This window comes from Uranotaenia lowii, chromosome 2, assembly GCF_029784155.1.
Source record: "Uranotaenia lowii strain MFRU-FL chromosome 2, ASM2978415v1, whole genome shotgun sequence".
In the NCBI taxonomy this organism is placed as follows: domain Eukaryota; kingdom Metazoa; phylum Arthropoda; class Insecta; order Diptera; family Culicidae; genus Uranotaenia; species Uranotaenia lowii.
Window position 1 is genome coordinate 272,540,369 of NC_073692.1, and position 68,945 is coordinate 272,609,313.

The 68,945-nt window shown below is 38.4% G+C and overlaps 5 protein-coding genes across 6 annotated transcripts; 2 read left to right on the forward strand and 3 right to left on the reverse strand.

The window, feature by feature from the left end:
* Nucleotides 1-6,233: 6,233 nt before the first annotated feature.
* Nucleotides 6,234-8,021, reverse strand: LOC129742656 (uncharacterized protein K02A2.6-like). Its single transcript, XM_055734583.1, has one exon. It carries the CDS (start codon nt 8,019-8,021, stop codon nt 6,234-6,236), a length of 1,788 nt encoding a protein of 595 aa, XP_055590558.1.
* Nucleotides 8,022-32,150: 24,129 nt separating this feature from the next.
* Nucleotides 32,151-33,300, forward strand: LOC129746001 (protein obstructor-E-like). The gene is made up of 2 exons (XM_055739419.1): nt 32,151-32,821; nt 32,880-33,300. The coding sequence occupies exons 1-2, from the start codon at nt 32,226-32,228 to the stop codon at nt 33,208-33,210; spliced, it is 927 nt and encodes a 308-aa protein (XP_055595394.1). The 5' UTR covers nt 32,151-32,225; the 3' UTR covers nt 33,211-33,300.
* Nucleotides 33,301-35,561: 2,261 nt separating this feature from the next.
* LOC129746000 (uncharacterized) lies at nt 35,562-36,880 on the reverse strand. 2 transcript variants are annotated; one of them, XM_055739417.1, is made up of 4 exons: nt 36,501-36,880; nt 36,316-36,443; nt 35,931-36,036; nt 35,562-35,871 (listed from the first exon to the last, which is right to left on the reverse strand). In XM_055739417.1, the coding sequence occupies exons 1-4, from the start codon at nt 36,616-36,618 to the stop codon at nt 35,804-35,806; spliced, it is 420 nt and encodes a 139-aa protein (XP_055595392.1). In that variant the 5' UTR covers nt 36,619-36,880; the 3' UTR covers nt 35,562-35,803. The 2 variants fall into 2 exon arrangements, with proteins under 2 accessions (XP_055595392.1, XP_055595391.1); XM_055739416.1 differs by having other exon boundaries at nt 36,316-36,880.
* An 11,159-nt stretch (nt 36,881-48,039) lies between these two features.
* LOC129742657 (uncharacterized) lies at nt 48,040-49,173 on the reverse strand. Its single transcript, XM_055734584.1, has one exon. The coding sequence runs from the start codon at nt 49,171-49,173 to the stop codon at nt 48,040-48,042; it is 1,134 nt and encodes a 377-aa protein (XP_055590559.1).
* Nucleotides 49,174-51,334: 2,161 nt separating this feature from the next.
* Nucleotides 51,335-52,079, forward strand: LOC129742658 (peritrophin-1-like). Its single transcript, XM_055734585.1, has 2 exons — nt 51,335-51,829; nt 51,894-52,079. The coding sequence occupies exons 1-2, from the start codon at nt 51,335-51,337 to the stop codon at nt 52,077-52,079; spliced, it is 681 nt and encodes a 226-aa protein (XP_055590560.1).
* The last annotated feature ends 16,866 nt before the right edge of the window (nt 52,080-68,945 follow it).

Sequence of the window (68,945 nt, forward strand, 5' to 3'; positions counted from 1 at the left end):
AATCGGATACAACAGAATTTCAAGAGCAGTCCGAAATCTTTTTGGAAGCACGTGAAAAATCAGCGGAGAGAAACAGGGCTTCCGTCTCACATGTTCCTGAACAGCGACAAGTGAACTCTGATCCCGAAATTTGTGATCTTTTTGCCAAGAAGTTTTACAACTGGATCCATTTCTCCTGAGCAACTGGCTAGAGCTGTGAGAAATATATTGCCTACACCTTCTTCGTTTAACGGTATCAGAATCGACGATGCATCCATATCGAAAGCGACAGTTAAGCTGAAAAACTCTACATCTTTGGGCCCGGATGGTATACCTGCTACTTTTTTTAAGCGTTTTATGCCACTTTTGCTGTTTCCTATTCGGCATATTTTCCAATCATCGCTGGATGTTGGAATCTTTCCCTCACTATGGAAGGAAGCTTACATGTTTCCCGTTCACAAGAAGGGTGACAAGAGAGACGTTAACAACTACCGCGGAATTACAGCTCTATGCGCGATGGCCAAATTGATTGAATTGGTTATCTTGGATCCCATTAACTCGTTCTTCAAGCACCAACTTTCCAATAATAAACACGGGTTCATGCCTAAACGATCCACGACTACCAACTTACTCACCTTCACATCTTTTGTGCAAGACAGCTTTGCTATGAAAACCCAAACTGATGCCATATATACTGACCTTTCTGCTGCATTCGACAAGGTGAACCACGATATCGCTATCGCAAAGCTGGAACGTCTGGGTTTCTGTGGATCCCTTTTGCACTGGTTCCATAGTTACTTAACAGGTCGAAAGTTATCCGTTCAGATTGGTGACTCCTTTTCAAATCATTCTCTTGCCTGCTCCGGCGTGCCTCAAGGAAGCCATTTAGGACCACTAATTTTCGTGATATATTTTAATGACGTACTCTCGCTCCTTGACTGCAAAAAACTTGCATATGCCGACGACCTGAAACTCTTTCACACCATAAACGGCCAAGAGGACATCAATTTCCTGCAGCAGCAGTTCAATGTGTTTGCTCAATGGTGTGACCTGAGTTGCCTGCCCCTGAATCGCAGTAAATGCTCGGTCGTATCTGTAGGGAATAGGAGTATTAGAATAGTTGAATAGTAAGAATAGTTAAGCTGATTGAATTCAGATAAACGTGAACGTGAAAATGAGAAGGCCATTGTAACGTAGGTGAATATCTGGTGTGTTTATTGAGAGTTCAAGGTACATGTAATAATAGGTACAGACAGGCATGGAAAAAATCGGATCGAAGTACATTCAATCTGCAATCCGTGGTGAACTCATTCAGTTCTAACTGCCAATCGAAGCAATCGGGAAAGGAAAAAGTTCACACACCAGAATGAACACTAACGATTGCAATCCCGAATGCATGAACTTTGAATACGTTCGGGTGAACGAAACGAAGTCCGAAACATTCGCCGCGTTCAATTGGATCGTTTTTTATTTTCACCACGACGTTCGTTGGATGAATTGATTCGCAAATGATTGTCGAAACACATTCGCCAAACGATTGTATTTAAGACTGCATTCGCGAATGTTTCCGTAACCGGTAAAGGATTGCGCCATCACGTGCTTGTTTTTCGGCTTATTTTGTGCATGTTTTAGCCCCCGGTTAGGTTTGTTTTCTCATGATGTTATTTCAATTTATATTCGAATAAGAACATTCAGCATTTATGTAGTTAGTAAAAATGTGAACTTTTGCACATTGCGTGGATAAATAAACGGACAAATGAAAGGGTTTAATTTCCACTCTTTTTCACGAAGCGCGGGGTTTTGGTCTTTGTCCACTAGAACAATTTTTTTGTTGTAATCTAAATTCTAATTCTAAACCTCAATTCGAAATTTTAATTCATGAATCCTGAATTCTCAATTCTTAGTTCTCCATTCTTAATTTTTAATTCTAGGTTTTTAAATATAAATTCTTTATTCTAAATTCTATATACTCAATTCTAAATTCTGATTTCTGAATTCTGAATTCATAATTCTAAATTCTATATTCGTATTTTTAAATTCTAAATTCAAAGTTTAAAATTATAAATTCTGGGTTCTAAATTCTAACTTCTCAATTCTTGATTCTAAATTCTTAATTCTAATATCTAGATTAATACTTCTTAAGTCTAAATCTTACTATTAAATTCTAAATTCTAAATTCTAATTCTTAATTCTTAATTCTTAATTCTTAATTCTAAATTCTAAATTCTAAATTCTAAATTCTAAATTCTAAATTCTAAATTCTTAATTCTAAATTCTAAATTCTAAGTTCTAAATTCTAAATTCTAAGTTCTAAATTCTAAATTCTAAATTCTAAATTCTTAATTCTAAATTCTCAATTCATTATTTTAGATTCTGAATTCCAAATTCGAAATTCTCAACACACAATTCCAAACATTTAGCACTACATTCTCAAGGCTATATTCTTAATTTTTAAATTTGAATTGTGAATTCGAAATTGTAGTTTTTCAATTCTAAATAGTTTATTCCTTTTAGAAATCCTACATTGAATTCAAAATTTCTTATCATAAATTTTCAATTCTTAATTTTTTATGTTAACATTAAATTTGAAAATTAATTACTTCAAAAATAATCAATTGAAATTTAGAATCAAGAAATTAGAATTGAGAATTTGAGATCAAGGATTTGGAATCGTGAATTTAGAATTTAGGATTACGAATTTAGGATTACGAATTTAGAATTTAGAATTGAGAATTTAGAGTTTAGAATTTAAAATTCAGAATTTAGAATTTAGAATTTAGAATTTAGAATTTAGAATTTAGAATTTAGAATTTAGAATTTAGAATTTAGAATTTAGAATTTAGAATTTAGAATTTAGAATTTAGAATTTAGAATTTAGAATTTAGAATTTAGAATTTAGAACGTAGAATTAAGAATTTAGAATTAAGAATTTAGAATTTAGAATTTAGAATTTAGAATTTAGAATTTAGAATTTAGAATTTAGAATTTAGAATTTAGAATTTAGAATTTAGAATTTAGAATTTAGAATTTAGAATTTAGAATTTAGAATTTAGAATTTAGAATTTAGAATTTAGAATTTAGAATTTAGAATTTAGAATTCAGAATTTAGAATTTAGAATTTAGAATTTAGAATTTAGAATTTAGAATTTAGAATTTAGAATTTAGAATTTAGAATTTAGAATTTAGAATTTAGAATTTAAAATTTAGAATTTAGAATTTAGAATGTAGAGTTTAGAATTTAGAATTTAGAATTAATAATTTAGAATTTTGAAATTAGAATTTATTATTTAGAATATAGAATTTAAAATTTAGAATTTAGAACTTAGAATTATTAATTCTAAATTTAAAATGAAGAATCTGTTGCTGAGTATGCAATAACATTTATGAAACTATGGGATAAGTACAACTTCATTACGAACTTTGAATTTTCGCAACATTTTTCGAGCTTAATTTCGGAATAAAGCAAAGATCGAAATATGTCCTTTTTGCTATTCAGGATGTTTAAACTAATCAAATTGTTAAATAGCTTTGCGATTTCAACATATTTTGATTATTATTTGGCAATATTGGTTACAAAAAATGTCCCAGACAAAGACTAAATCTCTTCGCTTCATGAGCAAGAGTGGGCATTTACAAACTTCCTCTTTGTCCATTTAGTTATTTAAGCAAAGTGGAAAAGTCCATTTTTTCTAACTTTATGCTGACTGTTTTCATTCGAACATGAATTGAAATAACATCATGAGAAAACAAACCATCAGCGAGCGCGGGGGCTAAAACACGCACAAAATTAGCCGAAAAACAAGCACGTGATGGCGCAATCCTTTACCGGTTACGGAAACATTCGCGAATGCAATCTTACAATCGTTTGGCGATTGTGTTTCGACATTCACTTGCGAATCAATTCATCCAACGAACGTCGTGGTGAAAATAAAAAACGATCCAGTTAACCGCGGCAAATGTTTCGGGAATCGTTTCGTTCACCCGAACGTATTTAAAGTTCATTCATTCGGATTGCCAATCCGACCAATCGGCGATCGTCTGTTCACGCTCGCATCGCCGATGCTACCATCGTAAACGGAGCGGAGATTGAGAATCATTGGCGTTCATGCTGGTGAATGAATTTTCCCATCCTTGGGTACAGAGGAAACTATGATACATAGAAACGTCATACATTACATCTTTCTTCTTCAGTAGTATTCAAAGTCTGATTGTTGATTAGATTTAACCACCCTTCCCGATCTGGTTGAACTTCCTTGAGGCCGGGGACTTCTACAATCTTGAGTCGGCTCGCTTGCGGGTAACCTTTCTTCCACTTGAGATTCTGCCAATATTTCGCTGCCCTCAATGTTTGACTCCGGAGACTTGTGATGAGTACTCGGTTCGTGTACGTTGGACCGGCGCAGGTGATGTGTGTTTCGACGCAATGTCTTTTCTCCGTCCGAATGTAAGACCGACCATCCTCCAATCGCGGCAAAACTTCACCATAGGACCACAATTTAGATTTAGGGTCTTGTAGTTGAACTTTTTCACCTGTACAAAATTGTGGCGGAATACGAGCACTTCTATCTGCGTATTGTTTCTGCTGATCTCTCTCACTGATAATAGCTTCTCTTATATTGTCAAAAACTTTTGGCCGAAGGGCTTCTTTCGTAATCGGCAGGTTTGAACGAACCAGTCTTCCCATCAAGCGTTCATTGGGCGAAGGAATTGACTCGCTGCGTGGAGTATTTCTTGCTTGGATGAGTGCCAAATAAATGTCGCTTTGATCTTCTGCGCATTTTCTCAAAATGTTCTTACTAACTTGTACGTACCGTTCAGCTAACCCATTTGCACGGGGAAAATGCGGACTGGATGTTAGATGCTCGAAACCCCAATCATTAGCAAACTTGCGAAACTTTTCGGAGCTATATTGTGGACCGTTGTCCGATTCAACGATTTTTGGTATACCGTGCACTGAAAACCATGTTTTCAATTCCAAGATGACAGCTTCAGACGTAGGATCCGAGAGTTTTTTGAAATCAAAGAAGTTTGAGTAACTATCTACGATGACCACGTAGTCTGCGCCTCGAAAATGGAACAAATCCGAAGCAACTCTTTCGAAAGGCAACTCAGGAACATCCTTTGAAGCAATTGTGCTTTTCGTATTGCAGCGCTGATGACGTTGGCAGATGCTGCATCCTTCAACCAGATTCTGGATATCGGTATTCATATTCACCCAAAACACGACCTGTTTTGCTCGCCGGATACAGGACTGAATACCAGAGTGACCGCTGTGAATTGCATTCAACATTTTCTTCCTCAATCCCAGTGGCACTACCACCTGATTAGATTTGAATACCAGCCCATCATACACAGCTAACTCGTCTCTAAAGCACCAATACTTTTTTAGCTCCAGAGAAACATCTTCTTTTAGATCCGGCCAGCCTCGTAAAATAACCTCCTTCAGCAGGCGAGTTTCCGAATCAGACTCAGTATGATGCCGTAGCTCTTTGCACGAATCTTTCGGCATTTGCAGAACTAGATGAACCTCTAGTTGTTCTTCTTCTGCTTCCGGTTCAATGCTGTGTGCAACGTCACGGCTGAGTATGTCCGGAATCGGTATGCTCTTTCCCTTAACATAAACGACTTGTGGGTTATACTGTGCAACTTCTAGTCTTATTCTGCGTAATCTTGGCGGAGCTCTATCCAAAGGTTTCCGAAAGATAGATTCGAGAGGCTTGTGGTCTGTTTCGACTTTGAGTGCTTTCCCGTAGATATATTGATGAAATCTTCGGCAAGCAAATCTAATAGCTGCTGCTTCTTTTTCTATTTGAGTGTAGTTCATTTCAGCCTTGGACAAAGCTTTAGAAGCGTAGGCAACTGGTCTTCCTTCCTGCATGAGCATAGCTCCCAATGCATTCGAACTGGCGTCTACTGAAAGGACAATGGGAAGATTGACGTCATAAAATGCCAGTACGGGTGGGGAGATCATGAGCTTTTTTATTTTCTGGAACGCAATCTCCTGTTCGCTTTCCCAGGACCAAGCCGTGTCTTTGGAGAGTAGCGCTCGTAGTGGGGCTGTTATAGCCGACAAATTCGGAACAAATTTGGCCAGATATGTAATCATCCCCAACGCCCGCTGCAGCTGCAATTTGTTGGATGGTGTTTTGAGGTTCAGAACAGCTGTCAGCTTATCAGGAACTGCCATTAGACCTCCTGATGTCACAAGATGTCCATGGAATTTTACCTTCGGTTTGTTAAATATGCATTTTTCTTTATTTAGCGGAGGCAATGATGCGGCTTATAACTTCCTTGGTGATTGATTCCAGGTGAGACTCGTTCTCGGCATGTATCAGTACATCGTCCATTGAACACTCAACTCCATCTATTCTTTCCAAAATATCTTGCATAACCTTTTGGAATACTTCTGGTGCTGATGCCAAACCAAAAGGGAGCCGTTTGCAACAGTACCTTCCCCAAGGGGTACCGAATGTGAGGTATTTGGATGTTCTTTCTGTGACACGAATCTGCCAAAACCCTTTTTTGCAGTCTAATATGGAGAAACACTTTGAATTTTTCAGTCTGGCAGAAATTTCTTCCATTGTCGTCAGCGGGTGATGACGTCTCAGCAAATTTTGATTGACCTGTGATGGATCAATACAGATTCTTAATTTGTTGTTACGGCGAACTAAAACCATGGCACTTACTACTGGTGTAGGCTCATGAATCCTTTCGATGACTCCCAGTTTTTCCATTGCATCAAGTTCTTTCTTCACTTGGTCCCGAATACTGTGGGGAACGTGCCTGGCTGGTCGACTTTCCCACTGTGCGTTTTCTACTAGGTCGATGTCATAAATGTAGCCCTTCAAACAACCAAGACCATCGTACACCTCGACGTCATCTATCTCGAGAGAGTCGATTCGAGTTATCAGATTCTGTGCAATGCATGTTTTCCTACCGAGTAATGGTATTACTCGTTCCTCGACCACTTTGAACGTAATCCGGGACTGCTTTTGCTTTACGGTGCAAACTGGGTCAACTTCCCCTAGAACTCGCATCTTGTGATTGGAGAACGTCAGCAACCACTTTGTTGGCGAGGGTTTTAGCAGCAACAGGTCTAATTTCTCTACCATCCAAAGTGGGAGAACATTGCAGTGGGCACCAGTATCTAATTTCACCGAAACTTTGCTGATATTAACTTTCACTGTTTCGAACCAATCCTCTCCTTCATCCAAGGCTTCCAGTGCACCGATAAACAGCTCTTCTTCTGAACTTTCACCACTCCCATTTTCAATGAGACAATGAGTGGCAAAATGTCCTCTGCGGCCACAAGTATAGCATTCCTTTCCGTAAGCAGGACACTTAAACTTTTTATGATTTCTTCCACACTTTTCACACTGTATATTTTCATCACTCTCGTATCTTTGTTTGTTTAATTTCATGTCCACTTTTCTTTCACTTTTTCTTTCTCTTCTGTCCATTTTCAAGACTTCCACTTTCTCAGCAACTGCGACGGAGACCATCGCTTGGGACTGCCTGGCAGTCAACTCATGGTTCCGACACATTTCGATTGTTTTGTCCAGGGTCAATGAGTCATTTAGGAGTTGCGGCATTAGTTTGGTGAATTTCAACCCAATTATGATCCTATCTTTCACCAGGGAATCGTGCAATTGCACGAAGTCACACTTTTTTGCTTGTTCTTTCACTCGCGCTATGAAAGTTTCTGTCAACTCATCTTCGTTTTGAGAAATTTGGTTGAACACGTAACGTTCGTATGTCACACATGATTTGGGGATGAAATATTCATCAAACTTGGCCTTTATCACTACTAGATTATTTTCTTCTTCCGGCGTAAGATTGATTGTATCAAAGATACGAATGCAATCCGCCCCAATCGCTGTCATGAAAGTGGCTACTTGCACTTGTGGTGGTTTGTCATTCAGCTGTGTCGCTGTAGCAAACCAAACAAACTGGCGGGTCCAAGATTTCCACACTTCAGCCATGTTGTCACCCAAAACCAAAGGTTTTGGTGGCTTTAATCCTGCTGCCTGTGCGGCCGCCATTTTGTCTCCTGCTTGCCCGAAAACTTTGTGATCGAATTTCTCGATATTTTCACAGCCACTTCCCGTAAAATCGACAATCTTCACGATCCTCGCACTGTGTTTCACGCGATCAGGAAAATTTTTTACAATCCGATGACTTTATTCGTTTGAAAAACAGTTTTTTCTGCTGACTAAAAGCCACAGCTTCTGACACCATGTAACGTTGGTGAATATCTGGTGTGTTTATTGAGAGTTCAAGGTACATGTAATAATAGGTACAGAGGAAACTATGATACATAGAAACGTCATACATTACAGCCATAGCCTTCGTGAAGTTGAGACATGAGAGTGTGCTTAAATTCGAGAGTGTCACCGATGAATCTCAGTTTGAATAAAGCCTGCATATTGGTGTGCGTTAAAGAAGATTGTTTGAACAGTATTCGAGAATCCATAATTGCAGGGCTCTTGAGTTACTGTGAGAAAAGAAGGCAGTTGAGAAAAGATATTTTGAAAGCATAGACGGTTGATGGAATTGATCCGGTAGTTGAAAATTGAAACGTGTTTCGCGAATGACGTCCGGTCACTACAGTATCATTTTCTCGTAAGCGACACCCCATTTATGCGGAATATGCTCTCGGAGACGAAATCATTTCTCGGGTGGACCACATCAACGATCTCTGGGCGTTATTCTCGATCAATGGCTGGAGTTTAAGACTCACAAAAACTGCATCGTCGACAAAGCATCCAGAAACCTCGGATTCTTATTTCGCATGGCCAAAGACTTCAAAGACGTGTACTGCCTGAAGAGTCTTTACTGCTGTATAGTTCGTTCCATCCTCGAGTATGCTTCAGCTGTTTGGTGTACTTTCTACCAGAATGGGGCTGAACGAATCGAGGCTATCCAGCGTCGCTTCATGCGGTATGCCCTACGTCATCTGAACTGGCAAGACCCGTTCCGTTTACCAAGTTGTAACGGTCCAGTTAACTCCGTTAGGAATCCCAGCAGTGTCATCCTCGGTTGTGGTTTGAGAGCTCCCGGGAAGGGATCCTGGCCACCCTGAAGGCTGTATCGGCTTCCGCTTCATTCGGTTACGTCACCATCCGATAACCCACCTACGTCAAGGAGCTACCAGCAGTAGTCCACTCGGTTGTGGTTTGAGCGCCCCCGGGTCACGCAAAGTCTCCTACGCTGGTTGCTTCCTGCGATCTCCACTAAGCAGCAATCGCCAACCTCTAGGCGACTACGATAAGTACCATCAACTTAAAACAGGACGTCGGCCGTTAAAATAAGGTAACCTCTGTAAAAAATAGTCGGTAAGTGAAAGGGAACTAGATAGGAGCTTACTAGATCAGTAGGAATATATAAACAAAATCTTGCTATAAAGAAACAGTTCGGATATGCTTTTTTAATACGCCGATGGTTAGGCAATTCCTTGAGTGCAAGTCTTTATTGAGCGCAAGTTTCTTATTAGAAATTTTCGATATGGAATAGGTAAGATTCTCTGCTTCACCCCTTGGAAATAACTTGACAGAGTGGTTCAAGTTTAATTAAATTGCTTTCACTTGGTCAACCGTGGGCCAGATTAAGATAAATCGAGCCAAATAACTACAACCCGCCCTATTTAAGAGTCTGGGCCGGCATTCAGATCTTGTGTCAGTAACCTTCCTCTTTGGAAGTGGCGCCCTATAAAAAGTTACTGACATTGTGGGCAAGACGAATCTGTTACAAAGTTATGAGAATCGCTGCCGCCTTATAAACCTAGATACGCTTCAAGCTCGCAGAAACGCTACGCGCGCTCTAGTTGTTGCTGATCTCTTAACGTCCAGAGTCGACTGTCCCGTTTTGCTGGAGGCCATTCCTCTCAGCGTGCGTCCCCGAGGATTGAGAAACCAGCTTTTGCAGCTCTATGTTCCTATTCGTTTCAACAACTACGGAGCGAACAGCGCATTTATCGGCATATTGAAAACGTTCAATCGCTTTTCTGAGCATTTCGACTTTGATGTTTCGAGGAACGTGTTCCGGACAAAAATTTTAACTGTTTCAAGAACTGTATAGACCTGTGTTAATTTTTTATCTTGTATTGTAATTATCTACTATTAAGTTATTATTAGGATCAACATATGATCCGTTGATTTTATTCTAATAAACAATAAACAATAAACAACTGCGAGATCTTCAATCTACTAGTAAGATTGCTACGTTATTTAGATCCTATGCCAGCGAAATGAATTATTTCCAATTTTCGGCATTTTAGGACTAAAGTTGGCTCTAGGCCCAAAGTAGGGTAATTCACCCTACTTATTTCATAAGAAATAAGAAGGTAATTTTTCCAACTTTTCATCATCCGAATAGCCGTCGCCCCAGTGGGGAGTCCCCACTTACCCCGATGTACCCTATTAATGTTTAACCTAAATAACTTTTTTTTTTATTATGATTCTAGTCAAAATGCAGATTGCAGTGAAATGTGCAATACCAAAGAAATCGGTCGGTAAAGACCAATCTTTAGATGGAAAACTGGGTTTTAAGGTATTTTTCGAACAAAATGTCCCAAAATTACTTGTGAATTCCAGGATTCCTTCCCCTTTCTCTGTTTAGATCTGGTTCAAATATTCCTTGGAGCTTGGTGCTAGGCCAAGGATTACTTTTAGACTGCACCACGTATGATTTTAAAAAGTCGGCTGATTTAGGCCATTCTAATGAATACTTTAGTCAAATGTTATCTGATTTCCTTCGATATTTAAAAAAAAAGAATCACCGATTTTCAAAGCTGGACCATTACCCTATGTATACTGTACATTCCAATCCAAAGTAACTGTTTATTTTACCTTTGATTAATAATCAGTAAACGGTTAGCGATTAGCTCTTTAAGTTAGTAATCACCAGCATTCGCTACAGCTTGCGGCTGTGGAAAATTCTAATGTATCAAAAAAAATTTAACAGCATAACTCAAGAATACTTTGTAATGATATCGGTAATATTTATGAATTTTCCAAATGACAATGTCACTTGACCTCAGCCCCAAGATAAGAGCAAATCATACCGGATTTTTAAACAACTGTTTAATCCCGTTTTAATGATACGGTCAATCTTCAAAAACGATCGTAAGCGTAGATATTGCCCAGTTTATGGCATGCGCGGATCTACGGGGGGGGGTGATGGGGGTGATCACCCCCCCCCCCAGGCGGAAAAATTAATCATCATTAAAATGATCACAAATTTTTTAACTAAATTCAGATGAAATATAACATTTTCATGTGTCAAAATATCTTAACATATACGTTACCGGGGCTTGTGGTATAGCTCAGTTGGCAAGTCTGTTGTCTCCTGAGCCGATGTCCGCGAGTTCGAGCCCAAGAGTAAACATCGAACACAGTTGTACCGGATAAGTTTTTCAATAACGATCCGCCAACTGTAACTTTGATAAAGTCGAGAATGCTTTAATGATGGTAAAACGACTATAATCGAAACAAAAAAAAATACATTACCATTTTTACGCGTGCATAAGAATTCAGTAGCTGCTTAAGAATATGCTTGAATTGATGCGTATGCGTTTGCGCATGTATAACTTCGTGTTGGCTTCGGGCTTATTTCCAGATGTAGCAACCAAAAATCTGATCGATCAAACTTTGCATACATCTGGATCTGCTACCGTTAGTCTCTGCTTTCAGGAACATGCATGTCACCGAAGATTATAAGAGGAACTATAAAAGCATCGAAATGTTTTCATGTTCTACTAGCAAATCTGACCTCCAGACTGATCAGACGTTTGCATCTGCTGCAAGCCCATTAGTCTATGAAATAGATATAGGTGTTGTTTTAAAGGCTCATCCTAAACCTTACTCAACTATTGATGATATCACAAAGCCTAATATTTAAACTAGACACTGGGTACCTCCACCACAATTTTTGTTTCCATACTCCGAGCATTTGAAAAGTCGAAGTGTTGAAAAAAACGATACGCAAGTTCAATGCATTTGGAAACATTCAAAAGTTGGCTAGTTTTTTGCAAATTGAACAAGGATATTTTTAAAAGTCTGTCCGCTATTTGTAGTCAACCTCGCTGATGCAGTTTATAAAACTGTTCGATTATTGAATCTTGTTACTAAGCCACTGACATGTTTTTCAAAACTCCCAGCAAAAAAAAAACGCTGTAAATATTCGATAAGATTTAAAGAGACGAATATATTCAGCAAACCTCTTTAAAAAAATTAAATATAATGATTCGCAATCTATATTTTATTTGTGTAGATGCTTGCTTATTTGTGTTTTGAATATTTATTTTTTAAATTGTTTTTTATTCACGTCTTTAAATTGATATTTTAATGGAATTTCAAGAGAAAAATATGTAAAATAATGGAATAAATACATTGACGGGTTTCGATAAGTAATGAAGCAGCATACGATTTAGAATTGGAACTCAAAAGAGAAAATATATCGATTAAATGGTCATCCCATATCCCCAACTAGATAAATAAACGTAAATTCAACTTCATACCAGTGAAAAAAAAAAAGATTTTTCTGCGTTTTTCCTAAGACTAGGCCAGCCACAAACAGATGTACAGAATTCTTTGATTACTTCCATCTGTACCGTTGAGCCGTCAACACGTACGCCGGAGCATCGTATCGTTGCTGTGTACCTGCAGGAACATTTTTATATTATTTATTTTTTCTTTACCTGTTTTTCAATCAGCACTTTTCAGTGCTAAAATTATTTCTATTTTCTTTTATTCATATTTTTCTCTTTTCTTTCCAGCATGGGGAAGTCGTCGGCCGGTTCAAGGGCCGGAAGAAAACGGATTGCCGAACCTAATTCAGGTCCATCGCCCAAAAAAGTTGAAATTTCCAATTCATTCGATGTCCTTCATAACATCGGTGATGAGGAAATATTCATATTTAATTCTGATAAGAGTACTAAGAAACCTTCTTCTTCTCATACTCTTAAAAACGAAAAGGTTCCACCAATTACGGTCACGATTTCTGACTTCAATGCCTTTCGAAAAGAAATCGTCACTTCCGTCAAGGATGTGAAGATTTCTTTTCAGATCGGTCGAAGGGGAACTGCTCGTATTTTGGCGGAATCTTTTAATGATTTTCAAAAAATTTTAAATTATTTGAATAATAAAAAACACCAATTTTTTACGTACGATACAAGAAGTGATCGTCCTTTTAAAGTTGTACTTCGTGGTCTCACCGGCGATCAGACACCGGATGAGATCACAACTGAATTAAATTCTTTGTTAGGTTTTTCTCCGATTCAAGTAATTCAAATGAGGAAAAGAACCAACACGAATAATATCAGTAGTGTTGGTTTTGCTCCTGAGCTCTATTTGATCCATTTTAAAAAGGATCAGGTGAATAATTTGCAAATTCTTGAAAAGGCTCGTCTTATGTTTCATTGTCGAGTCAAATTCGAACCTTTTCGAAAATCTTCTACCAACTTCCTTCAAAATATTACGCAATGTCGTCGTTGTCAAGCTTTTTGTCACGGCACTAAAAATTGTAGAATGAATGCCAGATGCATGCTTTGCGGCTCATTCGATCATGAAAAATCTAAATGCCTTTTTGGTGGTGATAAACCAAAAACAGAATTTTTCAAGTGTGCGAATTGCGCAGGTAATCACTCCTCCAATTCTCTAGACTGTCCCATCAGGGCAAAAATTGTTGCTTCTAGGAAAAATCCCAAAGTTTCCAGAAAAGTTTCTTCTCCTCCTTCCTCTTTTTCGTCTTCAAACGTCAGGCCGGCAAACAACCTGCCTGTTCGCGGTCAGCCTCGGTCTACATTGGAATCACGGCTGGGTAATACCCGAAGCGATTTTAATGTTACCTGTGCTGATTCTGCGCCACAGACTCGTTGTTTATCGTTCTCAGAGGTGGTTGAAAATGGGTTTCCCTCTTCAGGTTTAACTAATAAAAATGGGAAAAAACCAAGTCTCAACGTTCAACGGGGAAAATCCCCGAAATTCAAATACTTGTTCTTCTCCTTCATTTTCTGATCCTAACAATTTTGTTGATTTGGGTGAGATAACTGAGGAAAAATTAAAATTTTTGCATCAAAATTTAATGGAAATGATGCAACTTATGTTTAAAGCAAATTCAATGTTTGAAGCTTTCCAAACTTCTTTTAATTATGCTAACAAAATTATTATGACTTTACGATTCCCTCATGGATCCAAATAGATGTTTAAATATTATGAATTGGAATGCTAGTTCTTTGCTGGCTAACCAAGATGAGTTCTTTTTATTTTTGAAAACCCAAAACATACATATTGCTGCCATCACTGAAACTTTTTTAAAGCCAGACTATAACTTGAAAAGCAATGCTTTCTTTAAAATTTTGCGAAATGATCGACTTGATCGACAAGGTGGGGGTGTAGCTATTGTCATCAATAGTCGTCTTAAATTTAGACTTCTTCCTTCTTTCAATACAAAAGTCTTAGAAACAATTGGAATTGAATTAGAAACTTCAATGGGAAAAATTATAATTATTGCCGCATATTTGCCTTTTCAATGCAGCGGTGAACAGAAAAATTTTTTGAAGGGAGATTTACAAAAACTCACCAGAAATAAATCTAAATTTTTTGTTATTGGAGACTTTAATGCAAAACACCGATCTTGGAATAATATTTCATCAAATTCAAATGGGAATATTTTATTTAATGACTGCTCTGCAGGTTATTATACTGTTGAATATCCTAATGGGCATACTTGTTTCTCTTCGATTAGAAATCCTTCCACAATTGATTTGGTTCTAACGGATTTAGGCGAGCATTGTAGTCAATTAGTTACTCATGCGGACCTCGATTCAGACCACCTTCCAGTAACTTTTTCTTTATCCCAAAGTCCCATTGAAAACCCTTTAAAATCAATTTTTAACTTTCAAAAAGCTGACTGGGAGCGATATAGGAATTTTATTGAACGTAATTTGAATGTGAACGTTCCACTTAATTCAAAAGAAGATATTGATTTGGCTGTAGAAAATTTGACAACTTCAATAGTAAATGCTAAAGCCGCTTCAATACCCAAAGTTAAACATAAATTTAATCAACCTTTAATTGATGATGATCTTCAGTTTTTGATACGACTGAAAAACATTCGTCGACGCCAATATCAACGTACTAGGGATCCTTATTTGAAATTTATTTATTGCGACCTTCAAAAAGAAATCAAACGTCGTTTAAATTTCATTCGTAATGAAAATTTTGCCAAAGCAGTAGAGGACATAAAACCCTACTCAAAGCCATTTTGGAAATTAACTAAAATTCTGAAAAAGCCCCAGAAGCCAATTCCTACTTTGAAAGACGGGGATAAACTTCTTTTAACGAATGCAGAAAAAGCTCAAAAATTAGCCCAACAATTTGAGTCTGCTCATGATTTTAATTTAAACGTTGTAAGTCCAATTGATGCTCAAATTTCCCTTGAATTTGATGACATTCTTTCTAAACAAAATGTATTTGAAAGTTCTTATGAGACAAATATTGATGAACTTAAATTGATTTGCAAAAAATTTAAAAATATGAAAGCCCCAGGGGAAGATGGGATTTTCTATATTCTTATTAAAAAGTTGCCTGAAAGCACTTTAAATTTTTTAGTTAAAATCTTCAATAAATGCTTTCACTTGGCTTATTTTCCCAATAAATGGAAAAATGCCAAAGTAACTCCAATTTTGAAACCTGGAAAAAGTGCTTCAGAGCCTTCAAGTTATCGACCAATTAGTTTGCTTCCTTCTTTAAGTAAACTATTTGAGAGAGTTATTTTGAATAGAATGATGATTCACATTAATCAGAATTCTATTTTCCCTGATGAACAATTTGGTTTTCGTCATGGACATTCTACTACACATCAACTTTTGAGTGTAACTAATATGATTAACGCTAGCAAATCTGAAGGTTATTCAACTGGTGTTGCTCTTCTTGATATTCAAAAAGCTTTTGACAGTGTTTGGCACAAAGGTTTAGTAGCTAAATTAGCTCGGTTTGATTTTCCTGTATATCTCACTAAAATTATTCAAAATTATTTGACCAGCCGAACCTTACAAGTAAGCTATCAAAATTCATGCTCTGAAAGGACTCCCATTAGAGCTGGTGTCCCTCAGGGCAGTATACTTGGGCCGATTTTATACAATATTTTTACTTCTGATCTTCCTGATGTACCAGAAGGAAAAGGTAGAAGATTATTTGCTGATGATACTTTGCTTTCAGCCAAAGGTCGAAATTTACGGGTGGTACGCAGTAGATTGCAACAAAATTTAAATTCCTTTTTGAATTACTTGAAAATGTGGAAAATTTCTCCTAACGCTTCCAAAACTCAACTTATTTTATTTCCCCATAAGCCAAGAGCTCAATTTTTAAAACCTAATGAAAATCATTCCATAACTTTTAATGGGGTTTCATTAGAATGGTCTGATCACGTGAAGTACCTGGGACTTACACTTGATCGGAATCTTACTTTTAAAAATCACATTGAAGATATTCAATCTAAGTGTAATAAATATACTAAATCTCTTTATTCTCTCATCAACAGGAAATCCAGGTTGTGTCTGCGAAATAAGATGTTAATCTACAAACAGGTATTCCGACCAGCGATAATGTATGCAGTTCCGATTTGGTCTAGCTGCTGCGCGACGAGGAAGAAAGCCATCCAGAGGATTCAGAACAAGGTTCTGAAAATGATTTTGCGGCTTCCACCTTGGCACAGCACCGAAGATCTTCATCGGATTGCGGGCATTGAATCGATCGAAGAGATGGCCAACAAAATCATCTCCAATTTCAGAGGCAAATCGATGCAGTCTTCCATCGCAGAGATTCGTTCTCTTTATAACTAGTTTAATTTTAGGATAGTGTTTAGTTTTAAGTTTAAAATATTTTTGCCATTACAGGATGTTCTCCTACATTAAATACTTAATTGCGCTAAGCAAATTGAATTCTTACAAATAAATTTTTAATATCTAGTTAACTATAGGGCTCTGAACAGTTCATTATTGAGCTGAACACCTAATTTAATGAAATAATGTAATATAAATGTAATGATGAATGATACAAATAAAGACATATTTAAAAAAAAAAAAACAGAATTCTTTGAACAAACTTTTTTGTTTATTTGTTTAAAGCATTATTTACATGCTGCTAAATTCTCTTCATGTTTATCATCAACATTTTTCCTGTCACAGTTTTTGTTATCACTCAAAACATGCTGGCCATATTTTTTTGAAAATTTACTAAATCACCCCCCCTTAGAGCAATCTCTAGATCCGCGCCTGGTTTATGGGTTATCCAGATAAACGTTTCTGAGAAGCAAGAGTTGTAAAGCAAACGCACGTGAAAATGTATCTGCTGTTGATTAAGGTTGTTTGACGCAAATGTGATATGGGTTGGTTTCATTGTACTTTTAGTGCCTATAGCAGAACAAAACAAAATTAATGGGATAATACGCAGTAGATGCTAAAGCAATATTTGATGTTTAAATATCAATTGAATTATAGAAATAAAAATACGAAAAAAAATCTATTAATTACCGGCAATTACTTCTATTTAAAAAAAACCTAATGGAATGTTCAAGTTGTAGATACAAAATTCTTGATTTTTGATAATTGTAGGACCACCATAATCATCTGCTGTTCCAAGAAATTAATGGGTTTACAAGGATCAGATAATGGGGAGCTCGTGCGTTGGTTTCGTGGTTTGATTTTTTTTTTTTTGCAAACTCGTGAGTTAAAACCAAGCCTAATCTGCTCGAATCAAGGAAAACGTTTCTCCAGTATATGGCAGATTATTTTATCTTTGAGTTTGATTGATGAATTGTTGACTCGATGGACACGGCGGCGCGTGCCTTTGCGATTTCTAGTACATTTCAAGGTGATTGGTAAGAAAGATAATGTCACATGTGCAAATTGGTGTTGGTAGTTGTGCAACTTAGACTAGCACTTGAGATCACCCACCAAGCCACACTTAACCAGATGACGGATGCGGTGGCCCGCCTGACAGGCTGCTGCGTTGAGACTGGCCCGTTGCTTCGGGAGAATGTGTCTATACACCTACACGTCCGTTCATGACCCACACATCTCCCTTCCTCTCAGATAAAAAACAATTTCAACATGTTTTGTTTCTACGAAATTGTGTTTAATCTTTTAAACATGTTGAAAGTAAATTTCTTTACTATAGCCAATTTGCATCGCTATCCAAACGTAGGAGGCAGTACGATAGAAGAGGATTTAAATATCATAACGCATTTACTCAATTCTGCCAGTGAAAACCAGTTGGCGCTGCGCTTCATACAGTTTGGCTGCGAACTTCGCTCTCTCACTGAAGAGAATACCGACGGACAGGTCCTCAAGATTGCACCCACACATATCTGTGGCTTATTGATACGCATATGATCTGGGCCTGGGCCCTGGGCAATGTTACATCACAGTCCACACAAGGGCATCATGTTCCACCACATTCTCTCTTTTCTCGTACGGCCATTAAACAACGCCCCGGTGCGTCTCTCCGAGAAATGTTTTCGGAAGCCAAACAAGTTCTTTTCAGCGTGTGCAAACGTAATAGTAACGTTCTCGCTCTTTGAGAGTTAAGCTCCTGTTTGTGACAGGAATGTTATGGCTTGACAACCAGCGTTGCCGTATTAAGCGTATTTTCAAACATTTACGTTCCATCAATGTTGAGGGTCTCAAAACAGAAGTTATTCGATTTTTTCCTAATTTTGTTCTTACTTGCACAAAGTGCTCGCATATTATTTCGACGTGTGCTGTCATCAGAGGTGCAAAGAGATCCCTTTACGCTACATGCAGTGCCGATTCTTACAGCCCGACGTCAGCCACGAAAGAATCATCTTGCAAAGTTGCAAACTGATTCTTTTCCCCTTACGTGCAGAACGTCGAACGTGTCTGCAAGTAAAAGTCAACCGCGCGATGACTGCACGTTCCGAAAATTACAAACGATTCTCCGAAGTTAGGAACAGTTGCAAACTTGCAAGCCCGAAGATAAAATCCCTTGAGCCGAACAGAAAGAATCATTTCCGAAGATAGCTACAGTCTGCAAGTTGCTTGCTTGCAGACTTGCAGCGCGGCGATGTACGTTTGCAAACTTGCAAGTTGCAAGTTACAGAACGGTGGACTCGTTCTTGTGCGGATGGATTCGTTCCACTAACCTAAGCTAAGACCGACCGAACCGAATCCACGGAGGAAGAAAGTGATAGGCCGAAGAACCACCGCCACCGACCATCAATTCAGTTGCCGTTCAGCCATCGAAGCGTGCGCGCGTAGCGTATGCCCATGGCTATCAGCATAACGCTCGGCGCGCCGTACTACAAAAGTAAGGACATGATGGGGTTGTTGTTGGTGCCTTCGTGCTCGTTTCGTTTCCTTCTAAGACGGATTCGAAAGGAAGTGGTGCCCAAATTTTATGGTCGAAAGCGTGATATGTTTAACCGTGAAACGTCCAGCTTTTTATAAGCAGTTTCGTAATATCTGAAATATATACAACTGTAGAGTAAGATTTTTAAAATTAAAGTTTCTACGAAGATTGCAAGTAATTTTGGCTTTGAAGTCAAAGAAATTTTGTTGGTTTTTTTCCTTCTGTTGAAACGAAATTCTGATGAAAATTTGTACCAAAATGAATCATAGATATTTTTCAAAGTATAACTTAAAACGCTTTACAGTCTTCAGCAAAGAAGTAAAACATAATATATAGTCAATGATTGATTTATCATAGAACTGTTTTTTAAAAGCCTTATCAGTAAAACTGGATGCGATCGACAAAATCTCACCAAATATTCGAGTTCAGTACGCCAAAATCATTCAAAACCAGTTATAAAACATTGATAGAAGATTTGAATCAAACAGAGTGTGGAGTTTTTGAGTTCAAGGTTGGAATGACGACGAACAAGCACTGAATTTCTATTGAGTTTTGAACTGAGCTGTACAAACTTTCTGTAAAAAACCAAATGAGTGTTGCAGACCACAGAAGAAGACATGACTCCCAAGATTACTTGGTAAAGATGACGTGATTCTTATACATGTCTAAGCAAATGAAACTGAATTCTAAATTTGAAATTTACACAATTTAATCTGTGATCCTACTAATCAAGTGATCCTGCCTTCGGAAAATCGATTGAATTTTCGGGACGTAACTTCAAAGAAGTTTTCGGGACGAAACTTCAAAGAATTTTAACGCAGCACTGTTTTAAAACATCATAGATGATTTTTCAACATAGTTTGGATCAGTTTTATTTAACAACTTTGTGTTCATAAATAACTTGTAAGATGACAAAGTTATAATCAAAACTAATTTGCTTGTATTAGCTTTGATGATTTATATCAATCACCCTGGTATGATAATTGAAAACTAAAATAACAGTTGGGCACCACTTCCTTTCGAATCCGTCTTAGAAGAAAACGAAACGAACACGAAGGCACCAACAACAACAACTCCATCATGTCCTTGCTCTTGTTGTACGCAGGGTTGCCAACATTTATTTTCAAAAATCAGGGAACTAGCGAAATAAAAATCAGGCAAAATCAGGCAACGTAAAATTAACGGAAGTTTTGCTCTAAGTGATGACCTTTTTTTTTTTGGTCGTCGCTCCACATTTTCACTCTAATATGGTGTTGTGAGCCTACTTAGCTGAATAATTCTACTGCATAAAAGATGGTAAAACGACTATAATCGAAACAAAAAACAAAAAAAACTTCAGCTATGGTACCTACTTAAGTTCCTCACTACCCATTTTTCACGACATTCGCAAAAATCAGGCAAAATCAGGCATATTTTCAAAAATCAGGGAAATTCAATGGCTTATCAGGTTGTCAGGCAGAGCCTCGAAAAATCAGGCAACGCCTGAAAAATCAGGCACATTGGCATCTCTGGTTGTACGGCATGCCGCGCGTTATGCGGATAGCCATGTGCATACGCTACGCACGCACGCTTCGATGGCTGAACGGCAACTGAATGGATAGTCGACGGCACCTCGGCCTATCACTTTCTTCCTCCATGGATTCGGTTCGGTCGGTCTTAGGTTAGTGGAACGAATCCAACCACACAAGAACGGGTCCACCGTTCTGTAACTTGCAAGTTTGAAAACGTACATCGCACCATCCCGCTGCATGCAAGCAACTTGCAGACTGTAGCTATCTTCGGAAATGATTCTTTCTGTTCGGCTCAAGGGATTTTATCTTCGGGCTTGCAAGTTTGCAACTGTTCCTAACTTCGGAGAATCGTTTGTAATTTTCGGAACGTGCAGTCAAAGGATTTTACCGCGCGGCTGACTTTTACTTGCAGACACGTTCGACGTTCTGCACATAAGGCAGAAAGAATCAGTTTGCAACTTTGCTAGACGATTCTTTCGTGGCTGACGGCGGGCTGTTAGAGTCGGCTAAAAGTCGTGCGCTGCATGCCACATGTAGGGATCTCTTTGCACCTCTGGCTGTCATATATAGTATATACAACGAAAATCAATATTTTAAGCATTTTCTTAAACCATAATTCAATACAGTGGATAGCGAACAGTTGATGATCTCAATACGAATCAGCATCTATCTTGTTTTTCAAACGGTCGTTCCATTTGATTTTGGTTGAAGAAAAAATAAGTTAAACAGTTTGAGTATTCTTGAAATCTTTACTTCAAAGATAAACCTATGCTTTTGACAACCACGACTGCAACGCGAGTTCTGTCTCACCCGCTCCAATTCTAATTGGGAGAAATCTCACGCATACACGTCACCAGACACACGTTTCGTACGTATGGCAGCCCCGTACGGCTCTTTCACGTAGCTTATTTTTTTTCAAACCCAGTTGTGCACCAGGCTTGCCAGATGGTTTTTTTCAATATCTTCCCAGTCATAATTTATGTCTATTATCACCAACTTGTATGTACCTTATTAAAACATCTGCTAAATAATGATCTAACAGTAGAGAAACTCTCACAACGCACGGTAAATCATCAATGCAGGCATAAAAAACAAATTGGAAATCGTTAACATGCGATGGATATCTTATCAGAGATTTCCTTGGGTTTTCAATAGCAGTTTAATTCAAATCTTCTTTTCAAGCTTTATAAGCTACCTTTTCCCACTTTACTGTTAATTAAGTTGTATTTCAATGTTTTCCTTTATAAATTATTTGTCTGTTTGAAACTGTTATTTCTCTAAGTTGCTGATACCTACAATTTATATATACTAGTTATATTTTCTTTCCACTATGTTTTTGTGTGGCCCTTTATAAATTCATGACCTCCTTTCAACTCGCGTTTTGCTATGACAACTGTTCTCCCAAAGTAATGTTACGAGATCTCATGCAACTATTAAGCAATTCGCCTATTTTTCATAACAGTTGTTCTCATTTGTTGTCCATACTCTCAATTCGCAAGTATCAGCATGTCTTATAACTCGGTCATTCTTTCTTCACAGTATTCTTCTCATCAAGTAGTTCATCTAAAGGGTGCGTATATGCCTGTCTTCGAAATTCGCTATCGTTTTCTTCTAAACTAAACTGGTGTTATCTTGATTCCTGCTGCCCTCAAAAATCGCCATTTTTTTCTTTATTATTTTCCTTACAACAAGTATCCTCTTCCCTCGCAGTTTTTTTTCCTTCCGCCCAACACGCAAGAAATCGGCTGTCTTCCTAACTCGAGATCTTTTCTCATCAGCATTAGTGCTAGGCTCTCTGTTCTTCTTTGTGCTTGCTATTATTTAATTGTCCATACAACTGGCTATTTCTTTTCTCCCAACAACTGTCACTGTTCTTCTTTGCGGTCCTTCCAACTCACAAAGGTAAGGCTGTCCACAACTCGTCTTTTTCCTAATAGCTGTCTTCTCAACTCGTTATTCTTTTTTTTTTGCAGTCCTCTCAACACGCGAAGGTAAAGCTGTCCACAAAATTCATATTTTCCTAACAGAAGTCTTCTCCACTCGCTGTTCTTCTTTGCGGTCCTCCCAACTCGCAAAGGAAAAGGCTGTCATCACAACACGCCTTTTTCCCAACAGCTGTCCCCTCAACTCGCTGTTCTTCTTTGCGGTCCTCCCAACTCGCAAAGGAAAAAGCTGTCCTCTCAACACGCCTTTTTCCCAATAGCTGTCCTCTCAACTCGCTGTTCTTCTTTGCGGTCCTCCCAACTCGCAAAGGTAAGGCTGTCCTCGCAACACGCCTTTTTCCCAACAGCTGTCCTCTCAACTCGCTGTTCTTCTTTGCGGTCCTCCCAACTCGCAAAGGAAAAGGCTGTCCTCTCAACACGCCTTTTTCCCAACAGCTGTCCTCTCAACTCGCTGTTCTTCTTTGCGGTCCTCCCAACTCGCAAAGGTAAGGCTGTCCTCGCAACACGCCTTTTTCCCAACAGCTGTCCTCTCAACTCGCTGTTCTTCTTTGCGGTCCTCCCAACTCGCAAAGGAAAAGGCTGTCCTCTCAACACGCCTTTTTCCCAAAAGCTGTACTCTCAACTCGCTGTTCTTCTTTGCGGTCCTCCCAACTCGCAAAGGAAAAGGCTGTCCTCACAACACGCCTTTTTCGTCAATCAAAAAAAATAATATGATTTTTTTATCATACAAATTTGGTGCATATTTTCAAAATGTTACTCCGGCAACACTGCTCTTATTCGCTCTCTATCCAAACTTCACTCGATTCTCGCTCTGATGGGTGATCTCTGAAGAAGGTAACTTTTTGTGTTTAGAAACAAAATCTTTCACTTTAAAAACATGCAACATACTTTTTCACTGATATGACTTACTTAAAACACAAAAAGTCCTGTCACGGTCGCCAAATGTGCAACTTAGACTAGCACTTGAGATCACCCACCAAGCCACACTTAACCAGATGACGGATGCGGTGGCCCGCCTGACAGGCTGCTGCGTTGAGACTGGCCCGTTGCTTCGGGAGAATGTGTCTATACACCTACACGTCCGTTCATGACCCACACAGTAGTTATATGGAATTTCTTGAATTAGTGTTGAATGATTGCTTTTTATTACTGCCAGAGTAACAGGTGGTTAAACAACATGTAGCGCCTAACTGGTCGAGCGGCTTATAGTACCTTATATTGACAAATCTAGTTTCTCAGGTGGTTCTGGGATTAATGATAATAACAGATTTTTCTATAAATCAAACGGCCTGTTTCTGCGAGTCACGTAACAAAATTTTACCTCTTATTTCTTTCTCCGGTCTGCGATCCAGACGAAAAATGTCAGACGACATGAACTTCATTAGTTATCGAAGCTAATTCAAAGTCACTTTTGTTGCCTGGAGGACTTAAAGTGAGTCGGAAATTTGTCGCATAACGTTATATATTTCACGGTGAAATGTCATAACTCTAAAGTAGGCATCAAAAACAACAAAACTTGGAAGACCAGTAAGCGCTGCTACCAGAATTATCTTAATCGGCTCCAGCGAAACTTCAAGACCAGTCCGAAAAAATTTTGGAAGCACGTAAAAAATCAGCGGAAAGAAACAGAGCTTCCGTCCCACACGTTTCTGGACAACAACACAGCCGCTTCCGACCCCGAAATTTGTGAGCTCTTCGCCGGGAAATTCTCAAGCGTTTTTACCACCGAGGGCATTTCTTCAGAGCAACTAGCCAGGGCTGTCCGGAATATTTTACCTCCGGGTTCATCTTTGAATGGATTCCTAATTGAAGATGCAGCCATCTTGAAAGCAACAGCAAAGTTGAAAAATTCTACCTCAACGGGCCCGGACGGTATACCAGCAACTTTTTTGAAGCGTTTTATGCCACTTTTGCTGACTCCCATCAAATATATTTTTCAATCATCGCTGGATAACGCAATTTTTCCCTCACTGTGGAAGGAAGCTCATATGTTTCCTGTCCATAAAAAAGGGGACAAGAGAGATGTTAGCAACTACCGTGGGATATCAGCTCTATGCGCTATATCCAAACTCTTTGAACTGGTCGTTATGGATCCTGTTTTCTCGTTTTGCAAACCTTACATTTCCAACGACCAGCATGGATTCATGCCTAAACGATCCACAACTACCAACTTACTGAGCTTCACATCTTTCGTTCAAGACTGCTTTGCCAGGAAGACTCAAACTGACGCCATTTACACTGATCTCTCAGCTGCGTTCGACAAGGTGAACCATGATATTGCTATCGCAAAGCTCGGACGCTTAGGATTCTGTGGATCTCTACTGGATTGGTTCCGGAGTTATCTAACGGGACGGAAATTATCCGTTCGAACTGGTGAATCCTTTTCCAGGCAATTCCCTGCCCCCTCAGGAGTACCCCAAGGAAGCCATTTAGGACCGATAATTTTCGTAATCTACTTCAATGACGCACTCTCGCTCCTTGAAGGCACAAAACTTGCTTATGCTGATGACCTGAAACTTTTTCACGCCATAAACAACCAAGACGATATCGACTTTTTACAGCAGCAATTTTCCGTATTTGCTCACTGGTGCGACATTAACTGCCTGCCGTTGAACCGCAGCAAATGCTCGGTTATATCATTTTCCCGTAAGCGGCACACTCTTCGTGCGGAGTACATCCTTGGAAGCGAAACCATCACCCGAGTAGAACACATCAACGATCTAGGAGTCATCCTCGATCAACGGCTGGAGTTCAAGACTCACACTAACTATGTTGTTGACAAAGCTTCTAGAAACCTTGGATTACTGTTTCGCATGGCCAAAGACTTCAAAGACGTGTACTGCCTTAAAAGTCTTTATTGCTGCATAGTTCGTTCCATTCTCGAGTACGCATCTGCTGTTTGGTGCCCTGTCTATCAGAACGGAGCTGAACGAATCGAGGCTATCCAGCGGCGCTTCCTGCGGTTTGCCCTACGTCACTTGAATTGGTACGATCCGTTTCGTCTGCCAAGCTACGAAAATCGTTGCCACCTTATAGACTTGGACACGCTTCAAGTTCGTAGGAACGCTACTCGAGCTCTGGTTGTGGCTGACCTGCTGACATCGAGAATAGACTCACCCACGCTGCTGGAAGCTGTCCCTCTCAGTGTACGACCCCGAGGATTAAGAAACCAGCATTTGCAGCTCTACGTCCCCATTCGTCTGAACAACTATGGGGCCAACAGCGCTTTTGTCGGAATCTTAAAAACTTTTAATCGTTTTTCTGCGCATTTCGACTTTGACGTTTCGAGAAATGTGTTCCGAAGTAAAATATTAGACGTGTCCAGAACTGTGTCGAGTGGATTTTAATTTTGATAAGTTATTTAGGATTAAGTTATCATTTGGATCAACATATGATCCGTTGATTTTTTATACAAATAAACAAATAAACAAATAAACCAAATTTTATGAAATAATGTAAATTACTTACTTTGGCATTTAAACTTCTGGTAAGCTAATGATCAACTTAACTTAAAAGTTATAGTTACTTTACCATAACAGTTTAGCTTACCGAAGGACACATGACAAATTTCAGAAAGATCTGACCATGGGGAGGGGCTACTGGAGTCTCAAACGTGAAAAAAATTTTAAGGTATTTTGCTTGAGAGGAACAAAAAATACTGGTTTTTCATTATTAATTTTTTCCTTCACTAGTCGATCGCTTTTTATGAAAATTTTTCTTAAAGTCTACACTAGAACAAATATTTCACTTGAAAACTGCAACCCGATAAGACTTGAATCAAAAAATTTATTGCGGTTCAAAGATCGTATTTTGGCTGAAAATTCTCGTATAAATCGCAATGCGTAAAAAGTACTAAATGCGTGTTAGACGACAATTTGAAACCAACATACAATTTTGAATCGCAATAACTTTTTTCTTTTCAGTCCAATTAGGTTACTGTCTTCGAGTCAAATATTTGTCTTGGTTCAAGCTTTATGAAAATTTTTCATAACAGCGATCGACTACTGAAGAAAACAGTAGGGGAGAATGAGGATACTTGATCCCTGGGGATACTTGATTCCTTAGCTATATCTCGAAACTGGAATGTCTTACAAAGATCAAATGTTCTAGAAAAATGTGCCAAAATGAGCAAAATATCAATGCTTGTAGTTTAATTATTTTTAACAAAATAATTGTTTAAGTAATTGAACTTTGTTTGAAAAATTTCACAAAATGTAACTTGAAGATCTTTTTTCATCACTTTAAAATGTTCCTTACATGGGAAAATTATGAAAAAAATATTTGTTCCAATGTATCAATCGTTCGAGCGTAAAATGAACTTCATAATGCCATATCTTCAAAGCAATGGAAATCTCTCAACTTTTTTCAGAAAAAGTTTTCTAAAATGTTGATTATGGGTACAATTGATCCCCTAGAGTTGGGAAAAGTTGATCCCCCTTCCAAACGGCATATTTTTCTTCTGAATTGATCGTTATGATTGCTGATTACAAAATTACTAATATTTATCCAAAAACTAATATTTATCAAACAATTACCTGAAGAAAAGAGAAAAAATAACTAATTTTCTCATAATTATAAAATATAGCGCCTTTAAGTATGCAATGTTTTTAGCGCTGAGACAAAGTTAAAGAATTTTCTTCTTATGTCTGCTATAAATTGTGAAGTGAGAACAAACATGACCAAAATAGTCAATTAACATTCTATCTTGGGGTTTAAAAGATCTAGTCTCCTTCAATAGGGGATCAAGTCTCCCCTAACTTCAGAAAAATCGCAATTATTTTACTCTCACGAAAATGCTTCTAGTTCATCAACGGGTTCAAGTATCGTTCTAATTTTTGGAGCATAGAAACTTGAAGCTACAAGCTGTTAGAAAATGTCAAAGACGGCGAGTTGCTAAAATTTTCCAAAAAGATATGGTGAAAATAAGAAAAGGGGATCAAGTATCCCCACTCTCCCCTACATATAATAGGCCAGTTTTTGGGCGGATAATCCCAAACTAGTAAAAATATTTTTATGAATATTACCATACATTATCCATAATATTCAAGCAGAACCCAGTGCAATTGTGAAAGCTATTATTATTATAACACGAAATCCTTAAATGTTTTAATCTCATAATAACATGAGTGGGAACATTTCTAGAAAGCCCGACCATGATTTCAAATTTCAGATATCAGATTCAGATTTCAGATTCAGATTTAAGATTCAGATTTCAGTTTCAGATTTCAGATTCAGATTTCAGATTCAGATTTCAGATTCAGATTTCAGATTCAGATTTCAGATTCAGATTTCAGATTCAGATTTCAGATTCAGATTTCAGATTCAGATTTCAGATTCAGATTTCAGATTCAGATTTCAGATTCAGATTTCAGATTCAGATTTCAGATTCAGATTTCAGATTCAGATTTCAGATTCAGATTTCAGATTCAGATTTCAGATTCAGATTTCAGATTCAGATTTCAGATTCAGATTTCAGATTCAGATTTCAGATTCAGATTTCAGATTCAGATTTCAGATTCAGATTTCAGATTCAGATTTCAGATTCAGATTTCAGATTCAGATTTCTGATTCAGATTTCAGATTCAGATTTCAGATTCAGATTTCAGATTCAGATTTCAGATTCAGATTTCAGATTCAGATTTCAGATTCAGATTTCAGATTCAGATTTCAGATTCAGATTTCAGATTCAGATTTCAGATTTCAGATTCAGATTTCAGATTCAGATTTCAGATTCAGATTTCAGATTCAGATTTCAGATTCAGATTTCAGATTCAGATTTCAGATTCAGATTTCAGATTCAGATTTCAGATTCAGATTTCAGATTCAGATTTCAGATTCAGATTTCAGATTCAGATTTCAGATTCAGATTTCAGATTCAGATTTCAGATTCAGATTTCAGATTCAGATTTCAGATTCAGATTTCAGATTCAGATTTCAGATTCAGATTTCAGATTCAGATTTCAGATTCAGATTTCAGATTCAGATTTCAGATTCAGATTTCAGATTCAGATTTCAGATTCAGATTTCAGATTCAGATTTCAGATTCAGATTTCAGATTCAGATTTCAGATTCAGATTTCAGATTCAGATTTCAGATTCAGATTTCAGATTCAGATTTCAGATTCAGATTTCAGATTCAGATTTCAGATTCAGATTCAGATTCAGATTTCAGATTCAGATTTCAGATTCAGATTTCAGATTCAGATTTCAGATTCAGATTTCAGATTCAGATTTCAGATTCAGATTTCAGATTCAGATTTCAGATTCAGATTTCAGATTCAGATTTCAGATTCAGATTTCAGATTCAGATTTCAGATTCAGATTTCAGATTTCAGATTCAGATTTCAGATTCAGATTTCAGATTCAGATTTCAGATTCAGATTTCAGATTCAGATTTCAGATTCAGATTTCAGATTCAGATTTCAGATTCAGATTTCAGATTCAGATTTCAGATTCAGATTTCAGATTCAGATTTCAGATTCAGATTTCAGATTCAGATTTCAGATTCAGATTTCAGATTCAGATTTCAGATTCAGATTTCAGATTCAGATTTCAGATTCAGATTTCAGATTCAGATTTCAGATTCAGATTTCAGATTCAGATTTCAGATTCAGATTTCAGATTCAGATTTCAGATTCAGATTTCAGATTCAGATTTCAGATTCAGATTTCAGATTCAGATTTCAGATTCAGATTTCAGATTCAGATTTCAGATTCAGATTTCAGATTCAGATTTCAGATTCAGATTTCAGATTCAGATTTCAGATTCAGATTTCAGATTCAGATTTCAGATTCAGATTTCAGATTCAGATTTCAGATTCAGATTTCAGATTCAGATTTCAGATTCAGATTTCAGATTCAGATTTCAGATTCAGATTTCAGATTCAGATTCAGATTCAGATTTCAGATTCAGATTTCAGATTCAGATTTCAGATTCAGATTTCAGATTCAGATTTCAGATTCAGATTTCAGATTCAGATTTCAGATTCAGATTTCAGATTCAGATTTCAGATTCAGATTTCAGATTCAGATTTCAGATTCAGATTTCAGATTCAGATTTCAGATTCAGATTTCAGATTCAGATTTCAGATTCAGATTTCAGATTCAGATTTCAGATTCAGATTTCAGATTCAGATTTCAGATTCAGATTTCAGATTCAGATTTCAGATTCAGATTTCAGATTCAGATTTCAGATTCAGATTTCAGATTCAGATTTCAGATTCAGATTTCAGATTCAGATTTCAGATTCAGATTTCTGATTCAGATTTCAGATTCAGATTTCAGATTCAGATTTCAGATTCAGATTTCAGATTCAGATTTCAGATTCAGATTTCAGATTCAGATTTCAGATTCAGATTTCAGATTCAGATTTCAGATTCAGATTTCAGATTCAGATTTCAGATTCAGATTTCAGATTCAGATTTCAGATTCAGATTTCAGATTCAGATTTCAGATTCAGATTTCAGATTCAGATTTCAGATTCAGATTTCAGATTCAGATTTCAGATTCAGATTTCAGATTCAGATTTCAGATTCAGATTTCAGATTCAGATTTCAGATTCAGATTTCAGATTCAGATTTCAGATTCAGATTTCAGATTCAGATTTCAGATTCAGATTTCAGATTCAGATTTCAGATTCAGATTTCAGATTCAGATTTCAGATTCAGATTTCAGATTCAGATTTCAGATTCAGATTTCAGATTCAGATTTCAGATTCAGATTTCAGATTCAGATTTCAGATTCAGATTTCAGATTCAGATTTCTGATTCAGAATTCAGATTCAGATTCCAGATTCAGATTTCAGATTCAGATTTCAGATTCAGATTTCAGATTCAGATTTCAGATTCAGATTTCAGATTCAGATTTCAGATTCAGATTTCAGATTCAGATTTCAGATTCAGATTTCAGATTCAGATTTCAGATTCAGATTTCAGATTCAGATTTCAGATTCAGATTTCAGATTCAGATTTCAGATTCAGATTTCAGATTCAGATTTCAGATTCAGATTTCAGATTCAGATTTCAGATTCAGATTTCAGATTCAGATTTCAGATTCAGATTTCAGATTCAGATTTCAGATTCAGATTTCAGATTCAGATTTCAGATTCAGATTTCAGATTCAGATTTCAGATTCAGATTTCAGATTCTGATTTCAGATTCAGAATTCAGATTCAGATTCCAGATTCAGATTTCAGATTCAGATTTCAGATTCAGATTTCAGATTCAGATTTCAGATTCAGATTTCAGATTCAGATTTCAGATTCAGATTTCAGATTCAGGTTTCAGATTCAGATTTCAGATTCAGATTTCAGATTCAGATTTCAGATTCAGATTTCAGATTCAGATTTCAGATTCAGATTTCAGATTCAGATTTCAGATTCAGATTTCAGATTCAGATTTCAGATTCAGATTTCAGATTCAGATTTCAGATTCAGATTTCAGTTTAAGACTCAGATTTCACATGATATGCTAGGAATATGCTAGGAATGATTGTCACATAAATCATAGCTTTCGTTACTCCAGCAGTATTTATTCGAAAAAATATTATCTACTACAAATTTTCGACATACTATACAAAAAAATTTATCAATCGAATGAGCAGGTTCTAATGAATCTTGAGGTATATAAATTAGTCCAATTTGAGTTAAATTTTAGTGAAATCACGATGACAAATACTCGAAGACGTATGTATGTTCCTAAGTTCTGGAAATCCCTACCAAAGTTGATTATCAAGAATTCCTCATTGTAAGGCAAAATAAATAAAGTCGCGAATGATATGAAGATGTTAAAACGACTATAATTGAAACAAAACAAATCCTAATTTAACGCTTCATTAGGACTTCAAAGTTTATTCTTTAAATTACAAAACCTATTTCAATTACACTTTGTTTTTCTTATAATTCATCCAAAGATGTGATTAGAAGCTTAAAGACCCAAACTATTAACTTTTTTTTTTTTGCATAATGGCATATACATAGTTCCAAGTTTTCTAAAATTCAAAGTCTCGTTTTATAATCTCCAAATGAAGAAATATTTACTAATGCTTATCACAGGACACTTTGTTGCAACATGCAACGTTGATGCAAGGTTGAGTTTTTCACATTCCGCAGATTCTAAATATAGCAGACCTTTTAGAAAATCGCATTCTCACATTGATCATCTGTGAGGTCAACTGCATTTTAGAACAATAGATTTCAATTAGACCGCACCCGAATGTCTTTCGCATGAATCGGCACCGGCGATAAGCAATCGGGTACCACTCACTTCCATTAGAAGGTTTCGATAAGTTTTTTTTATCGTCTGCGAGCAGACCCACTGAACTTGTTTCAAGGATAAATACAATTGGATCATTCTGTTGAATATCAGTACAATTTTGAGAAGCGTCTCATACACAGACAGCTAATTTGAATAGTTACAAAACAAACATGAAGCTGTTCGTGGTATTCACGATAGCCTTGATTGCGGGAATCCAAGCTACGCTCCAAGTAGATCCCGAATGCGTTGGAATCCGTAATGGCAGCACTTTTAGACTGAAGGAAGATTGCGCTAGCTACTTCTCCTGTCAAAATGGAAAATTGTTGTGGCAAAAGTGTCCAGCGGGTTTGAACTGGGATCAGGTCCAGCATATGTGCCAGGTTCCGGAAAAAGTGCAATGTGAGATCGGTCCATTCCTAACACCGATTACCACAACTACGGAGGCCCCTGTTTGGACCACTCCACCAGTAATCCTTACTACTGGCATTGTACCGATAGAGGAAAACAGTGAGGCCATCTCCGGGTACACTTGTCCTTCGATCGGCATCGCCAGCATTCCTCACAAGGAAAGTTGCTCCAAATATGTTATCTGCTTTGATGGCACTCCGATTACTCAAAGCTGTGCCCCGGGATTGCAATTCGATGCTACCTCAGGACAGTGCACTTTCCCAGTTTTTGCCAACTGCACTGTTGATGATCTAATCTGCCCAGCTTGGGATGATTTGAACAAACTGGTTTTCATTGCTGACAAATTTGACTGCGCCAAGCAAGTAAACTAGAGGTACAGTCAAACGATCAAAATAAAACGAAACTCTCTTTTTCAGATACTACTATTGCTACAATGGAAAATCGCATCCCAACCGTTGCGCCGAAGGACTTCACTGGGATCCAGTTAATAACTGGTGCACACCGATTGAAATGTCTCGCTGCTCTAACTTCACCCCGTACGAGGAAGTCGACGAGCCTATGTTGACCCCCAAGACGGTGACTTGCACTGGAGATTCGGCCTACTGGGTGGAACATCCTAAGAGTTGCCGACACTATTACCTATGCTACAAGAGCAAAGCCATTCTGAAGCGGTGCGACGAAGGACTTTACTGGGACCATGGAACTGGATCGTGTAACTATGCCGGCAGATCATCATGCAGGAAGTAAGACGATAGAAAAAATAAGGAAAGCACAGTTTATGTTAGTGTATACAATGGCTTCAACTGGAATAAATCTGTGATTCGCTAGGCTTCACAATCAACTAAGATGTATTTCGAACTAAAAAGAAAGGGTTGAATTCGGCTTAGAGCGGTCAGAAGTATTCGTTTTGGAATCAGAAATTGTCTGCGATAGAATGTTTTGGATTTTATTTACTTTGAACCATTATAACGAGATTCAGAGGTTTCTCAAGTCCATGATCCTGTATTGGATCCCGTTTGCTACTGTATCATGGACATTTCGTCCCACATAAATACACATAGTCTGTTCTCCAGTGGCCGGAATGATTCAGAAAGCTACAGACTGCTTGCTTTCAAGATTTGAATGGAAGTTAGGAATTTATTTAGCAAAAAATTACGAAAATCTGTACTTTGAAAGAACATTCATTAACTGGATGAGTTGCAGATAATCATAAATAGGCTACCGGTCCTGGAGTATATTCTGCCCCAGTATCGTTGTTAGATATTGTAATTTGCACCAAAAAATGCTGCAATGGCCAATTCATCAACATGTTAACTTTTCATTCAAGCTGCGCTGATGGATCCTTTTTAATCAATGGTTCCACCATCCAGGTTTTCTGCAGTTCTTGTTGCTTCAGCAGAACTGAAAATGGTTCAAACTTCAAGAAAAAATATCTTGTCACAAACCGCTTCGATTTCTCTTTAACGCTACACAGAATGAAAAAGAGGAAAAAAGCGGGACAGAAAACGGTTGACAGTTAACGATCCCCCGTAATACAGGACAATTGTTCAAGTTCTTGTGCATCCGTAGGAATTTCTTCAAAGATTTTAGGAAATATCAAACGTCCCATGGGCCATGATTCGGGTGGGTTTCCATTCGAATTTTGTTCAAATCATGCACTTTCCCCACAAAGAACAGACCTTCAAGCCAGCCCACGAAACTTGTGTAACAATTTCAACGACCCTTTTGAAATAAATTTTTGTTTTTTCGCTGGGCCACCAAATGTCTCCAAACACAACAAAAAGAACTGTCGAAACAAATCTCAAAAAAAAAAAACAAAGTTTCAGTCAGTTTTGAACAGGTCATATGAGCCAGGAATATTTCAAGAAAAATCGCGGTTGAAGTTTCGTAATATATTCCTCATGATGCATAGTAGAAAAATATCTTAAATTGTTTCCTAATTTCCTTCAAACTTGCGTCAAGGAATAAATTTCAAACAATGGAAATCATAAGGGATATTTTTTTTTTAAATTCAAATGAATATTTACTAAGGTTTTGTACAAGTTTAATTGGGACGGATGTCAACTATATAAACTTAATGAAGTGATAAAGAAAGTAAACCGTTTGAGATGTCTAAAATCAGTACGGCTGCGTGAGACTGATCGTCAAGAGTGTTCCAATTTGACATAGCCGATAGCCGTTCAAGAAATGTACAAGCTTATCCCAAAACTGTTAGTAACTTTGGCTGCCTCAGTTATGCAAAAAATATGATGATGATAAAATCCTGCGCATTCATAACGAGAACAAGAATCTCTCGCATCGTTTCATCGCTAAAACGTTGGGAATCGTGAATCCTACGGACGTCGCGAGTGATCAAGCGGTTCGAGGAACGATTGACCGCCGATCAGAAGCCCAGAAGTGAAGGAAAAAGTAATCCGTATAACACCAAAAATCACAACAGCGTAGTTGCCTATATCCGTTCGGAATGTGACTAAGAAGCTTCATCTAAGCCAGCGGTCGGGGAACCGGGGTAAATTACCCCAAATGGGGTAAAAGTGAAACTTTTGGGGGTAACAGTAAATATTTTGTGAATGAAAAGTGTATATTTTCATTTTGCAATTTTATGAATTTGTGGGATTTATTTCGAAAGTGAAGAATTTAGCGGCATATATAGAAGTGAATATTTCCTCCTGAGGCATTCAAATAACACGCTTTGAGAGCTCTTTCAGTGTTTACGGATACGTTTTTTTTGCTCTTCGTCATGGGGTAATATCAACTTAAACAAAAATGTTTTGGGGTAAGGATTCAAATAGTTCCCCGACCCCTGATCTAAGCCGATGTTTTGTCCAGAAGGCCACAACTACACTGAGCAAAATCGGGCTATAAACAGTATTAGAAATTTTAGTGTTTTTGCACTACTAGAAAATCCAATACTTTTTATTAGTAAGCGCAAAATTTTACGCATATAGTTTAGCGTTCCGATAAATTTTATAGGAATTTCCAATGAAAGTTATTCAATCGTAATTCGATAAAAATGATTATTCTAGACAATGGAATGAATGTAATTAATTCTTTTTTCGAATTTAAATTGATTTGTTAGGAAAAATGAAAGATCTGCGCTTAAAACATATACAATTTTATTAATCACTTCTATCGAAACTACAAGTCGACAATATTTTTCTTATTTTATGGTGTCCATCTGATTTGTATGTTAATCTTTTTGAATCCCATACAATCTTCTCAAAAGAACAGATTTTAAGTGAAGTTATGATCATGCGAATATGGTGCTCTATCTTCACCTGGACAATGGGTTCTCCAATCACCTGGCGCATGGTTGTTTCAATAGCTATGATCAAAACCATCAAAGAATGTTTGGAAAGCGCTGACCCAGACAAGTCATTTCTGGTGGAGCATTTTTTTCCGATTCACCTAAAAAGAAAAATCTAAATTAGATCTTAGCAAAATAAGAAAAAAATACACAATTGTACCGTCAGATGCAGTGAATCCGGAAGGCCCATCGCGTATACGATACAGGGTGCAGCTACCGTTGTTTATTGAAGCTTCAGATCTGCTCAATGAACACAGAAAGCGTACCTACATGAATAAAAGTGGAAACAATAAAATTTAGAATTATAAATTACATGATATTTTGATTAGAAAACAGAACAGTTTTCAGTTATCTAATAGGAACTGCCATTATTTATTAATCATATAGCGGAACTGGCGGTGTTAAAATTTGAATTCATAATAAAAATCCATATTCATCAATCTGAGTTCCGATAACTCAATTTTTAAGATTCGATAAAGGAGCTTTTGGTAACGCTAACCTTTTAAAACAAATTGATCACAAATAGTATGAAATTTTAAACTTACAAATTCCATCACCATGGCATTTCGAGGGCATTTTCGGTACCATTGAAATCGAACCCGGGGACTCAGGTCTCTCGAAAGGGGGAAACTTTTGTTCGAACCATTCTGCTGATTGACAGACCAGGAGCAACCTTGAAATACAAGAAAAAATATGAGTATGTAACTATAATTGATTTTTAAAAACTTACAATTTCTACAGCCAACAGATGATTTTTCCGGTTGAATGGACAGTGCCATGGAACCGGTCCCTTTCACGCAATTCGGTGGATTTGAATCTTTCGTAGGAACAACATTTATTCCCGTCATTCACACAAAGTGAAATGATGACCATGTACGGTGATGTTATTATTTATGCCGCCTCTACGCGGCCCAGTGTTTACTTTGTTTCAAAGTGCTCCGATATTTGTCCGGCAAGGTACCAAAATATGACGGCCAATTTCGGTGCTTCGGGTCTAATCTACTTTAGGTTCGATGTTGAAGGAAAAGAAGAATACTCTTCACAATATCACAAATCAATGCCTGAAGATTCAGTTCTCTAGAGGACGGAAACCTTTTTTCGACCGATTCCGCTGATCCACACCCATAGAAGAGGTTGCAAAAATCCGATGCCTATTTAGCAAATCTCTGAGCCGATAATGCGCTGAAATGTGCACTGTGCCGAAGATGATATGTTTGAAAAACCGTAACTGGCATAAGGACTCGGCTCCCAACTAAAATGATGCATGACCACTACATTGAAGCGAAACAAGAAAAACATTTTATGGGATTTCCTTCCTATTGGATAATTCATCCCAGAAACAAGAAAATAAAAATATAAACTACAGGCGCCCGTATGGAAAGTCGAACTCAAATCACCAACTATATCGTCTTGCAATGTCCGACATCCTAACCAGTGTTCTATTTGAGCTTCATGCAGGACGAGGGATATTTGTCATAGGCTCTCTGTCACCGATCAATCATAAAAAAGAAACGCACAACGCCACTTCCATCTGTACCGTTGAGCCGTCAACACGTACGCCGGAGCATCGTATCGTTGCTGTGTACCTGCAGGAACATTTTACATTATTTATTTTTTCCTTACCTGTATTTCAATCAGCACTTTTCAGTGCTAAAATTATTTTCATTTTCTTTTATTCATATTTTCTCTTTTCTTTCCAGCATGGGGAAGTCTTCGGCCGGCTCAAGGGCCGGAAGAAAACGGATTGCTGAACCTAATCCAGGGCCATCTGCCAAAAAAGTTGAAATTTCCAATTCATTCGATGTCCTTCATAACATCGGTGATGAGGAAATATTCATATTTAATTCTGATAAGAGTACTAAGAAACCTTCTTCTTCTTATACTCTTAAAAACGAAAAGATTCCACCAATAACGGTCACGATTCCTGACTTCAATGCCTTTCGAAAAGAAATCGTCACTTCCGTCAAGGATGTGAAGATTTCTTTTCAGATCGGTCGAAGGGGAACTGCTCGTATATTGGCGGAATCTTTTAATGATTTTCAAAAGGTTTTAAATTATTTGAATAATAAAAAACACCAATTTTTTACGTACGACACTAGAAGTGATCGTCCATTTAAAGTTGTACTTCGTGGTCTCACTGGCGATCAAACACCGGATGAGATCACAACTGAATTAAATTCTTTGTTAGGTTTTTCTCCAATTCAAGTAATTCAAATGAGGAAAAGAACCAACACGAATAATACCAGTAGTGTTGGTTTTGCTCCTGAACTTTATTTGATCCATTTTAAAAAGGATCAGGTTAATAATTTGCAAATTCTTGAAAAGGCTCGTCTTATGTTTCATTGTCGAGTCAAATTCGAACCTTTTCGTAAATCTTCTACCAATTTTCTTCAAAATATTACGCAATGTCGTCGTTGTCAAGCTTTTTGTCATGGCACTAAAAATTGTAGAATGAATGCCAGATGCATGTTTTGCGGCTCATTCGATCATGAAAAATCTAAATGCCTTTTTGGTGGTGATAAGCCAAAAACAGAATTTTTTAAGTGTGCGAATTGCGCAGGTAATCATTCCTCGAATTCGCTAGACTGTCCCGTTAGGGCAAAAATTGTTGCTTCTAGGAAAAATCCCAAAGTTTCCAGAAAAGTTTCTTCTCCTCCTTCCTCTTTTTCGTCTACACACATCAGACCGGCAAACAACCTGCCTGTTTGCAGTCAGCCTCGGCCTAAATTGGAATCACGGCTGGGTAATACCCGAAGTGATTTTAATGTTACCTGGGCTGATTCTGCGCCACAGACTCGTTGTTTATCGTTCTCAGAGGTGGTTGAAAATGGGTTTCCCTCTTCAGGTTTAACTAATAAAAATGGGAAAAAACCAAGTCTCAACGTTCATGCGAAGGCTTGGGAAAATCCCCGAAATTCAAATACTTTTTCTTCTCCTTCCTCTTCTGATCCTAACAATTTTGTTGATTTGGGTGAGATTACTGAGGAAAAGTTAAAATTTTTGCATCAAAATTTAATGGAAATGATGCAACTTATGTTGAAAGCAAATTCAATGTTTGAAGCTTTCCAAACTTCTTTTAATTATGCTAACAAAATTATTATGACTTTACGATTCCCTCATGGATCCAAATAGATGTTTAAATATTATGAATTGGAACGCTAGATCTTTGCTGGCTAACCAAGATGAATTCTTTTTATTTTTGAAAACTCAAAACATACATATTGCTGCCATCACTGAAACTTTTTTAAAGCCAGACAATAACTTGAAAAGCAATGCTTTCTTTAAAATTTTACGAAATGATCGACTTGATCGACAAGGTGGGGGTGTAGCTATTGTCATCAATAGTCGTCTCAAATTTAGACTTCTTCCTTCTTTCAATACAAAAGTCTTAGAAACAATTGGAATTGAATTAGAAACTTCTATGGGGAAAATTATAATTGTTGCCGCATATTTGCCTTTTCAATGCAGCGGTGAACAGAAAAATTTTTTGAAGGGAGATTTACAAAAACTCACCAGAAATAAATCTAAATTTTTTATTATTGGTGACTTTAATGCAAAACACCGATCTTGGAATAATATTTCATCAAATTCTAATGGGAATATTTTGTTTAATGACTGCTCTGCAGGTTATTATACTGTTGAATATCCTAATGGGCATACTTGTTTTTCTTCAATTAGAAATCCTTCCACAATTGATTTGGTTCTAACGGATTTAGGCGAGCATTGTAGTCAATTAGTTACTCATGCGGACCTCGATTCAGACCACCTTCCAGTAACATTTTCTTTATCCCAAAGTCCCATTGAAAACCCTTTAAAATCAATTTTTAACTTTCAAAAGGCTAACTGGGAGCGATATATGAATTTTATTGAACGTAATTTAGATGTAAACGTTCCACTGAATTCAATTGAAGATATTGATTTGGCTGTAGAAAATTTGACAACTTCAATAGTCAATGCTAAAGCCGCTTCAATACCTAAAGTTAAACATAAATTTAATCAACCTTTAATTGATGATGATCTTCAGTTTTTGATACGACTGAAAAACATTCGTCGACGCCAATATCAACGTACTAGGGATCCTTATTTAAAATTTATTTATTGCGACCTTCAAAAAGAGATCAAACGTCGTTTAAATTTCATTCGTAATGAAAATTTTGCTAAAGCAGTAGAGGACATAAAACCCTACTCAAAGCCATTTTGGAAATTAACAAAAATTCTGAAAAAGCCCCAGAAGCCAATTCCTACTTTGAAAGATGGGGATAAACTTCTTTTAACTAATTCAGAAAAAGCTCAAAAATTAGCCCAACAATTTGAGTCTGCTCATGATTTTAATTTAAACGTTGTTAGTCCTATTGACGCTCAAATTTCCCTAGAATTTGATGATATTCTTTCAAAGCAAAATGTGTTTGAAAGTTCTTGTGAGACAAATATTGATGAACTTAAATTGATTTTCAAAAAATTTAAAAATATGAAAGCTCCGGGGGAAGATGGAATTTTCTATATTCTTATTAAAAAGTTGCCTGAAAGTACTTTAAATTTTTTAGTTAAAATCTTCAACAAATGTTTTCACTTGGCTTATTTTCCCAATAAATGGAAAAATGCCAAAGTAACTCCAATTTTGAAACCTGGAAAAAGTGCTTCAGAGCCTTCAAGTTATCGACCAATTAGTTTGCTTCCTTCTTTAAGTAAACTATTTGAGAGAGTTATTTTGAATAGAATGATGATTCACATTAATCAGAATTCTATTTTCCCTGATGAACAATTTGGTTTTCGTCATGGGCATTCTACTACACATCAACTTTTGAGTGTAACTAATATGATTAACGCTAGCAAATCTGAAGGTTACTCAACTGGTGTTGCTCTTCTTGATATTGAAAAAGCTTTTGACAGTGTTTGGCACAAAGGTTTAGTAGCTAAATTAGCTCGATTTGATTTTCCTGTATATCTCACCAAAATTATTCAAAATTATTTGACTAGCCGAACCTTACAAGTAAGTTATCAAAATTCATGCTCTGAAAGGACACCCATTAGAGCTGGTGTCCCTCAGGGTAGTATACTTGGGCCAATTTTATATAATATTTTTACTTCTGATCTTCCTGATGTACCAGAAGGAAAAGGTAGAAGATTATTTGCTGACGATACTTTGCTTTCAGCCAAAGGTCGGAATTTACGGGTGGTACGCAGTAGATTGCAACAAAATTTAAATTCCTTTTTAAATTACTTGAAAACGTGGAAAATTTCTCCTAACGCTTCCAAAACTCAACTTATTTTATTTCCCCATAAGCCAAGAGCAAATTTTTTAAAACCTAATGAAAATCATTCCATAACTTTTAATGGGGTTTCTTTAGAATGGTCTGATCACGTGAAGTACTTGGGACTCACACTTGATCGGAATCTTACTTTTAAAAATCACATTGAAGATATTCAATCTAAATGTAATAAATACACTAAATCTCTTTATTCTCTCATCAACAGGAAATCCAGGTTGTGTCTGCGAAATAAGATGTTAATCTACAAACAGGTCTTTCGACCAGCGATAATGTATGCAGTTCCGATTTGGTCTAGCTGCTGCGCGACGAGGAAAAAAGCCATCCAGAGGATTCAGAACAAGGTTCTGAAAATGATTTTGCGGCTTCCACCTTGGCACAGCACCGAAGATCTTCATCGGATTGCAGGCATTGAATCGATCGAAGAGATGGCCAACAACATCATCTCCAACTTCAGAGGCAAATCGATGCATTCTTCCATCGCAGAGATTCGTTCTCTTTACAATTAAGTTAGTTTTTAGGATTTAGGATTAAGTTTATGCATTTTTTTTTTGCTCAACAGGATATTCTCCTATAAATCAAATTATTTATTGCTTAAGCAAATTTAAATCAAATAAACAATGTTTAAAATTAACTGTATCAAAGAGTTGAACTGATCATAATTGATCTGAACACTTTAATTTAACTTTAATAATGTAACTTAAATGTAATGATTAAAAGACTAATAAAGACATATTTAAAAAAAAAAAAAAAAAACGCACAACGCCGGCTTCCCGGCGTTTGGCCTCCTTTCAACGCATTCCTTTGTCTTGTGATGGAAACGGGAAAGGGAACGGGAGTGAAGGAACGGGAAACCCATTGAATGAGAACTGTGCTTTGCTTACTGCCTGCTATTACATACACACGCTACATATACACAGCTGCTGAAGCCGGGCAGCTTGGCCGGTGTTGTTTGCCGGTGAATTGAAGGAATGTTTTTGTTGTTGCTTTTGCTACATACACACGCACAGCTTAGCCGTGGTTGTTTGCCGGTGGATTGAAGGGATTGAATTAGAAGGATGTTTTTGTTATTGCTTTTGCTACATTCACACGCACAGTGCTCGGTTCGCTGGCTGCCTGGTGTTAGCCGGTATTTATTTCCATCCTTCTTCGTCTTGTGATGCGATAGGGAGGGACGTGAAAGCGTTTTTATTTTGTTTCTTTCAGACATACGCAATTCGGTTAACTTGGGAGATTAATGCCGGTGGGAGCAAATCGAATCAGCACCGGTCGCGTTATCTTCTTGTACCAATGATGCTATGTAATTGATTATACGCCATTGGCACAGAGGCTGAATTTTGGGTGCAGTGACATCAGATTCAACCTTGAAAAAAAAAAACCATAAATAGTATTGATATTTTCAAAATTTATTGGTTTTTACAAAACTTACAACTTCTTCAGCCAACAGATGAAATCTGCGGGTGAGCCAACAGTGCCTTAGAACCGGTCCCTTTCGAACAATTCTGGAAATTCGAGTCTATCAGAATAACAGTTTTTTTTCGCTGCCACCACCGCCAATTCGAAAGTTCGCTGCCGATGCCATCTCCAGTACCGCAATTTAATTGTTTCTCACAATTTAAAATCCCCGACGATTATAGTACTTCCACTGCCGTATACGCGGCCCAGTTTTACCTTGTTTGACGGAACCGCTACGGTGGGGGTGAAGTTTGTCCTTGCATCTGTACTGAGGACTGAAGGTTGAAAATTTGTAAATTTCCGCCAAACTAGAAAGCTGCTTCACTTACCTTCATTGCTTGCGTTGCCGTGTTCCCCGGTGCACTTATTCTTCAGTACTTCTTTGGCTTTTTATAATTTTTCTGGTCAAATTAAAGAATTTTCGGAACCGTAGGCTCAGATGCCTCGTGTTTTTTTTTCTCTATATGTGACACCAGCAGCAAATAAGACACACTTTACCCAGATGCACGAATTTTTTTATTCGTTCTATGATCATTAACGTACATATCTTTCTAAAATCGTTTGTTGTCATTCTAAACAAGCAAAGACACGGTACGAATCATGATTATGAACGTATCTGGAACCAAATAATTTTGACGATTTACGGTACGGTACGGTTTTTGATATTGCGGGCAAAATATAAAAACTATTTACAAATAAATATGTGAAAATTAATGGATTTTCTAATATATTTGATTAGGATTGTTAGGCTCACGGTATTCATTAGATTTTCCTAAACTTTTAAGTATGTTTTTCATCAACATAATACATTTCTAGAATTTATTAGATTTTCCAATAACTTGTACTGGATAAATCATTACTTTGTATCTGAGCGATTAACATTAAAAATTAATGAAATGACCCAGTAAATTTTATTTCCAGATTTGGTTCAGTGTAGGGCCGGGCTTCGAACGTTCAGGGTACAAAAGGCCCCTAATTGCGACGATAAGCTGAAAAAAGCCGCCAGAACCTGTGCTAGGAAGTTGTACCTCAACATGCTGACGAAAGTTGAATTCTGCATCATGGACGACGAAAAATATATGAAGGTCGACTTCAAACAGATCTCCGGCAACCTGTTTTTCACGGCCAAGGATAAACTCAGCGTTCCGGAGCATATCTGCACTCGGAAGATGTCCAAATTTGCGAATAAATTCCTGGTTTAGCAAGCCATCTGCACGTACGGGAAGCAGAAGAGGCACCTTATTAAACGACCTAAGGTAGTGAAGACAGTCGAGGAACAGAAGAAAGTATGGGATTACATGCAGAAAACGGTTGATTCACAGGTTGTGCAGAATCTTATGGCCCGGGTTAAGGCCAAGGTGCGGGAATTTGTGTATGGACTGTAAATAAAATACGAATGAAATGGTAAAATGATGTTTAATAGTTGTTTTTCAATCACTGAGAATTCGCTGGCAATCGGATGAAAACTCGAGTTTTTCGAATCAATTTTGTGTGTGGCCATTTCATCGTGGGCACCCTTTATTCCCGTATATAAAGTTCTAGACATTAACAGTTCCGTTTTAAAGTCAAAAACTGCGGTGTATCCATGCTCTCATGGTGGATTTCCAACAAACATACAGTTACAGACCTGTGAGTTTGGCAGTATTGTTGACTTTAAAGTCCCAAAAGCGAAAAACAGCTTATTTGTACGTCTCGATGGACGGGTGATTAGCGTGGTAAGACGGTAATCGCTGGTCCACTGATGGCATGGGTTCGATATCCATCTCGGTACTGTATGTTAATTATCCACAATGGGTGCACGGATTCACCGCAGTTTCTGCCAAAGTATGTGTTCACATGCATTGTTAGATTATTAAGATCAACAAATCTCCAATGCAGCGAGCCAGTGAATGTGTTGTGTTGATGTAGGTTTATTTTGGAAGAACGAATTAATGAGGTGGGCTAGTATTCCGGCATCCGTGTATAGACCTGGCCAGCTGGCAACTGATTGAATATTCCAATTATATAGTCAGTTATAGAATGAAACACATCTTACCTGTCGGCCGCTAATAGGATTCGAACCCAAAAGTATTTCTTGCCGATACCGGGAATCGATCCCAGTACGCCTGGCGTTCTAATACCAGACTCACGCAAGCCCATCCGTTAGACCATATCGGCGCTAGGTTCGATACCCAGCACGGTACTGGGTATTTAATGTTTATCTTAAGTTATCCATTTTCATAAGAGTCTTATGAAATTCTTCGAATTTTCAAAGCAAGGACTTATGAAAAATAAAAGAAGCGGCATTGGAAAAAATAATGAACAGATTCATTCCATCAGTCATTATTTTTCATCGTCATACGAGGCATCAAACAGTAGTGGAGCCAATATACTTTTCCTAAAAGACCGGTAAAAAGTAAGTAAAAATTTAAAGGACCCTGTGTAGCAGAATAATTTTGTTGGAACCGGGTGTTTGTGTGCTGCTGAAAGTGATTATGATGTAACAAATTAGCTAGAAACTAAATAAAATGTTTAACATTAATTATCCTGAGTTATTTTCATCGAACATGACATTTTCTGTTTCCATAAGACCCTTGTTCGGGACGGGCTTATGGGTTTGCGGGTTGTCGGGATGCACGAACGGGATTCCTTGATCACTTGAATTGCGGGACGGGCAGATGATCACACTTCCAGCGGGAACCAACACGAGTCGGGAGCACCAAGTATGGGAAAATGGTATCTCACGGGTAAATGTCCACTTTGACGTACGAGTGATGGTAAATCCACTATTGGATCGTCCACGGAATGCTTAAAACGCACTTGTGCCGTTTTCGGGGCTAAATACACGGGTTAAATTACTTATTTTGAAGTATTTCTCGGGAGCGAATTAAAACGCGTGATCGTCCTCTGACATCTTGCTTGTATTCTGTCTTAATGATGATCGTTAGGTTGGTACAATAATGATGGTGGCACGGAAGTAAAAAGGAAAGCACAAAAACGCAAATTCTTATTTTATGGCAAAGTAAACTACAGTCATAGCTCGATTTGATACCTAACATACCGGCCACCTTTGAAATGTAAATATTTCAAACTAATTGAATCTCCTGCTTAACACACTGCTAGGCTTAGAACTCCTTCAGGTACTCGTCGCGCCGTCTGGATTTCTCGGCCAATATTGTTGCAACAGCTGTTGATGGTTGCGTTGAGTCTTCGAGTTGTCACGTACATCGGGTTCGGGAAGCGGGCATATCTATTTACGCACCAAAAAGTGCGCGGGCGAAGCGGTTGCAGATCATTGACTGCTTGACATCGTACGGTGCATCGTAAAGCCTCAGCCGGCCACCAACGCGAATCAGGCCTTCGGAATCGAGAAAGGGTAAAAGCAAACGAAGTTGAGATTTTGCTTGGACTGGCTGCCCCTTTCTTAATGCTGGAAGTTCTTCGGGAAAAACGTCAGCTTTAACGAGCTTTGTTAGAGAAAGCTTTGTTCGTTGGAGCTCACACACGGCGGGGACTGAATCGGGAACGGGCTGCTTTCGGGGATGGGCGTTGTTGAAAGAGCGCAAACAGTAGGCAACTTTGCGCAGCAGCTCTTGATACGACAAAAACTTATCGAACATGTTGTGCGGCGCAACCACAGCACTCAGAATGGTCGTCGTTTTTTGTTCGATTTCTTCAGGGGAAGCACAACGGGTAGGGACTGTTTTCGTCAAGTTGATACGGGATCGGAAAGCCAAATGGGAACGAATAGTTTGTTGTTCGCCACCAATGTTTCTCTTAGTCGGTGGTTGATCACTGGGGGAAACGTTGACGTCGATTCGGAAAATATCGGCTTCGATCTCCCAGCATATGCCGAGAGTTTTGATCGTCTCCTCAGGGTCGAACTTCAGCGATGATTGTGTGCCCAGTAGCTCTGATGGAACATCGGCGAGAACTTACAGAGAGTTTGAGCACCACTTATGGAAACAAAATCCACCACGAAGCATTAATTGATCGAGTTCAGTGCGGAGAGCGACGGCGGCCTCGACGCTGCTGGCGCCCGAAATCAAATCATCCACATACATACTTTTTCGCACAGCAGCGGAGGCGTTCGGGAACTGACGGCCTTCATCTTCTACCAACTGCAATAAAGTTCTTGTTGCCAAAAATGAAGACGGGGCGAGACCGTAGGTGACGGTGCGGAGCTCGTACGATCGGACGGGTTCGTCGGGATTGAAGCGCCACAGAATGCGCTGAAAGCATCGGTCCGATGGGTGCACCACAATTTGGCGATAAATTTTGGCTATGTCCGCCACCAACGCTATCGGGTAATTTCGGAATCGGATGATGATCGTCAGCAGCTCGTCTTGCACGACTGGGCCAACAAGAAGAGAGTCGTTCAGCGAATGACCGGTGCTGGTTTTGGCTGAGCCGTCGAACATGACTCGCACTTTCGTCGTCGAACTGGACTCCTTCACGACGGGGTGGTGAGGGAGATAGCATGATTTCACGTTTTCTGATTCTGGGGGAACCAGATCCATATGGCCAAGATCGATGTATTCTCTCATGAAGTCGTGATACTGACTCTTGAGATCGGCGTCCTTCTCCAGTCTCCACTCGAGCCAGGCAAACCGACGGAGAGCAGCACCTTTGGATTCTCCCACCATCTGCTCGAATTCGGGGTGCTTCGGGACGCGCACAATGTAGCGCCCAGAAGAGTCACGATCGGTTGTATATCGGTAGTAATTCTCGCAGCTCTGCTCATCGATAGAATAGTGGGATCCACCAACATCTTCTATCTTCCAAAACCGGGTAAGTAGTTCTTCTACGGGAACAACTGTCTCCACATGACAAGTTGCCGTAGAGTTTTGATTGGCTTGTTCGGCTTTCATGTTGAACTTTCCAGTTGTCAGCCAACCGAACACTGTTTCGGCCAGCAACGAACCATCTGCTGCAAGCTGGAGGCGACCTGGCTTCAGATAGGCATAGAAATTAGCAGCACCGATAATCATGCCTATTTTGCGCGGTGTGCCAAAATCTGGATCGGCGAGAGCGAGATTTTTGGGAATTTTCCATTGGGCAACCGAGAAGGGAATTGCGGGGGCGTCACTGGTTACCTTCCGAAAGACGAGGAAATCGAGCATCTCGGAGAAATCGCTCACCCGAGATCTTATTTCGGCTTGTACTTCAAACTTCGCACTCGTTGCGGTACCATCTACACCTCTCACGTCGATGTTAACCACCTTACGGGACAAACGCAGTTGCTGACACAGTCTCTCGCTGATGACGTTCGGTTGAGAGCCTGTGTCCAGCAAGGCACGGGCTATATGTTGATGACCATAGGCGTCGATGACGATTAGCACTACTGTGGGTAGCAGCACACTCTCACGGGATGGTCTTATGACGGGATTCGATGACACAGTAGGTTGCGGGGTGATTGCGACGGCAAGTGAATTGACATTCTCGGGGCGGGACGGGGGATCAGCAGCAGCACGGGTGGATTCAGCTTGACCGAAGTGAATCATCGAATGGTGGCGCATGGAGCAATGCTTGCAAGAAAATTTCGACGGGCACGATCGGGCGAAATGATCACTTCGGAAGCAGTTGGCACACAGTTTCTTTTCGGTCACTATTTTCGTCCGGCCTTTCGGGTCCAAGCTGTTGAAAACGGGGCAGTTGTAGATGCTGTGCCTTTCCAGGGCACATCGGGTAGCTTTTCGGGAAACCTTCGGAAACAGCATTCGAACTCAAGCGCGATCCTGGTTTGCGCTGAGGAAAATTTTGAGCGACGGGTTTCGACTGGCTGGACGTTGGCCGATTGATCATGATCGTCTCCATGATTCGGGTTCTCTTCTGCAGAAATTCGATCATGTTGTTGTAGGTTGGATGGGGATCACCGGCAATGGATTCCTCCCAGGCGGTGAGCGATGCGTCATCCAGCTTATCCTCCAAAAGCTCCATAAGAATCGAGCTAAAATAGATCACGGGTTCTCCGAGTTGCTCCAGAATCTTCGTGTGCCTCTGGAATTCGTCGACGAATCGATGAAGCGCATCCACCGAGTTGTTCGGGATTTTGGGATACTTGAGCAGGGCTCGGATGAGCTTTTTTCGCAGAAGAGTCGTATTCGAATAACGCGTTACCAATGCCTCCCACGCAACAGAGTAGTTGTTGGCGGTGATGGTAATCGACTGGATTAAATTAGCTGCCTCGCCCTTGAGGGCAGCGCGAAGGTAGTGAAATTTCTGGACGCAAGAAATTTCCGTCGACGAATGAATCATCGACACAAACGTGTCGTGGAACGTCAGCCACTGATTGAAATCGCCATCAAATTCGGGTAGCGTGATCGTCGGGAGTTTAATGTTCGCAAGATGGGCGGGGGCGGATGTTTCATTTGCAGCATAGGACGTCGATGCGGTGGGCCCAAACGATTCCGGGATCTTGGAAGCTAGACCAGCTTTGACCCGGAAATAAATAGATTCGGTTTTGCTTCGGATCTCCAAATTTTTAGTGCCCGCATCCTCCTCTTCGTCAAGCTCCTCGCAATCCGCCTGCACTTCGTCGAACGATTCCCACAGTTTCTCGAGACGCTCCAAGCGGTATCGCACTTCGCCTTGGTGTTGGTCCTCGACGTATTGATGCAGGAACTGTTCCATACGGTTGATTCCGGCAATGGTATTCGCCCTTTTCAGCTTCCTGGACTTCAGCTTCTTGTCGTCAACCATTCTGCCGACGGTTATCCGGTTGCAGGAAAGTTGAATCGGAGCTGGTCAACTAGAAGGGTCGAAAAAAGACCAAGAAGTACCGCAAAAGAGGATGGTATTGGATTGGAGAGGTACTCACCTGGTACCTCTTTAAATGAGGCCTTTGGTTTCAATAAAATTATCCGGAATAAACGGCAAATTTATTTCGCCAACCTCAATTGTGAGGTTATGATGATGACACGCGGTTTCGCAGCGGGACGGGTCGTGATTCTTTTCGGGACGGGTCGTGATCCTGGTCACGGCACCAATGTTCGGGACGGGCTTATGGGTTTGCGGGTTGTCGGGATGCACGAACGGGATTCCTTGATCACTTGAATTGCGGGACGGGCAGATGATCACACTTCCAGCGGGAACCAACACGAGTCGGGAGCACCAAGTATGGGAAAATGGTATCTCACGGGTAAATGTCCACTTTGACGTACGAGTGATGGTAAATCCACTATTGGATCGTCCACGGAATGCTTAAAACGCACTTGTGCCGTTTTCGGGGCTAAATACACGGGTTAAATTACTTATTTTGAAGTATTTCTCGGGAGCGAATTAAAACGCGTGATCGTCCTCTGACATCTTGCTTGTATTCTGTCTTAATGATGATCGTTAGGTTGGTACAATAATGATGGTGGCACGGAAGTAAAAAGGAAAGCACAAAAACGCAAATTCTTATTTTATGGCAAAGTAAACTACAGTCATAGCTCGATTTGATACCTAACAACCCTCTTATGAAAGGCAACAACCTCTTATTGAAGTATGTGTTCATCTGAAGAAGAGAATCAGAATGCATTTCTATGATTTTCCTTATGGCGCCAGTTTGTAAAAGAATCTTATGGAATACCGAGCAGTATTTTTCTGAGTGTAGGAACACTTAGATACTGCCCAAGTAACCATAAGCATTAAGCTAAAACCCTGAATCAGCATTAAATCAACATTTCTAATGCAAGTTAGCATGAAATCACCATTTCTAATGCAAGTTGGCATTAAATCAACATTCATAATGCTTTTTTGTTTTATATAAGCATTATTAATGCATAGAAGCAATAAAGAAAATTAACACTAATGATAGCACTATATGCACATATAGAGTAGCTCTAAAGTTAATAAGCATTAGGAGTGGTGTGACCCGAACAGTACTTGAAGTACGCATTTTTTCACCCACCTTATCAGCATCAAGAGTGGTCGAAATGGTAAAGGCGCAAGGAGAGATAAAGGCTGCTGCGGGATCCTCGGTTCGAGACTCAGAAGAATTCATTAAGCAGGCATAATTCTCCTTCGTTCAGCAGATTGATTGATGTTGCAGATAATAATTATTCATTTATTTTTTGTTCATTTTAATTATTCAAAAAATAATAATTAAATAAACAAAAGGTGTTCTAAGTATGCATTGTTAATGCTTATATCCGGCTTGCGAAAAATGACGTTTTGATGGCGCTCTAATTCAGCATTTGTAATGCTTTTTAAAGGCTATGTTGTGATAGCATTTAATCAGCCCGCTATTTCGCCTTTTTAGCATTAAATCTGCATTATATACGCATATAGTGCAAAACAAGCATTAATACAGAGTTATATATGGGAATATAGTGTTGATTAAGGGCTATGTTTTAGTGCTTATGGTTACTTGGGTGACTAAACTCATGGGGATCAAAGAACATCTTTTGGTATACATTTTAGGTACCAGTATACCCCCCATATTGTTATCGATGCTGAAATAGGAATGCATTTTAACATAATACAACAGAGAAGAGACAGCTGATAATAAGTATCTTTTACACTAACCAACTCTAGCCGTAATCTTGTCGATTTTTTTCGAAAGTATTTTCATTTCGAACTTATAGTTAGGACAATCATTTCTGTTTTGAACCTCAATTTGTCCACTATCTCCAAAAGTTATAGATAAAACAGCACTAGTTCAAGGCACACCCAAACGTAAGAACTATGATGTGCACTTAGCCTTATCAGTTGCGTTCCAAATTCAATTCACTGCCCAAATTGATGCCTCAAAACTGTAGATATAAATAGTAACTTCAAGACGTGCGCTTCCTCTGCAACGCCAAAGCATAACATTTGATCAGTTGTTAAAATGAATTCAATAATCCTTGCAACATTAATACTCTGCTTAACATGTACCATGAGTAAGCAACAAAGTCAAATTGATCAGTGCAAAGATGCCCAGGACAATGAATTTGTTAGTGATCCGGAAGATTGTAGTAAATTTCTCCAGTGCAGCAACGGCGAGGGAACATCGATAAGTTGTCCGCCCGGATTTTTGTTCGATCCGGAACAGAAGATCTGCAACTTTGAAGATCAAGTGGTGTGTGAAACCCCTGCAGCTACAACAAGCGATCCATCAACTGTTGTCCCGGATACAACAACTCCATCTCAAACAACAGCTGTCACTGAATCCACTACAGGCATGACAACCACCACAGTACCGGATCTTGAGCCAGAGGAATTCTGTAAGGCGGCAGATCCCTCTAAACCAGTCTTTCACCCTAGCAGCACCAACTGTGGTCAATATTACATTTGCATCAACAGAAATCCGTTCCTACTGAGTTGTGCCAAGGGTCAGCATTGGAACCAGGAAAAACAGTTCTGTGATAATCCGGGTGCCGTCAACTGTCAGGTTGATAGCCTTCAAAATCGTAAGATTTTGTGCAATTACCTAACAACTATTTTGTTGCTTCTAGATCAAACCGCAGTTTCCGGAATGTCCCATGGAGGGGTCTGCCTTCTTTCCGCATCCAGATAAATGCGATCTGTTCCTGTTCTGCGACGAGGGTCAAATCTCAGTGCAGAAGTGTCCGTATTTCTATGAGTGGAATGCGCAACAAAAAACTTGTGTTTTACTGGAGGGATCCAGCTGTGTCTATTGAGTATAATGATAGGACACGTTTTTCTCGAATAATTTATTATTGGTTGGTTAACGATTTTCGATGTTACTTAGCTTAGCTTAGCTCGATGGTATTTGGTGATTTTCGATGTTATTACAGAAACTACCCAAATAAAGGTGTCCACAAAGCTATAAATCGTCGCATAAGATTTTAAATTTCCTTTATAATTTATAGATTTTAGCCGATCCGTATGAACTTTTTTTCGCAAAAAACTGTTTAGCGACGTACCGTAATCCGGGGTAAGATTGATCACTTTTTTCGATTAGATTATCCATTAAGGGGAATGTGACATGTTTCATATTTTTAAAACCAGTTCTGTACCCCTATAAACGTAAAACATGGTTGCAAAAAATCATAAGACTGTTTCAAATTTGATTTAAAAATCGATTTCGTCTCTGTTTGGAAAATGGATGGATGCTTTGGATTAACATTGATAAGTCTCTATTTTGAAGGTTTTAAAGAGTTTTTTTTATCATAAATGATACAAAACACCTTCATAATATTTACAAATGCTAGTTTATCAATTGCTATAGTAGTTCGGAACATTAAGGATATTTAAAACTAAATTAAACAAATAAATTAATCGCTTAACATATATGTGGGTTTCAAGTCTACAATGACTTTTTGTTTTTTTCTGTGAAAAACCCCTATTTCTAATCAATGTGTAACCAGTTCTCATACTGCTGATACCTGTGTTTGTATTTTTCCATAATATTTTCCGGGGCCTTTAACCAATACGTTTAAAGAGAGCGAAATAGCCTACCTTGTGTATTTCAAAGTACTATGGACTTCGGAATGGATAAACGCACATAATGACAGCAGTTAGAGCAAATCTCTTGGAGAACTAGATTACCATTGCTTATAATAGAAAACGCTATTTGTCAACAAATTGCCGATCAAGTATCAGAATTCTCGTTCTTTCATTTCTGGGAATGAGCTACCCGTAGAGACATAACTCAAATGATATAAAATGAATCTTAAACTCTACAAAATTTTACACAACACTTTCGATGGTTCAAAGATATGACCATACTGGCTGGACACTTAATTTCGTTTGTTGAATAATTTTTCCAATAGTACGCAATATCGATTCCAGAGTGCACATCGATCGATTTAAAAAAAATGCTATGCCAGATAGAAAGTGCCACCCAACTTTCAAAAAATAGGCAATTAATACGCTAAACTCGGGCTAAACAGATACATTTTCCTACAGGGCATTTGTATCGGAAAAATGGTAGGTTTTCCACCTACCCTCGGTATTGCGAACCTGCTAAATTTGACAAAAAAAAAATTAGCCAGAAAATGGAAGAAGAGAACGTCGTAAGAATGTTTGGTTTTCTAATAAGATAAATCATGCAATGATAAACAGGGACTTGGCTTACAACACTTGGAAACATTCAAAGTCAATTGAAAATAAAAATAAATATAAAAAAAATGCGAAATAAAGTTAATAATCTGATTATAAAAGCAAAAATAACGCTTGACGTAAAACGACTTAACTTGGATGTGCCAGCAAAGATATTTGGAATTAATTAAAAAAAATATGGACTAAGTTAGCCACAAGAGAACACTGATTTAAAATTTTCTTCTGCTACTGAGACGAATGATTATTTTGCCTCCAATTTTCATGAAATATCACTAAACAATTGCATTATCAGAATATTACTGCCTCACATTTTACCTGTCATTAGCCATATTTTTAACCTTATTACAAAAAAAAATCCAAATTTCCATAGCAATGGAAACGTTATCCCCAAAAAATGCTAAATCACACGACCTATCAAACTTAATACCTATCAGCATATTAACCGCAACTTCTAAAATTTGGAAAAAAAATTGATAATAAATCCGGTAAAAGAATACTTGAATAAAATTAACATACTATATGAATTTAAGTCTGGTTTTCGTTCTTCCCACAGTACTGAAACTGATCTTATAAACCCACTGTCGAGTCGAGCGTCCTGCTTACTGAACCGTCCAGCAAGGCTCACTAAAACTAACTACCTTAGGTTTGTGCATTTCTCCCTCTCGTTTATTCCGTGACAATGTATTGGTGCAGTTTCTCTTCAATTCTCTCTAAGGGGTGATTTTCTATTAGACCGTTTCAACATTTAATAATCAACCACTCTACATCCCATCTCTAGTCCGAACAAAAAACCACAGGTCTTAAGATATCACATTAAAATTTATTCAGTCAGTCCACAAATTCGTTGACTTTCTAAGAGTTTTAAGTAAAGGTTTTCTTCACCACGCCCTTCTTACGTTTGCATCGCTTCGAAAATGGGGTTTTCCAAGAACCATCTTATGAATCCTAATGTGTGTCACATGTCCGGGCAATGAGAGATTCATTGTGATCGTTGACTAATATTGTCTATTTAAATGAATTGTTTTTAAACGTCGCTTGTTAACTGGCAACAAAACATAGACTTCCATCAATCTGGTACATACTTCACTTTTCTTCATCGGAAGTGGGAAGTCCGAACTTCCGTAGTAAAGTTTAGTGTTAGAGCGATAATAGTTGTATCTCGTACATAAGCGAGCTCCAGTACTCTAGTCTGGTATATTTGCTAACACTAGTACACCATCTGTCGTGTGGTTGCTTTTGAACGGGTGAGCCAAATGCACCTGATGTGCCGCTCGCTTGGGGCTCGATTGATTTCCAGCTTGTATCCGAACACTGTACGCACAACCATTCAGCATCTTTATGTCACGCTCATAAAGTCAATATGTTTTCGAGAGTAACATGTACGTCTATTGGCGGCATTGGCGGGCGATGCTAATGTCGGTAATGGACTTCCATGTGTAAATGCGAGACGCTTCGCCAGAGAGAGGAGCATGTCGGACCCCTACCCTTAACGAGTATAAGGCTGATTCTTAAGTTTACCTTCTTTTCCCCTCTCCTTCTCAAGTCACACTTCTGAAAGGGTTAAAACGCTCACTAATCAGTCCGTTGTTTTCAGCAGACTTTACTGGCTTTCACAAAACTCTCAAGATGGTTCCACATGGATTCCCAAATTTCCAAGTCCATCACGAGCCACATTGTTTACAATTATCGATAGACAATACAAGCAAGTCTTACTTTCATTACCTTAAGCAATGTAACTGATAGTAGTCTCTCGCATGTAGCTACAGGTTTCACAACCCTACAACATTGGATCACCCATCCCCCATCTTAAGCACTTAAACAACACGCTCTTAGCCCTCGCCCGCGCTGTGTGAGACGGGAGACAAATGAGACGACACATACTCTTTAATTCAAACGGTCACTTACATACTTACATATTCTCTTCGACCTAACTCACCCAACTATGCACTCTATTTCTCTCTCTCCCTCTCTCTCTTTCTCAACACTCGGCTGCCTCCACGATGTTGTTCATTCAAAAGTCCAACCCCTCACATTCCCTCACAAATCTAGTAACCAATTCTGCAGCTTCTATCTTGAATGTCCTCATCAAATTCCCGTCAGTATACCAGTAGTGGAGGTTTTCAAATTTGTCCTTTTTGAAACTACGCTACATTCACGTGTGACTCGCACACTCCATCTCACACCACAGCCAAGAACAAAATATCATATCATAGCGCTCCTCTGGTATCTTTTGCGTAATACTTGATTCTTCATCCAACATTAAAAACCATCCTCTAGAGTAAAGTGGGGCAAGAGTACGCACTTAGTTGTGTACTTATTGTATCTCTTTAAAGAAAAAAGTATCGATCATAGTAATTAAACCAAATTAAAGTAAGGCTCTTTACCTTGATTGTATGACACAAAAAGTTTTGAAAACGTTTGTAAACATTGATAAAAAATCATATTTTTCAAAAACTACCAAAGCGTACTCTTACCCCACTAATGGGGCAAGAGTACGCATGAGGTGGGGCAAGAGTACGCATAAAATAAGCTCATTGTATTTCATTCTGGTCCGGTGTAAGTGAGGTCTTGAATCATTATAATCGTTTATTAAACAAAACAAAACCTTTATTTCACAAACAATAGTTCAAATAAAACAGTGAATTCATATTCCATGGGTTAAAAACTGAAAATCATAAGGATTCTCTTATAACATCAAATCGAAGAAAAAAAAACAATCAGAAGTAAAAGAGCTTTAAGCAGGCTTTGCCTTTTGTGTTTCTGTTTGCTCCTTTTGGAGCCTCAGAGCCTTTAGGAGGCTTTTCCTTCATTGTCGTGTTGGTTCCTTTTGCAGTGTCTGTCTCAGTTGCAAGTTTGCGTTGCGCCGGCGGTTTTGCCTTTTTCTGTTGAAGATTGGATTCCAATTTTTGCTTGACGGGAGTGCTCGTGATGATTACAGACTTTTGGCCTTTCTTCCATCTTTGTTGAGGACTGCAGGAGTCACATATGATCGTTTCGAAAGATTCAGTGGTTTTTCATAATCAATGGATTCCACTCGCCCTGAAGTTGAAGGCAGTGGATCGGGAGCTTCATAACTTCCGTTCGACCTGCTGTTTCGGCAATAGGCTTTCAGCAATCCGGCGCTTCGACTCTCCGTCCTTCAACCGCATCCTGGTGTTTTCCAGCATCTCCGGAGAGAAAATCTTCCGGCTGGTTTTCCTTTTGTACGTCCTGATTATTGAAAACATGATTATTCTTTGGGTTAGCTTTCCAAATGTTATCAAAAAGACGAAGGAAACCAACGCGTACTCTTGCCCCACCAAACCTGCGTACTCTTGCCCCCTACGACCATTTGTGAAAAAAGCTAAAAGTGCTAAATATACCGATCTTATCCTGGCATGAGTGTTCCACAGATTTAATCTATATTAATTATGTGTCCTTTGTCACGTATGCAGATTTGATTAGCGAATTTCCACGAAGCGTAATAATGTTTCCAAATACGCATAAAATTACATAAAAATTGGAAAAACTAGAACTTAACTCATTTCTCCGACGTGTGCGAACAAAACGACAAACAAAAACACGTATGATCAGCTGACTCGATGACCTGTCAAACCGGTACAGTGTTGCTAGTTTCAGTGTTGTCGTTTACTGTAATAGCCTAGTGCGTACTCTTTCCGCCTGCGTACTCTTGCCCCACTTTACTCTACAGTATTGTACCGAACTTTTCTCTTTCATGCCTCCTCATGACACATAGGCCTCGAATATACATTCCTCTCCTCCGCTTGGTAGCTATTTTGATGACAAATCGTTGATCAAAAAGCAACTCTTTAACTGAACACACATATTTTAAAAAAAATTTCAGCCTGTCAACTACAAGGCAAATTCACAATTCCGCTATCTAAAATGCATGGTCTATACACCCTCATTGCTTTATTAATTAATTCAATGCCAAACATCACATTATATAAAACAACAAAAAATCCATATTTCTGCATCAATTTTCTGCCTTATTTTGAGTTTATACAGATCCATCCACTTTTCTTAGAGCTAACCAAAAGAATCCTTATCATTTCTTCCATCTGCCCTTTTTATATGTTTCAATTTACATCATCTACGATCTCCCACGTCACAAAAACTTCAGTCATTTTGTTTCAAAATGTGCCAATGCTTTTCTCACTTTTATAAAAATTTGTATGTAATCCTGAATCCATCTCAACACAAGGAAAGTTATCGTCGGAATAACAATAATGAGTTCCGCCCATCAAAGCCAGTTAATTTGCTTCATCAATAAACAGATTGTCTATTTTAATTTTCAACATTTGATTTCTTTACACAGCTAAAGGCCTCATTGAAATATTATAATTTTATTTTTATTTATTTTTTAAACCACTGCCGATCTTCAACCGAATCTTTTCCTCGCGGTCTTAAGCCGCTGATAATTTGCTTCAGTCAATCCTCAGCCTGTCGGTCCTCAACCGAATCTTTTCCTTGCGGTCTTCACCCGCTTCTATTTATTTTTGTCGGTCCTCAACCGAATCTTTTGACTGCGGTCTTCACCCGCTTCTATTTTTTTTGTCGGTCCTCAGCCGAATCTTTTAACTGCGGTCTTCACCCGCTTCCTTTTTTTTGTCGGTCCTCAACCGAATCTTTTACTGCGGACTTCACCCGCTTATTTTTTGTCGGACCTCATCCGAATCCTTAACTGCGGACTTCACCCGCTTTTTTTTTTGTCGGTCCTCAACCGAATCTTTTAACTACGGTCTTCACCCGCTTCTATTTTGTCTGTCGGTCCTCAACCAAACCTTTCATAACTTCAACTTCTAGTTAAAATAAGTAAACAAACTCTTCACTTCCAGCTTTCTTCCATATTCTATCGTATTCTTACCTGTTGCTGAAAAAAAAAATGGCTGCTTACCTCGAATCGTACCGGCTGCGCCAATTGTCGAGTCGAGCGTCCTGCTTACTGAACCGTCCAGCAAGGCTCACTAAAACTAACTACCTTAGGTTTGTGCATTTCTCCCTCTCGTTTATTCCGTGACAATGTATTGGTGCAGTTTCTCTTCAATTCTCTCTAAGGGGTGATTTTCTATTAGACCGTTTCAACATTTAATAATCAACCACTCTACACCCACCACTTTGAATAAAAAAGGAATTGCAGCTTTGCTTTCGATTGATTTTGCAAAAGCTTTCGATTGCGAATCGCATTCAAAACTCACCCTTAAACTGAAAACTAAATACAATGTTTCACGACTAGTGGTTGAACTCGTCCAGTCGTACCTTAAAGGTCATTCATAAGCAGTATTTTTAAAATGTTGGTTTGATGAGTTTACTTCAATTGAATCAGGAGTACCTCAAGGATCGATATTAGGACCATCCCAGATAACATATCTCCAAAAAGTTGAGAATATTCTTATTCAACATTAACGATTAGAGCTATCTAAAAGTGAACTGATTTACGATAAATGAGCAGTCCTTCAATTGACACTATATCCGGTCTCTCCCTTTCATCCTTTGACAGGTTCTTAAACAGAAATCTGACCTATAGAGCCATAGCGTGGATCATATTAACTGATGAGTTGGCATCGTGGTAAGATGTCGGACAGCCAATTCGGGGACTGGAGTTCAAATCCCGATTGAGGATTTTTTTTTCGTATAACTCAATTTACCTAAAATCGTTTATTTTGCTTATTATGGGAAAATCGAGTCGTCGGAATATTGTCATTGTAGACAGGCTTCGGACGCATCTCAGAGCGGTGTAAATTTCTGCTCCGATCTTTAAATGTTGTTGTGAGCGGAGCAAGAGTGGTCAATAGGATCAGAGTGACGATCAGGGTTGCCAACTATTTTTCAAAAAAGTCTGGAAGATTTTGAAAAAATGTCTGGAAATGTCTGGAAAAGATAGCTTGGTTTTGGGAAAGTTGTGACCTTTTTTTGTTTTTGGTCACCAAATTCCAATGTTGCAGATAGGCACTTATCGTTTGTTTCTGCCACTACCAGTCACGTGTTCTGTTTGACTATCAATTTAACATATATCTTCGAAGAATTTGCCATTAGCTTTCAACAACTGCATTCATAATTCGTAAATGCAAATCATTTTCTGCCATATTCTACCATGACCATTTTGAATTTTTATAGTTTCTTAGAAAAATTTCTGTACTTAGCCAAAAGTCTGGAATTATCTGGAAGAAATGTCATAAGTCTGGAAGTCTGGAATCCTGAAAAAATGTCTGACAAAAGTCCAAAAAGTCTGGAAGATCCAGAGAAAATCTGGAAGGCTGACATCACAAGTGACGATGCACACAGAGAACTTTTTTCTTCACTCACACCACACTCAAAATTGAATGAGTACTCTATAACCCAGTAAACATGAATCGACAGAGAGATAACTCAAATCGACAAAGGGATCGTATCGATCTCTCTAACGATTTTGCATCATCTAATCGGCAGAGAGGAACACACCACACGCGTGCCTTGGGTGAGTGCCACGAAATAATCTAAGACACGCCCTCCAGAGAAACACACGAACACAATCCGAATCGTATGTTTCCCTTCGAGACGCGTGTTCGCCTGCCTGAGAAGTCGAATGAGAATATTTGCTTTCTCGGAGTGTCGCCGAAATTAACTGTTTTATTCTAAGTTCGGTGACTCAACTCTCATTTTTTTGCATGCTCCCAGTAAGCGCGTCCTCTCAAAAATCGACAGAGAATTCAGAAAATTGAGTACTGAGTATCCCGACTTAGGAAAAAACGATTATATTTCGGTGACACTCGCACACGCCGTGCCCGATATTTCTTCTTATTCGACTTGGGAGCATTTTTCTGAAGAACTTAACTGGGCCGACGGGCGACGGCTGCTCGTTTGATATTATTCATATTATTACCTCACCGGGTTACTCGTTTGTCGTTTCGAATAAACTGTGTGCACGCAAAGCATTGTCAGTTCCAAACGTACCCTCGTGTGGTGCGGTCGGGTGATATCGGGCGGTAAATTTTAAACAAAGGATCGTGAAGTGTTGAGAAAATGTAGTGTTAAATAATTATTGTGATTTAGTGATTTCTTAAAAAATGGTGTCCAGTTGTGCAAAAGACATCGCCAATAAGGTGCAACATTCGGTAAGTGACATATTACGATTTATTTAAAACGAATTTCATTTCAAAAAAATATATTTTAAAATTTCAAACCGATCTGATTAAATCACCGACCAGGTACCTGCTCGGTATCAAATTTTGTTTCATAAGAATGATCATTCCTAAAACTTTTTTTTTTTTAGTCTTTGAGAGAGTTTTGCATTGGGTAAGTTTACAAGAGTCAAACTAAGCATACCTCATTACCGGCACGAATTTTTATCTTAACCGATTAAAAATATTTTCAAAATGCTGCAGCAAATTTCTATTTTCCTGACCTAGGGAGTGTTCATTTTTTGTTCTTTCTATATTTCGGTATTCAGAATTAAAAATCAAATCTATTTCTATGGTCTTATGAACATTGTTTTCAAATTTTCAAAATGCATCTTTTGATTGATTTGAAATGATAACATTTCCATCTAGCATAATTGTTTGAACTTGAAAAAGAAATTTAATTTGATTTTTCAATAAACGATTTCACCGATCCACACGCGCTTTCTCTTGATCAAATTTTGACCTTATCACCCTTTATTCCATAATATAAATCTACGTATGTTAAGGTAAAAATACAAATAACCACTCTGGATTAGAATGTGAATTCTGAACCTTAAATCTGAATACGATTTTTGCTTCTAAATAAATTCTTAATCTGAACTCTGAATCTGAATTTTAAATCTGAAATCTGAATTTAATTCTAAACCTGAATCGGAATTCTGAAATCTGAATCTGAATTGTGAATTTGAATTCTAATTCCGAAATCTGAATCAAAAATCTGAATCTGGAATCTCAATTATGCTGAATCTGAATCTGTAATCAGACACCGAAATCCGTATCTGAAATCTGAATCTAAAATCTGATAAAACTGATTCCGAAATCTTAATTTGAAAACTGAATTTGGAAATCTGACTTCTGGATCTGAAATTTGAATCTGAGATTCAAAATCTGAGTCTGATGAATGAATCTGAAATTTTAAATACAAATCTGAATATAAATCTGAATTCTTAATTTGAAATCTGACACGGAAACCTTTATCTAAATTTATTGAATTCTAAATCTGAATTCTGTATCTTAATTCTGAAGCTGGATATCTACAATGTTTTGGTTGTTGGATGGTCTTTTATAGTGAGTTTGCCATGTAACAACTAAAACATCAAATAAGAATCACAGTCGATAACTCCGATTAAGAATCTGGATTCTGAATCTGAATTAAAATGCTGTATCTGAGTCAAAAGTTAGATATGTAGAAAGTATGAATCAAAATTCCCTATTTTGAAGCTTGATTGTATTGTTCTGATTAAATCTATTTGCTATTAAACAATTCTTAGTCGGGTATTAAAAATTCCAAAGATTTTGAAAAGGAAATTTGAATTTCGAATTTTATGATTTGGAAAAAGAAATGTAGTAAGATACACCGGGGCAAGTGCAAACGATCAACTTTCCTCTGTAACAAAAAAAAAATTAAAAACTATTTCTTCTTCTAGAAGTTGTTGTTGTTGTCCAAACCAACAATCTGACATAGATAAACTAAACTTTCTTTCAATTATTCCGTAAAAACACGGCACTGTTTGATTACACACGAATTCAAGTACGTACTAGACATGAAAAATGTTTTCGTTTTGCTTTTTTTGGCTTCAAAAAAGGGCATTCAAATCCGATTTTTCGTCGAAAGGTGAGTGTTTGGGACTGATATTCAGGTGAAAGCAGAAAATTTATGATAAATTTTCAGTAGAACCTAAAAATTGTGAAAATAATATTCACTCCTGTCTACCCACACTGCGGGGCAAGTGCAAACGACACTACCGGGGTAAGTGCAAACGCACCTTTAAGCCATGTAACATCAAACATTAAAAAAAACCATATCAAAAATGGTTCAGCATTATATTAGAGTGGTCAGAAAGGGTATCCAAAGTGTTGTATCTGAAGCGGATATTCCAAATTCCGTAATGCCTTGGCAAATGAAGGTCTTTTGCTTCAAACAACAGTCAGCAAAACTGAAGTTCCAAAAAGTAATTAATATAGCAGAAAAACAGCAAATACATAAAAAAAAAAAAGTTGATAAAACATACCGGAACATGTATTAAATTCGTTTTAGTAACGATACACTGACGCATCTTTGAATAAGTTTGGAAAAAGCATTGCGTTTGCACTTGCCCTCATAAACGGGGCAAGTGCAAACTTAGATTTTTTTTCACAAAAGTGCCGTTACTTTTTACCAACAATTTTTAATTTTTCACTTTCTACGGTAATTTGTTGAGAACCATTTTAATGATGCAACGAATGATAATTTTGATAATTTTTGAAGATTTACATATTTTTCTAGGACATGTGAAAGTTGAACTATGGTGAAAACCGTTTGCACTTGCCCCGGTGTACTTTATAAAAAAGTTTAATAAAACACTCATCAGATCCGGAAATATAAATTCAAAAGTTTTCTATATGTACTGTTTTAGTACGCTGCAGAAAGAAAGTAAAAAGCATTCAAACGAGAAAAAAATGCGGTTAACGGTTTCTGAAAGGGTTAATCCAATAAAGCATTAATTTGGCAAATTGCGTTTTTAATGCCCTTAATCAAATCAACACCACTGTAACGGAAATCATTCGGCATGCGTCGGCAGATCTTAGCCGAACACACACACCACGATAGGAACACACGAGCATAATTCGGATCGCGCTCTCTTGGGGCGGGCTAAGCATTTCTACTCAGATTCCGTAGCACTCACGCCCGAGACACGCATATGGTGAGTTCCTCTCTACCGATATAATGATGCAAAATCGCCAGAGAGCTCGTATCGATTTCTCTGGCGATTTGAGTTACCTCTCTGCCGATTCAAGTTTACCGGGCTCTGTCGATTTCTGAGAGGACACGCTTACTGGGAAGTGCGTTTCCCAAAGAGCACTCTGGAAGTGTACACATAGTGCGTCCAAGTAATGAATTGATGGTGTTGTTCTCTTTGGTTCGTCTTTTGCTGTTTTTTCCGAAGATAAATCAAATAGATAATTTCAAATCGGAATAAATGAATCTAACACACTTTGGTTGAAAAAATGGCATTTAATTACAGGCTGTTTTATTCCTCCGAAATCCTTATTAACTATAAAGACCAGGGGCAATCTTGTCACGATTATTTAGGTCCAAATTTGCAACTTTCGAAGACGCCAAATTGCGAAATTTTTCTTTTTTAGATTTAGCTCATTTCATTGCGGGATGACCTGCTTAAATTTTAAATTTGTTTATATACTCCTGTGTCGTTGCAACAGTTGCAATGCAACACATCTAATTATGTAATCTATGCAAATCAAATCTTGAAAAAAGTCTTCCTTGAAATAAACTTCGTTTCAGATGATATGTAAATGGTTTCGCAAGTACTGCAAGCCAGCCAAGAAACTGCTTACTGCTATTGCATAAATCAAGGCGTCTACAGCACCTGGATTCCGCCTTTCTTTATGCAATATAAGCAGAGCTGCTTGTGATTTCTATGCATCAATAGATGTCATGAAAAATTCTGATTTTTTGCTATAAATGGTCCTGATTTTTGACGAAACAACCTCGCAACCATGGATTTTGTGAAGATGTAAACGATTATTTTACATTACATGAATTTCATAAACCCATTGGAATATGAACCGCTTGCGAACCGTGCTTTCTGTGCGTCTTTATTTTTGTTACGGTAGGACGGTTTCCTAAAACACGCTTAGCTTCCCTGAGTTAACACTAAGAGATAGCCGCCGATCGTGGCCTAGAGGATAGCGTTCCAGTCATCTAAGCCAGAGGTCATGAGATCAAGTCTTGGTCACGGCAAACATAGTACTCTTTCTGTGGGTTGGTGGTGTTTAGCATTAGTAAAATGCTAGCCATTATATCCTTGAAAGATGTACGCTTAGTCTTAAGTAGAATTCAGATCTCTTCAAAGAAACATGAAGTTTCACTGAGATCCTATATGTGTGTGTTCGTTTAAGAGTACACTCTAAGAGCAACACTTACGGAGCACACATCACTCATGGAAGTGAGTGTCAAACATTTCCCAGTAAACATGAATCGACAGAGAGGTAACTCAAATCGCCAGAGGGATCGTTTGGATCTCTCTGGCGATTTTGCATCATCACATCGGCAGAGAGGAACACACCATACGCGTGCCTTGACTGAGTACCACGATATATTCTAAGACACGCCCTCCAGAGAAACACACGAAAACAACCCGAAACGTGTTTGTATGTTTCCCTTCGAGACGCGCGTTTGCCTGCCTGAGAAGTCGACTGCACCGTACGAGTGTACGATTCAAACTGATTTCGCATGTACGCATTCACATTCGTTGCCTCTAGGTATGTCGCTCGGCAGGAAAAACCGAATGAGAATATTTGCGTTCTTGGCAGCGTTGCCAGATTGAAAACCGCTCAAGTCCGTAGATTTTTATTTTTTTTTTTACTTAACTTAGCGTTTATTAAGGCATTTAACTTATGATAAAAGTATTACATTGCCGATGGTCACTTTTAATTATATTATTTGGTGAGGGTTAAGGAAGGAAATAGGATGTGGAAGGGTAGAAGGAGGAAGGGTTATTTGCGTATCTCTGGCGGTCGTACCTGCTGCATACTACGCGTTACAATTGACCGAGAGGAGCAATTTGGTTGTACCTTATCTTCACAGACAACTTCTTTTGACAAAGTTGCTGGAAGAGGGGTTGGAAGCGGGGTCCTTTTTCGAGGCGGTGAATCTAAATCCAAACTGATCACATCAGTCTGGAGAAGTTGTGGTGTTGTTGGAGTGTGCGGTTTCTCATGCGTTCTTTTTTGGTTCAGGCTCGTCTGTTGGTGAGGTGCATCTTTTTCTTGGAGTTGTTGTTGGTTACTGGTGCTTTGTTGGGTGGTGTTCAATTTGACGGCATTCGCGTAGCTAATGGAATTGTTGCTCGTGTGTATCATTCTTCGGGCTTCGTTGATCGGGATATTCTTATCGGTGCTGAGTTTCAGGGCTGATGATTCTGCTGTCCAAATGGGGCATTTTCGATCCAGAGGGGAATGACCTGTTGTTTTGCAGTTTCCACAATAGATTATTTCTTGGCAGTTAGCGCTATCGTGATTTTGTGAGCAATTTTTGCATGCCAACTGATTTTTGCATCGGCTTTTAGGGTGGCCGTACTGCAAACATTGTCGGCATCACAGAGGCTGCGAGTAATAAATTCGCGTTCGAACACGAAGGAGTCCGAAATTAATGAATTCCGGAATTATTGTGCTACTGATAGTGAGAATTAAAGTTGATGTACCTACTATTCCTGCTGTGGTTTTTTTTGTTATGCGGCGGACATCGATGATTTTTTGGGGCTTTAATTCTTCTAGCAGTAGTTTTTCGTCCATGTCATCCACTTCTCGACAAGTAACCACCAATTTCCGTTGGTTCAAACTTGGATGGCGACCTATTACAATAGGTGTACCGTCCAATAGAGTTGTTAGTGTTGTCAGCTGCCTTCCTTGATTCTTGTTTCTTATCTTCAGCACGTACCATTTCCGGGATTTCTCGTAAAAGGCTCCTTCTATTTTACCCGCAAAGTTCTCGATCGAACGGCCAATCAAGAACGGGTTTTTCGGTAGTTCTTTTCCTTTGGCACCTTGAAGTGTTAAATAATACAACCGTCCGTGTAAGCTTTGGGCATCCATCCATTCCGGAATAGTCCGGTTTGGATGGTCACCCGGTGATGGGCTCATCACCGCACGCTATCCTATTCTTTGTCCACAGAAAAAATCACTGCCTTTTGATCGATGAGCGAGAGTAAAAATGAAGTCCGTAGATTTCATGAAAATCGAAAAATGTACTGTTTTCGGCTAAATAAAACTTGATGACCTTTTTTTTTTTTTTTGGTCGTCAGGCAGAATTTTCATTTATCCGCAGAATCCCTTGTATTTATTCGATAATCCGTAGAAAATCCGTAGGAAATGCTGAAAATCCGTAGATTTGGAACATCGATCCGTAGCTCCGTAGAAATGGTCAAAATCCGTAGAACTACGGAGAAATCCGTAGATCTGGCAAGGCTGGTTCTTGGAGTGTCGCCGAAATTAACCATTTTATTCTAAATTCGGTGACTCAACTCTCAATTTTTTACATGCTCTGTCGATTTTTGAGAGGACGCGCTTACTGGGTCTTTGTGAAGCTTTGCTCTTGCACTTATGAGCGACACCTCAGGAGCCGTCCGAAGCCTGATTGTAGAAATATTGCTTCCACTTTTGTAGCTATATGCTATTTTGTTGAATTCAATACAATCTTTTCATCTAGTATATTTGTTGGAATATTTCTGTTGTTTTTGCGATATACCTTCTTAAATGTTTGCTGGGATTATTTTTCTTGCTTTTTATAAACGATCTTCCATATGCTCTACACGGTAAATTTAGATTATTCAGAGACTGATTAATTTCGGTTCAGCGGTCGCACCATGTATGAAGATGAAAACAACTGAGTTGAAATCCATCAAAATTCTGAGTTGTTTTCATCTATTGACTTTCAAAGCCTGGAACTTAGCGAAGACGCATACGTTTTCGAACAAAATAGATGAAAACAACTCAGAGTGTTCCAAAAACAATTGTTGATTGTTTGGATGCAATGGCCGGAAACAGTTGACGAAATAATCAAGGTGAGTTTTAATTACATTTTCTATTAGAAATTAAGTGGTGTCGAAAGGAAATAAAAAATTAAACAATTTTATCTTTTCTTCCAGCAATCTCTACGGAAGCCATCATTCACAACTGTAAGTATAATTTTCTCATAATTTTGAAGTGTAAATCATTTTCACCTATGGTGTTTTTTTTTCTTGTCTTTTCAGATCAGCTCAAATTAGACAGAGTGTGCTGGTGGGTGAGCGTGCCCGAAGCTCCACCGGCTGGATGCGGTCAAATGACTCGATGGCACTAACTTGTGGTAAAAATTAAACCAACCGTATAAAAATGCACGCATCCATCTTCTAAATACACCGTACAATCGTCTTTTTCTTTTTGCAATCAGAAATTTCATTCAAAACCGCTAAATTTTAGATTTTTTTTCATTCAGTCGATCCATGAACAAGCCTAAACCACCCTGAACAAAAACAACTCAGAATTCGCGAAAACCCCTACAATTCATTTCTGAGTTTTACCGCTCTAATCAAAATTTGAGTTTTCCCAGTTTTGGCGCATTTTGAATTATTTTCTTTCAAATCTGAGTCAAGGAGAATTAGAGTGTACAACACTGATCAATGCATCTTTTCGCAGATGATGAACGAATGATTCCCTGTGAGGAAAATGTTCAAGATCTTGATAAAATAAAAGTATGGTTTGGTGTGCATAATTTAGTATTTCGAAGACTTAAACAAATAATCCTTTACCTATAAACCCTCTCCAAATCCAATGACCTGTGTTTCGGTTGTTGGTACATATCCTCACCAGTTTTTCCTCAATTAGTTCTCAACGACACTATTATTCAATTTGTTGATCACGCTGAAAACTTCGGAGTCATTCTCGATCGGGATCCTTCTAGGAAACGTAAGATCAATCAGCAAAATGTTGTAAAATCTATGGTGCACTCAAAAGATTAAACCTTACGAAAAATCACCTGAACGTTGCAACTAAACTTAAACATTCCAAGACTTATGTTTTCCCCCTTTTCATTTATGGAGATTTTTTATTTCATATTCATTCAATTTCTCTTGAAAATAAATTACTCTACAAAATTCACTGGTAAAGTTCGACTTGTTCGCACTTGAGTTTAACCACTCGCCGCAGACAGTCGAGGAACGCATCGTACGAGGCCCGCAGGTGCTCTTGTGGTATTTCATCCCAGGCTGCCACGAGATGTCGCTTCAAGACCTTCACACCTTCATGTTTCTTAGAGCAGACTTCGGCCTCCAACATGCTCCAAACAGCAAAGTCCATAGGGTTCCGGTCTGGCGAACTCGCCGGCCACTCGGAGCTCGAAATGAACCCTGGAAAATGTTGCGCAATCCAAAGTTGGGTTTTCTTCGCTTTGTGAGTCGGCGCCAAGTCCTGTAGGAAAACCCAATCCCTGGAATCAAAATATCGACGTGCCCACAGTTCGACGACATTCTGTAGAACTAGTTCCCGATGTGTACTTTGGTTGATCTTCACTCCTTCAGGGACAAAAACCAGCGGGGTCCGGCCATCACGGGTGGTTCTGGCCCAAACCATCACCGATGCTTCGTGATCTGTCTGGCAACCAAACTCTGTCGTTCTGCTTATTCACGAACTGCTGTGCGGTGAAGAGTTTCTTGTCGATTAATACAATATTCTTCAACTTTCCTTCCGCGGCCCTTTTCAGCAGCGCCTTCACTCTTTTTACCCGTTCTTGTTTCTGCTTCACCGTAAGGTCTTGAACCTTTTGGATCTTGTAGGGCTTGGACT

Coding starts and splice junctions, on each gene's coding strand:
- LOC129742656 (XM_055734583.1), bottom strand. CDS start 8,021: ATGGCGGCCGCACAGGCAGCAGGATTAAAGCCACCAAAACCTTTGGTT.
- LOC129746001 (XM_055739419.1), top strand. CDS start 32,226: ATGAAGCTGTTCGTGGTATTCACGATAGCCTTGATTGCGGGAATCCAA. Junction 32,822..32,879: donor GACAAATTTGACTGCGCCAA/GCAAGTAAACTA, acceptor TCTCTTTTTCAG/ATACTACTATTGCTACAATG.
- LOC129746000 (XM_055739416.1), bottom strand. CDS start 36,618: ATGACGGGAATAAATGTTGTTCCTACGAAAGATTCAAATCCACCGAAT. Junction 36,037..36,315: donor ATGCCATGGTGATGGAATTT/GTAAGTTTAAAA, acceptor TTATTCATGTAG/GTACGCTTTCTGTGTTCATT. Junction 35,872..35,930: donor CGGATTCACTGCATCTGACG/GTACAATTGTGT, acceptor TTTTCTTTTTAG/GTGAATCGGAAAAAAATGCT.
- LOC129742657 (XM_055734584.1), bottom strand. CDS start 49,173: ATGGTTGACGACAAGAAGCTGAAGTCCAGGAAGCTGAAAAGGGCGAAT.
- LOC129742658 (XM_055734585.1), top strand. CDS start 51,335: ATGAGTAAGCAACAAAGTCAAATTGATCAGTGCAAAGATGCCCAGGAC. Junction 51,830..51,893: donor CGGGTGCCGTCAACTGTCAG/GTTGATAGCCTT, acceptor TGTTGCTTCTAG/ATCAAACCGCAGTTTCCGGA.